This window comes from Lottia gigantea (assembly GCF_000327385.1).
Source record: "Lottia gigantea unplaced genomic scaffold LOTGIsca_4, whole genome shotgun sequence".
NCBI lineage: Eukaryota > Metazoa > Mollusca > Gastropoda > Lottiidae > Lottia > Lottia gigantea.
Genome location: NW_008709379.1, coordinates 5553602 through 5622516, shown reverse-complemented (window position 1 = coordinate 5622516; position 68915 = coordinate 5553602). Strand labels below are relative to the sequence as shown.

Here is a 68915-nt window from a genome sequence, read left to right as displayed (position 1 = left end):
TAATTTTGTCTTCAATAGAAATTTTGGGGCTAGGTTTTAAAGAAATATAATAACTCATAAAAACGAAAAAGCTGTCAGACAGTTTCATGAATGATAAAATGCCAAAAAGTTATTGACTTGTCCAGACTTATTTTTACTATTTAGTGCTCTCTTGCATATTGAGTTTCATTGGCTAGTTAAATAGTACAATATAAGTCTGTAAACTAGATGGTACATACCTCCTCACCATCAGAATCAACTAGTATCCAGGTAGCATCTTGATTTAAACTATCAGGGTTCACTGATAACTTCATATGACCCATAAACTCTTCTCTAGCTCTATGTATATATATAAACATTCACATTTAATCAAATTTGATGATGTTTTACTTCATTAGACCTCATTTCTTCAAAAGCATCTAGTTTGGATGACACAATAAACTGAGAACCCAACCTCGACAATTGGAATAAAAAAGATAGCTTGCCAGGCAAGGTAACATACGCCCACTGGCAGCTGTCAGAAATGATTTAACAGTCTTTAGTGACTACAGTATGAATTTTCTCATATTAAAGAAATTTTAATATTTTGCATTCATTGATATATGTATTTACTGCCAGTTATTTATGCTGAGAAATTCCACCAAATTTTAAAAAATCAATATCACACATCAAATTTCATTAAAATCAGTTGAAAACTGTAGTCTCTAATGTGTTCACAAACAAATTTGTATGCGTCTTCCTAAATCAACATTCCTAAAAAACGTTCATTAGAATTAGAACTTGACCAAGATCTCATGAATATAAATGATCACACCAAATTTCATTAAAATCAGTTGAAAACTGTAGACTCTATTGTGTTCACAAACAAATTTTGACGCGTTTTTCCAAAGTCAAGGGCAATAACTAAAAAAACGCTCATTGAAAGATCGTCAAATTCGAACTTGACCAAGATCTCATCAATATAATTGATCACACCAAATTTCATTAAAATCAGTTGATTTGTGTTCACAAGAAATGTTGACGAACCGACAAACCAACGGACCGACGGCAATATACGTCCACATTTCCATGTGGGCGTATAAAAAAGTAGACAAATGCTGCTCTCCAAAATTTCCCTTAAGGCACACTGCATGGTGTTGCTCGTCTTCATCAGAGTAAAACTACATTCATTTCATTTTTTCATTCCAAAACCTTTCCTTTATTATACTCACTGTGAAACACAGGATCATTTTCAAGATGGACTTAAAACAAAGTGTGACAAAGCAAAAGCAAAGCAATTTATATATATTCTATGTGTCTTGTAGGTTAGTTAAATAATATTTATATTCCACAAAAATTTGTTAATTTCATATAACCCTGACTTAAAATGTTGTCATTACAAAAACTGCTACAACCAATATCAGATTGAACAGTGAATTTTAGGCAACTATTTCTCCTTAGTCATTCTCCTTACCTTGGATGTAATAAAACAGTTGCTAAACAAACAACAACATGATCTAATAGAGGACTTCCAAATATTCCCTCGACCGTAGTTACTGGTGGTGGTATCTGTATCAATTTACTAGCCCACTGGCCTATACCACCAGGACATCTTAATATATGATTTAATATAAAACAATGATCTTCAAATGTAGCTAAACGTAACAAACTGCCAACCTGAAATTTTACAAATAGTTGTCGGAATCCCTGTTACAAACTGTATACTCAAAGCCTTGGATAACAGCTACATTTTAAAAATTGGTATATTGGTCACATAAAAACGTTCTTGGGAGAGGCTTGCGATAAGAGGCTTCCACAGAATTGCCGCATTTTGACTTCAGCCTCCACAGTCGTCCCCCCATTGAGTCAGTCTGCAAACTATTTGTACCACCAGTCTCGGAAGGCCGACTCCACCACTGCCACAAACATAATTCTATCAGATCGTAACCAGATACTATAATAAACTATCAATTTTTCTGTAAGACTTTCGGGTCTAATTTTTAACTTATAATATCATGAAAAAATAATCACCATGGTCTCAGTCCACTTCCTGATATTTTGTTTAAATTCTTCATCCCTACACGGTCTTCTATGAAATCCAAATAAAACTGATATACAATCCTTCAACCTATTAACTTGATGTAGATATTCTGATCTTTGTTTTAAATTCGCTGAAAACATTTTCAATTGATTGGGTTCATATTACGTATATTGGTATCATATATCCATTTCCTCTTAAAGTACTATATATACACAGTAACAAAACATATCTTATGAGAACTTAAAGAGAGAGACATGGGCAATAACTCTAAAATCCTTAATGTTGGAAATTCTAAACCAAAGTACTTTCTGTGTAGCTAACAAAGTAATTTCCTGTGTAACTTGTACGACAAAGTATTTTACCATGTAACTTGTACGACAAAGTATTTTACCATGTAACTTGTACAACAAAGTATTTTACTGTGTAACTTGTACAACAAAGTATTTTACCATGTAACTTGTACAACAAAGTATTTTACTGTGTAACTTGTACAACAAAGTATTTTACTGTGTAACTTGTACAACAAAGTATTTTACTGTGTAACTTGTACAACAAAGTATTTTACTGTGTAACTTGTACAACAAAGTATTTTACCATGTAACTTGTACAACAAAGTATTTTACCATGTAACTTGTACAACAAAGTATTTTACTGTGTAACTTGTACTAGCATAATCTGGTGAATGCAAACTGATGCCATGAAAAGTTGGTATGGTTAAAACACGATGACATTACCTTGCACTGGAGTATTTTTAGGTAGATCTCTAATAACAGGACATGATTGGTATAATGAATAAATATAGGATTCAACCTGTAGTCTAAAAAATATACATTAAACATTTTCAACTTAAAATCATATATCAATTATTCCCATACAGTTGTGTAAATCTTATTAACTGTCTTTATTCATCAGTCTGTAATATATATCATTGCATAACTTTTCAGCTTCCAAACTTCCTCGATCCTATAATATTATCTTAAGAATAAGAATGAGAATAAGACAAAAGTGAATGGATGGCAAATTATAATACATGACCACATTATGGGCATTTAAAAAGCATTCCCTATATGAATGCTATATTTATTTACCTAGATAACTGTGAAGAGTAGGCATACAGAGATATCTTATTGACAATATTATCTCTTGTATTATCCAATATCTCTTTCATTTTCTTTAAACTATCTCCATTTAGTTCACATTTCTCATACACATGTACTTTAGATACTTTGGCTTTATCTCCACATTGACCCTGAAATACAATACATACATTATACACTATATTAATTATCTCACACATTTGTCCAACTTTATATCTGAACATGTAACTGTGTTGAGCCAATTTGAAATGAGAATTAAAAACAAATATGATGTAGTCAGCTCTGCCAATTACTCACTGGCTATCTTTGACGACTTTCTCCTTTGGTATTTAACAATTGACAGACACACTACATATAATTTTACATTTAGGCACCTATAGTATGTGGAACTACAATGTGAAATGGGTTAGTAGGGGCTGTCCTTTTATCATGATGTTTATACTATACCTGGGCTGTTATTGACTGTGGTTGTATTAACCACATTTCTTCTTGTAACTGACTATATTTATGTTGCAATAACTTAATCTCTTCTTCAGCATTCAATAAATTCTTCCTAGCTCGGAAATAGTTCCACAATATCTCATGAAATTCATGGTTCTCTTTCTTTCCTTCAGACTAAAATAGAAAATGTGTCGATAAATTACATCCAGAGTATAATTTTAGAAGATTAAGGAATATGACCAAAAAGAGAAACTAGGTCGATGTTTTATATAGACTTAGAGAAAGGTTTAAGATTTGAGTTAAAATAACTGCAAATATGTCTGGTCTTGACTTTCTTTTATGTAAAGCTCGATTGGTGTTCGGCTGTATTGAGATGGATCTCAATGAAAGTATTCACCTAGCAATAGAGCAATAGATAAGCTTATTAATTATGTGAAAATTGGTGTTAAGAGACATTATTGAAATATATTAGAATTGTTTAAATTACTGTGATTTGTTTAGATCTACTGATGAACAGTCAGTGTCAATTTGGATTTCCACCATCGAGGATTCAAAAAATAAAATGAATTTCATACTTACAACAATGAACTGATCTATAAATGCTGTACTCTGAACTAACTGAGGATTATAATATAACAACTGTAACTGTTCAAATGTCATGGGTTTAAATCTATCACATATAGCTTCTTTAACTATATGAACACGGCGGGTTTGTTCACTAACTGGTTTTGATTGAACACTTGATTGTGGGAACATACATTGTTCATCTGGTAAAAATGATGTATAGTCTTCACTAGGTACATCCTCTAGTGAGACATGTTGAGGCTCTGTAAATATACTTTCACTTTCTATTTTGGGTTGATTGATAACCTCAAATTGACCAGTAAGGTCATCTGAATCAATTGAAGAATGAGCCATTTCATGAACTAAGCTTTCTAGTGGTTTCACAAGAGCAGTGTCAGTTTCTAAATGACTTGAAACATCCTCATTATACCTTTCAGATAATGATGTTATATTTTGATTACAATGTAGTTTGATTGCAGCAGAGATCTGTTCAGGACTTATGACAACCATGTTTTGATTTTCTGTCATTTGAGCGATGTTGACTTTCGGTGACGCAATGTTAGCAGAATCACTGATAGTGGCAACTGCAGGAACTAAATCACTATCTTCAACAGCTGTCACAGTTCTGTAACTAGTTTTAGTAATACCACTAACAATAGGTTCATCAGTAACAAGGAGACCACTAGCTTCATTTGTAATTTCACCAGTTATCACGATTGTATCGTTGGTAACAACAGTGTTAACACTATATTCTACAGCCTGAACACCAGAATCAGGGGCACTAGAATCAATAACAGTACTGGTACTTTCAGCAGTGCCGGTATTGTTTTCAAGGCCAGTAACTCTTAATTCAACATTTTCAGTGACTGTGCTCAATACATTGTCCTTTGTTGACATGCCATCTTCACAGAGATGACTTAAGTCTGGATAAATTGATTTTTCACTAGTATTGAGAACAGCTGCCTCTTCTGGTAATCTAAAAACATTACTCTCTGCTAAAGTCAAAGGATTGTAGTGGATTTCTTGATAATTTGATTCCCTGTCTGATGGTATTTCACCACTGAGAGTCACTTCAGAAAGGGCCTCAGATGTCTGTGGTGCTGTTACAAACCCTGACAGCTGGTCCACAGGTTCAACATCACATGTGTCTGAGTCTTGAACCAAGATTTCTTTATTAGAGAATATTTCATCTGGAATTTTAGTTTCTGGTACACTTTCTAATGTCTTCTCTTCACTACCATCCAATGGAACTACATTAGTATGTAAAGTAACTACACCATCACCTACAGCATTATCTGGAAATTCACTATGATCTTCAGGAACCGTAACAGCATCAGCAGACATTTCAATGGTACTTAATGGAACTAAGTTGGTGTCTTCATTTTGATTTGAGATAGGGCCTGCAGACTTTGTATCAAAACCAGGAGTATCTTCATATGAAAGCTCTTCTGCTTTATTTTCCAATTGCGATATTTCTTGTGTTTTATTAGAATTGATTAGACCCTCGACTGAATTCTTAGACAGTTCTTTTTTAATCTTTTCTTTCTCTTCATATTCTTTAACCTTTTTAACTTTGACCTTTGACTTTGTTTTAGCCTGAAAATACAATAAGCTAAGGGATTTAATAATTGTGATAAGAAATATTGGAGTGCACTTGAATGAGTGTATCTAGTTTCAATGACCTTCTTTCTATTATTTCAAATGCTTATGTTACATTGTATGTTTCAAAAGAGCCAAAAGTAAGACTATGTCTAAAAGAAAATAATATAAGTATAAACTTATCATATCAAAAACATCGTAAATTATACATGAAAATATTTGCTTGTAGTATCTATGTATCTACTATTTTAAAAGGGTTAATTTAAAAAGGAGAGTAGTAATTGTTATTTCAGCAGTTTGACATAGTTTTGGTGTTTGAAGCCTTTAGAATAAGTAAGAGAGGTATTTCTCTTTTATGGAACACATTGTGGGCTGTATTCTTATGTTGTTTCAATGACTTTTTAGCAATAAACCACTCTTATGTTTTATTTTGTCAGTCACTTGTTTTTCTTAAAATTATTGATCTTTGTCATTAGTTATAATGAAACATTATCTTAAAAGATAAATATAAAGAAAAGTTAATTATACCACCGGGTATCCATACAATGTGCTTTTCTGGACTTATCTATACATTGTACACGAAAATAGGTGAGGCATTTTGCAGCCGTTGTTAAGTTGATTACTCATGAAACATGGGTCAAGGTGACAGATTCATAAATAAAAATTAAAATCGAAACAAACCAATTTTAATTATTTTAAAAAATGTGAGGAAACATCGACCTACAAAAAGCGGAATGTCCCTTTATAGGTTAATGATTAGCATTAGTAGTACATATAGAAAAAATATATGGCCACCTATGCCTTATCAATATATGAACTATGTGTGATATAAAGTTTCATTTAAAATCTTATTCCTTCACATTTTATTTTTGCGACGTAAAAGCAATCACAGAAAGCTCTGTCTGTATTTAGAATGTATGTGCTTAAAATCAGCCACACAACACAATGACAACAACATGATGGCCTTAATCATCTAATGCTCTTTGCAAAACAATCAAGTATAAGTATGAAATCACGTTTTACCAGACCAACCTTGGACTGAGAAGATTCTGGTCTGACAGCTTCGGCCATTGTTTTTCTTCTTTCTATTTGTTATCATCATGTGACTTGCTTCATAAAAACAGCGCCTTCTATGAAAAGACGTCAGTCAGTTCGTTTTATCAACCCTAGCAGAGAGTATAGAATGATTATACTCTCTGACCCTAGTCTTTACGTCAGTTCGTTTTGAACTAGTAACTGGTAAAAGGCGTAACCATTCGGCAATTTTCGTAAAGAACAGCTAAGACCGAAGGTACTGTTTGATTCATAATAACTGAGGAAGGTGCGACAAAACTTTTCAGAGAGAAAAATTACATTAAATGAAGGATATTTCCATGAAATGAGATGAATAATAATTGAGCGCTTGAATGCACTACTAATTGTTTAACATAGGCCTACATGTTCTGAGTAGACTGTTAGAAATTCCAGGTTGAATGGTTTCAAGTTCTTATTTATACACCCAACAAAGATATTAGTATGAAACATCTGCCTCTTTTAATAGTTGTCAGAAAGAAAGACCCTGTTAATTGGAAATTTTCCACACCTCCGAAGATGCATTTGGGTTTTGCAGATCCGAGCTATCTAAATAAGTTTAAAGACTTCACACCTATGGAGATGCAGAATGTCCCCATTTAACAGGGCCTTTATTCTGTCACTAAACCAGATGAGATCCTGTTCTATCAGAGGCTTGAACAGAGACAGAAGTTCCGGCCTATTCAGATATCGGATCAAGTTAGCAAAATCCACATTGAGTGCCATATGTCGATGCAATAAGTATACTTTTGAACTATAGCTTAACTTAAGCTCTGTGTACACTGGCAACAACATGACACAAAACAAGTGGATACACGATGTTTCCAAATGTTTCCAAAAATATTGATAGTGTATACAGGGTAAAAATTTTCTCGACACAAGCCGACACATTTGTGTCGACAGCACTTTGCAAATAAATTGAAATGGAATTATTTGGATACATGTTTTCAAATGAAGCCAAGTTCTAACCAATCAGAAATCAGCTTCAAGTCATCTGTATTGTTATTTGACTTGGACAAGATTGCAGCCACCATGGACTGGTGATTGAGTGCTATAGAAGAGCTAATCAAGGTTTGGGAAAGTTGTCTCTGTGTATGGAACATCAAATCAAAAGCCCACAAGGACAAGAATCTGAAGAAGGCAACATTGAAAGAAATTGCTGATAAATTTGATAAATCCACGGCCTGGTCCACAGCTTCTTTTCTTTCGTCGTCCTCGTTTCCCCTCCTCTCCTCTCCAATATTACCGTATAAATAACAGCAGCAGACCCGACAACAAATCTTTTTTCTCCTTGTGGTAGCCATTTTTCTACAGAAAATATGCAGCCCCGCTCATTTTCTGGACACATCTAGCCATTGGTTTTATCCAATTGTACCCACTTGTTTTGTGTCCTGTTGTTTCCTGACATTTTGCCAGTGTATACAAAGCTAAATGCCTTTTCGAAAGGTCTTTTATTCAATGTAAAATATAAAGCATGAAAAACGTAATATATATACACTGTAGGCATAAGGCTAAGTTCACATAGGAGTAGGCAATGCTCTTCGGGTATACGGTGCACGTTTTGAAAGGCAAGCGGATACCTTAGGCTGAGTTCACAAAGGAGTATGGTATACGGTATTCGCTACACGCTATACGTGCACGGAAAGTCACATGGGGTAACACGCGCACCCATACAGTGTATACCGTATCCCGTATACTCCTATGTGAACTGAGCCTAATGGGCGTGGCCGAAGTCATGTAGCCTACTATTTCTATATATAGTTATACAATTTTATGTTTATGGTATATCAATAATTATCCGAGATAGAAAGTTATGATGACGATTCGCCTTTTCATGTAAGAGAGCAGTTAGGTCTGTAGCTTAATAATTACCTGAGGTATTTTTGATATTTTAGTACAGTTCTAGTATTTCTGAAGGCTATTTACAGCCCCCGAAAATGTTAATTGTTGCCTTTTAAAATGACAGCAACACAATGTAATATAATTTGAAAAATAATTCTAAGTGGTTAGAGTAGATGCATATCATAATGAGACGTACTTTATAAATTATACAGCTAAAATAACAGAATGTCAAATAACATTGGCAGAGTTTAAAACTAATTGATTATTACAACATATGGTACAGCATTTAATAATATTCAATACTCGCCAAAGATTTTTCTCAATCAATATCAGTATTGTGGCCCATGTACACTTTAAAGATGCAGTGCTACGACTGATGGAGATCATTTCAGGCAATATCCCCAGATGGGATCGAATATTTCGTTTGATAGTGAGTCAAGCCGCAAACTTCGAACATATTTTTGTATTTATCAGACTCAAGACAAATCTTACGATACTTTTATATATTGACTGCTAATAACTACTAAAAGAATTCGACCCCTCTTGAGTCTTCACAATATTGTTAAGGTTTACGAACTTCGTCCTATCTTGACTACAATAGCCTCATGTATCACGGAAGTTCGGAAATGCAGTGATATTATTGGATTGTACGCTAGTGAATGCAGCCTCTGTAAAGCCATGATGTTACCCGTTTTTCTCCCGAGGGCTTGGATTGGCTGTATTCGTTGGTGTACAACTCAATTAAATTGCTATATTCCGTGATACCAGAACAGTCCAAGTTAGATATAAGACGAAATTTGTAATACCTTGGCCAGTGTTGTACGTGCAATGGTAAGCAGCTTTATGAAACCTACCATAAGTTGCCAAATGATGCAGTGACAGTCGATTGAGACGTTTCACGAACCCTTTAAATCATGACATGATTTGTCTGGTATCTTCAATTGAAGACGAAAAAACACAGAACTGCAACCTCGGGATCTCAACACAATCATGTAAACTTGCAACATTTACCTAAAGACACGAGCTTTCAGTTCCTATTATACACCTTCTCATTACGATAGAGGTACAGTGCATTACACGTGCTGTCAGTCAGTGTCGTCAGGATCTGTATTAGATGCGTACTTCTAAATCATCGATGAATCCTATAAACTTTCAACTTTTCAGATTATGACAAGAGCATAACAGGGCATTGATTTCAGATAATTAAATTACTAAATTTCATCTCATGCTGCTGACACAATCCTTATCAGAAATGTTCTGGAATTATTGGTTAACTTTTCGAAATAGGACTTGTTTATGAGCAAAGTAAGCGAACTCACCGAAAAGTGCTGAAGAACGCAGGCTCCATTTCTGGTCTATACACATCAAAATATGATTGAAAAAGTTTGATCAAGAAAAAGATAGCCGAGCCAAGTTCTTTGTAACATAAAGAAGATTGAAATGTTGTTACACGAAATCTAACACAAAATAAAACAGATTTTACGCATATTTCCTCCAAAGAATAATATGTTGGTGTTTCTTTAAGTTACCGATACAAATTGTTCTGCGAGTTCAACAATATACTCTAGCCTGTATAGAAAAGGTATATCATTATGAAATATGCCGGTGTATACAGGATCTGTTATTGTAATTTAGACAGTGAAGAATTGGGTGACTGCCTAATTGATAGTGGTACTACACCAGTAGTTTACTAATCTTAGAAAGTATAACAAGTAAAGTTAGGTATATAATACATCTCTTCAGATTATATTATTCTAGTAACATTCATCCTACACAGTACCTCTACTGTCTTATATACCTAGTTTTTAGGAGATTAACCTATACTTATTCAAGGTGTTCTAAAACAGTCGGCTATTGGATAATATGTAAGTACAACACCTTTTTTTATTATCTTCAATTTCAATTTAAGTATGTATTTAACGAGATAATTGTTACAAATTTCTACAAAGGAACATATAATTGGATATGATTGGGTCTGTAGAGATAGCTGCAGTGTAGCGTTTGGCATGGAACCAGTTCCAAAATACACACAAACGAGCTGAACTGATTGCGGCAATTTGGATGATAATCTAGCTATCTTTGAAAGGCCGAATCTGATACTTGTTATCGCTACATTATGTCTTATAAATATCTATATATAAACCCATTAGCACAAATCATATCAGTTTCTTTCAATGTAAACTATAGTACCACTTGATCTATATATTGAAACAATCTTTTTTGACTAATTTTGATAACTAGCAGCCCAATCAAATTGAGGTTGATCTATCGGGATAATTTACTTTCTGTAGATTGGAGATGGCAATACACGAATGCAAAATTTTAAAACTAATTTCTATAGAAAAAATCACGTAAAACGAGCAGTCTGTTGTATGGTGAACATCAAGTTAATTGTGCTTAACCCATGAGGCATATTATTTACAGCTTGCAAGGTCATCATATATCAATGGGCATGTAGTTTGCCTTTTTAATGTGTGGAATATAAGGTAAAGTAGTTTTTAGTCTGTCTGTAACTGAACTATTAATATAGCATCTTGTTCTCAGGTGGTCTATAGGTGAAAGCCTTGAATACATCTGGATAAGATTAACTAAGTGTCTGTCTAATGCAAATCTCAAGTAGATCTTCACGAAGACTTATAAAAACCAACTTTTATCATTATGACTGTTCTAAACTACCAGACCTAGAATATATATAGATTAAGTATACCACAACTGTAAGGCACAAATTAGTGGAGAAAAAGCCGTAAGACTGTAAGATGATCTATGAAACTTCTACATGCGACAATAAAATTTGCTGGTTCATTGTGGTCCAAGAGTGGCAACACGGTTGTATTGTTTTTCCCGTGGTGCATGCGTTGTCAGATTTCAGTAAGCATTGATTTTTGTATTTTAGTCGAAGGTAACTGGCAGGTTGATTGTTCAAAAGACGAAAAGATAGCCTGCCAGTCAAAGTATGAAATATTCAACCTTTAAGTCGTACACTTTTTGGGGTGATGCTGGACAATATTACCATGTATCGAGCCTTTTAGTGTTTAAAAGCTAAAAATTGAATGTGTTTTTAAGATTGCGGTCAATAGCTATGATAGTTCCCATTTTTTTTTTAAATTTTCAATAGGTTTCATCCATGGGTGATAACAGACAATTTCACCATGTTTTGTCAAATCTGTCGAGAATTGTGCTTTCTAGAGTGTTTATGAGTTAAATATTAAATATTGTCAAGTACAATAACAATTATAATCACTTTACTCGTACCAAAATTTTTCGATTTTTCTGATTTTCGATAGGGTTCATCCTTTGGTGATTACAAACACTCACACAAACATCCCTAATTCAATGTGAGGTGTAAAAAGGAGGTTCCTTTATCGGAAAATCTCAGTTCTTTACGTGTTTTCCTGTAGGTTACTAACATCTGAGATTTATTCTGATCGCATCTTTATAGAATGAAGGCTCAGTTGTCATAAAGGTAAATGAGGCACTCTGCTGCAAATCTCCAAGTCGAGTTGGATGGCGCCTCATTGAGCGACCCACAGCATGTATTGAAGGATTGTTGTGTCGATCGTCTTGTACCCCGACGAGGCCCGGTCTGTTTAAGTTAGTTCAAGTTTGTAGATTAACCTGTGATATATTTCTAACCCCATGTTAACTTCTATTCCTTTTAAGTTTTTAAAATAAATTAGACAATTATAATACTGACAAATTTGATGAACTATAAAAATTAGCCTTACAGCTAGACAAACAGATGTACCTTCGTCCAGGTGCCAAAATCTCCTTACATTATTAGACTTACAGGCAAACTTCCAATTCAATATCAAAATAGCTTGTAAATTACAATAATTAAAACTGGGGGTGGGGAACACAAGCGTGTTATCTTTAAGATAGGACACAAACCTAGGCCTGTGAGCTAGGGATACAGACTTCATAAACGTTAATGTAGACACGCTGGATAGAATCGAAAAAGAGTTTCGTCATCTCATTGCTTTCTCTGTCTTCAGTAGCACAATCTAAACAGATTCATGTAAAGAGCAGGTATTTTTTCTGCTTTCTCTATTTTATGTTTCTTATGATTACAACATAAGATATATAAACTTAGACCTACATACCCTCTACAGAAGATTGTGTTCATAATGAGATTCTTGTATGTGATAGCCTAATTTCTAACTGATTTCTGTTTGTGCTTATTAAGGAAATGTGTGGAAATTCTGGCGATGCTTCATTTATTATTTATACCTCACTGTTAGTTCCAATTAGACAAGTATAAAATGATAGTAAAGTCATTCAGTTGACTAAAACATGGTTTTCTTTTGCTATTTTAAAATCTTTATTTGAACATTGCCATTCCCACGCGATGCAGGTTGAATTTTGGCTGCACACGCAGTATAAAATGACCGTTGCTTGATCTGTTTCGCCAAAACAAACTTTGATGGAACCGGAGACATGACATAAATGGTGAGAAATTGATGGAATGACTGAACTACATATTATTCATCTTTCCCAACATACCTGGGTTTTGGTGATTCAAAACCACCGCACACGTGGAGATGTGGAATTGTCCAATTTAACAGAGCCAATTTTTTTCTGTCTCTACACCACCTGACATCTGTCCATGGACAGATAGCTATCAGAGGCTGGAATAGAGACAGGTGTTTCGGTCTAAGAATAGGCTAATGTCATGTTGTTTCTCATATAAATGAGATATAAAACCATTAGGTCAAACTACTGTTTACCAAAAACGAGACACAAGTAGGCCTAATTTCTGTATTGTAGCCTACGGTGAAATATATTTTGTTTATGGTTCTCATAAAGACCAAGTTTAATTTTAGGCTTTTGAGACGATTATAGATAGAAGAGCCCGGATACTTTAAAATAAGATAGATCAAATTTTCATTTTATTAATATTAATATCATTGCAAATAAATTATATTTCTTCTTAACCATATTGTAGCTATGGCATGCATGAAATTCTTTAGAATGAAAATACCAATTAAAACAGTTTTTTGTAAAAATTCGTTGGGCAAAATGTATGAAAATAGAAAACGTCTTATCCCTTTGTTTTTAGATGCCCTTGCCAGTTCATGTAGGATTGATCAATTCGACAAAACATTTGTTAATCATAAGATTGCAGACTTGAAACAAAGTCTTTTTTATCAAGGTAAGTTAGTAACTTATACTAAAATTCGCAAACCTATAAGAAAACAAAATTTTAATCTCAAGGGAGGTAACTACAATTTCAAATCATTAAACACATCCCACCCAACAAGTAGCCTATTTACAAGGTTAATCACCATCTAACACTCATTATAAAATGGTTCGCAACTTATGCTAAGGCCATACCAAGGGCCATATTATGTCCCTTTTTAAGAAAATGAGGCTCTATGTCAGGTTATGAGGGCGCTTTTTCACGACAAATACTTAGGGCCTGGTTATATGTGGCGGGCTGGCTCGGTTTTCCAGGTAACTCGGGTCTGACGTCACTCTAGTCAATTTGTACGGATTTACTCAAATGCATCTATATGGAAGGCGGGCCTAGCTATCAGCGCCAACCCGGTATTCATAAAAACACGTTTTTACGGGCTAGCCCGCGATCCTGGGTCACAGTGCATGCGTCAAGCACACTTTCATTAACCAACATGACTTAAAACGTGATATAATACGGATAGAGTAATATCGGAGTTGCTCCGATACATTTTTGAATCGCTTTTATGAATTTATCGAATATTCTACGATGTCCTTGTTCCCCAAAAGGTACCACAATACAATCTAGGGGTTAGGCTCTCCCTTTCTTCGTACAACCCTGAAAAGGACTATCCTAGCTATTATCGCAACTGACCCTATGTCTTTCGAAATGTTATAGCTAGAAAATTCTCAATATTCGCGGTAAGTGAAATAAACTGGTCAAAATTATGTCTTTATTTATTTCGTAATTAGTCACCAGATATTATATTGTGCCACCCACTGGTCAATCTGTCCATTTCCCTGCCAGTTATTTCTTTTGTATGATAATCGACCAATACGACTCCTCTTTAATCTTCATTTCCCAAGCAGCAAAGAATTAAGCATAAGCAGTTCTTGTTGTTGACGGAGAATATAATATGCACTCAGAAATGCACAGAAAATCAGTGTGTACACCATCAGTATTTTCATGCTATTGCACCATTTCTATTCACACCATATAAACAGAATGATTGCCAGCCCGCGTTCATATAAAGAGAAAAAAAATCCAACCCGGGTAACCGAGCTGGCCCGTTACATATAACCAGGCCCTGAAACCTTTATTGTAGATGGCAGCATGTTTGAACACAAGACAATAACCCATTTCCATGTTTTGTAGCCTATACCTTGCGAGAATAGGAGAGTTGGCAGAAGGACAGAAGAAAGTGTTACAACTTTGTGTGGGCACATATTATATATCGCTTATATCAGGCTAAACTTCAAAATGACCGCTTAAATGTTGAGGAAATGGTGTCGGAGACTAGGTGAAGCCACTGTTACTAGACCTATATCCTTACAAAACACATTTCCAACGTTTGGACTCAGTTGCTCCATAAATGAATACTGTGCTTCCTATATAGTTATATTTTCGGCACATTAGAGGATTAAGAATTCTCTTGCACTTTGAATAAACTCATTTGTGTGCTGATGTGAGAAAAAAATAACGGAATTTTCAAGCTAAAATAAAACTTGTATAGAAAAATAAAGTAATAAAGTTGTGCATAATGATATGTCGCTATTCTATTTGTACATAATATCATATCATTCTAGGTGCCACGTTAACACACATCGTCTGAGAACTGTCTCAGGGGCAATAACCAACATTACACTGTAAGAAATAAGTTTTGTCTGAGCCTCCACTTCTGGATGTTTCTATCTTGGATTGTGCATTTATTTACTTCAATATTGTGGGTGACTTGTCAAAATATTTTCATTTAAGGCCAATAGTAATTAATATGAGCTATACACCAATACCATTTCTGGAAGTTGGCATAGGCGTGGAAGGCGGGCAAACCAAAATCAGACACGGATAATCCCGTTTCTGAGACTAAGGTACCGGTCAAATGGATGGTGAACTTTACCATTTAGCAGGTCCAGCACCGTCGCCAGGAATGAATTGGTGCTGGGGCTCGGATTTTGTATTCAGAAAATTTTAAGAATTAAAGGCCCTGAGAACCCATTTTTGACAATTTTGGGGTGCCAAAAATCTATGTATTTTAATTTGGTACAAAGACATTGTAAAAGAATCAATCTCTGCTGAACTGAAGAAGGTTTTACTGGGGCTTAATTCTCACTTGGGGCCCAGCCCCACGGACCCCACCCTACGACGGGGCTGAGCAGGTCATTGGTCAAAGTTATACATGATCCGAACGTAACAGCTGAATTTGAGAGAAACTTTTAACTATTAATCTTGTTTATAACGCCCAAAATTGTCATTGTCTCGCCCTGATCTGTCTCATATTTTACGAATTCTGTAAGTCTAGCAACGGTCGGACGTAATGTTCTTGAGCACATTCTCTAAGCTTAGATTTTACTCATTCGCTATTTAAAAATTCCAAGATACAAAACAGCTTTACTGAATATTCGACTAAGTGTACATCCTTAGAAACAGAGAGGGTATGGACATCTGCCCACCAAGAGCGTATAAGCAATAAATCTTTAGACCTTTAGTCTTAAGCAGGATTACATTATGAAGTTTGTTTAACTGGCAACTTAGTGTTTATCCAAGCATGATTAGTTAACTGGTACTTATTTTACTGTTATGTATAAACAAAGCTCACATAACTCACAGAATTCTTCTCAATGCATTACATGCTGAAGAGAAATGTAGAAACTATACACTGGTAGTCGGTAGCAATTTTTAAGAAAAGAGTAATTTGGACGGAAGCCAATTGGACTATATTGTGCTAGTAGATAGTTCAGACTTCGAGACAGATGGAATCAGCTAACAGAATGGTTGCAATACCCGGATGTTGTGCCGTACGTGGTATGGACTATAGAGCTTTATAACCAAAAAGAAATAATTATGGCCTGGAAATGATACTTTAAGGAAACGTTATATATCGTTTTAAAACATCCAAAGATGTCTTCGACTGGAGTCGGTGAGTTTATCTTATTTAAACCGCGTCTAAATATTCATATTGAGTATGGTAAATATCGGTTATAATGGCATTGAAGTCAACTGATATTCGCCATAGTAGTGGCAATAACTTCGTATCGACCATCATGAGCACGATCATTATATTACACAGTGTAGCCTACTATTATTAACTTAGACCTAGATTCTTATAAGCACTCAAGTAGAGAATATAATCAACCTATTTTTCAAACATATTCACCAAATTTCCAAGGTTTGCATTACATGTAAGGCTTTATAGGTCGACATAATAATGATATAAAGTGATGTTACAACATTGTATATATTGCTCTACTCCTAGTGATGTTATAGTCTTAATGTTTTTTTTTACCTATATTATATCTATCTTTTTCAAATTTAGGGAACTGTTTCTGTTTTATTTGCATATTCCCAAAGGTTATTGATATTCCAATGTAAAATGGTAGTATATTATGGTATAATTAATGTAGCCTAAATAGAATAGAGGTTTGATAATGTAAAGTCTAGATTAATTAGCAGCCATTCTATACAATGGTAGTTATAATAGAAATGTCAACATGGTCATGTCATTATATATCTATCTATATAACATCTAGTTCTCCTATCTGATATAGACAGGCACAATGCTAAAAACATTCCAGTATATTTAGGGAATGCCTAGCCTAAATCTCTCTGTGTAAAGCAAGCCTTTTTTAACGGTCTGGTTTCCCTGGACCTAAACTAATGTTTTATAGGTCAACAGGAAATGATTGATTGTAACAGGAATTGTGGAATTCTTTTTATTATAATAGAACTTGCAGCATCATAAGGGATTTTTATTACAAAGGGATCTGATATGATTGTAAAGTAATTTTCTAAATATATGTGTATTGGAGACACTGTTAGCATCAATTTGTACCATTCCAATTTTCAATCAGACATCTGTGTTTCCTGCAATTCCACTGAGATGACGCCACTAATCGCAAAGGGCCTTATGTGATAAAGCATATTTTGCAATTATAAATAGAGTGATATGAATTACATATGTAACGTTTAGATGAATACATGTTTCGTGATATATACTTATATATGCATGTTGTAATGTAAATTTACATTGAAAGAAAGATGAATACTGTGATATAAAATTAGTGCATGGAAGATACAAATCGTGATATTAACCTGTAATATCTGTCATAGTAATTACATCAGAACTTCACATACAAAACATGATATATACATACATCAGAGGTTATGATGCATATTGTAATATTATGAGCTTACACCTGGCATTAGGATACATAATTGTGTTATATACATATATCTGATGTAAAGATACATATTGTGATATCGACATTTATCTGATGTAAAGATACATATTGTGTTATATCTTATGTAAAGATACATATTGTGATATAAACATATATCTGATGTTAAGATAGATATTGTGATGTAAACGTATAACTGATGTAAAGATACATATTGTGTAAAGATACATTTTGTGATATAAACATATATCTGAAGTTAAGATACATATTGTGATATAAACATATATCTGATGTGAAGATACATATTGTGATATAAACATATATCTGATGTTAAGATACATATTGTGATATAAACATATATCTGATGTTAAGATACATATTGTGATATAAACATATATCTGATGTGAAGATACATATTGTGATATAAACATATATCTGATGTTAAGATACATATTGTGATATAAACATATATCTGATGTTAAGATACATTTTGTGATATAAACATATATCTGATGTTAAGATACATATTGTGATATAAACATGTATCTGATGTTAAGATACATATTGTGATATATACAAAAGCATACACCCTGCATATAGATAAATTTACATCTGCTATAACTGGCAATTCTTTCCCCATGTAATATGAACAGAAATTTAAAGTGGGGGAGAAGGTGGTAAAACTCTATGATTTTCAGAATTAGTTTAAGCATTCTTTAGTTACCCTTTGGGTGCCTTTGTTGCGTGATCCTAAAATATGTATGTTTCAAATCATTGTGTGTCTCAATGTATGTACTTCGAAAGATTTTTAAATATTTTAGACTGAATTTCCTGATTCAATCGAGATAATATGTCTCAATATCACAGTATATTGCTGACCACCCCTTACAATAACAGTCATGATATTTTATAACAGAATCAAAGAGTTGATAGTATTATGGCTTCATTAATTCCCTGTATGCTGTATAATCAAACAGTCTCTAATTAGATATATAAATAATATCCTGTAGTATGATTATTGGATCCAATTCAGATCCAGATGTCTGGTTTTATAGTTATCATGTTGGTTATCTCACCGAGCATGTGAAGAAAGACTTTTAAAGGCTGGTACTCTGGGAGAGATTAATGTCATGGGATTAATTGCGTGATACCGATGAAATTTATGATGCTTGCAACAGAATTAAAAATATTGAAGATTGCTCTATTCTAAAAAAGAGTTGCTTGAGAATTTTTCAGCAATAGTCAATCAAATGGTCAATTCAGAGGTCATATGTAAAATAATAGAGCAATCATGCACATTTGGAGGAAAACTGTTCTTTGGTGAACATTTGTCTGATGAGCAACTATGTAACGCTAGCCCAGTCACATAGGATTGCAACCATTTGCGATCATACGGTGACTGAAATGTATTAGGTTGCGGTCAAATGTGAAGAAAACTAGAAAAAAGGCCCTAAAAATATACTTAAAATCAGTCCATCTCATAAATTGAGTTATGCAACCATATTGCCTAAAGTTTTTGCAGGATCTGTCACGTATGAACTTTTATACCAATGTTACCACACTTGTCTAACGATCCCATGGCATTCTCAATGTGTTCCAGAACAAGTTACTGAATCTTAAAGGTTTGTTTAGATCATGTCCAAAATTAACGCTCTGAATTGGCGAATAGTGGCGACAATTGCGATATGTCTAGAGTGTCCTACAAGCTTATGACGACCTTAACATGCTCTGAGCCAATTTTTTAGCGCAGTAAGATTGCTTTTCCAGTGTGAGATGTCCATTACCAAGTGTCCTACACTCGCTGATTTTGAATGATGAAAATTTGAAAACCTCAATCATAAAATATTTTGAAATATATTATAGTAATTTTTGAAAGGAAAGAAAATCCATTATTGAAAATAGAAATGACCGAGATTAGAACTTTCTGACCACTCAGCATTTGTTGATGTACTGTAATGTATTGTCGGTGCAGTTTCTAACAAGCAATCTTGAAGATGTTATTGCACAATTTTACTATCTTATGTATTTGTCCATCTGTCTTAATAGTGGTAGGGATTTACTATATTGATTGAAATATGGTATGAAAATGCCAGGCTTGGTTTAATACAGTTCAATTCACAAGTTACATTGAGTTAATTACCATTAATTGAACTGTGTTAATTAATCAATTGGCTTCCATTTCCCATTACACTTGTCACTAATGTGAATAAAGAAAATAACCAATTTGACTCATGAGGACAACTAACCTAAATAAATTTGGATCTCATGGAGATTTTGGACCTTAAAACAATCATCTCTATGATTAAGAAGCTGCATTTCAAATATAGTAATCAGTAAACCTCAACTTACCTACACTACTAAGTAAGAAGTAACTAGTAATTGTATTTGAAGATTAAAGAATATCTATATTGAAGAGTTATTCATTTAGATATTGTCAATTTCTGAGAATTTTGAAGATTACTGAAAAACCTAATAAATTTGCACGTTATAAAAAGTTTTTATGGCCCTTTTAAGCCCCTTCTAACACCAGGCGGCTATAAAGCCTTCCGTTCTCAGTCTGGAAAGTGTTCTCGGTATGGTTATATGTTGCACTCTTCTTGAAGAAGTTAATAGTAACCCTTGTAGTCACTCTGATGTAATTGAAGATATCTGAATGTAATCATCAATTTCACTGAATGATGATGAAATTTTGTGGGAAAAGGTGATGTGAGTAAAGCCTTCTCAGAAAGGTTACCGTTTACATTACACTCAATTATCACGTCCGTTCTGAGAACCTTCCAACCCCACCTCGGGATAGCAATTGGCAAGTCATTGATTGTCTTCAACATTCTATTTATGGGATAGGCCCTATTCTCACAGTGTAAGTTTTCATTATAAATCGAAAGCCGCTCCAACAAAATTGTAGTAGAAGAACTTTTTTTACGAACAGGATACATACTGTGGATATCATAATTAAAAAGTTCCTGTCAAAATTTATAGTTCTTTCTTGTATTTATGTTTTTAAAAGGGACTCTTTACTTATAGTAAAATCTGTAGTGCATAAGGACATTTTGTATTTGCAGGCGTCGATTTTTCGGTCAAATTATCACGTGAAGAACAGAAGCCCTCCAACAATAATATTGTAAATGAATATGGCGCATTCCAGTCGAAAAGTGACCATTTAGGTTAGAAAATGTCTTAAGACCAGAGAAACGTATATAGACTTATATTGTACAATTAGAGAGTATTTCGAAGAAGAGAACAGAGCCATTCACGTAATTTAGGTAGTTATAGGTAGTATAAGTGTCGTCGGGATGCTAGTTTCAGTAGTGAACGTGTGAATTTGGAGGGAATTGACGAAAATATTGCTGATTTTTTTAGGATAAAAAATCTGCTTTCATCCAAATTTGACAACCTCTGCTGGAATCGATTGTGTTTTCACCAAGCCTGCAACAAGACAAAATCATTAGCCTAGACAGAGAGTAAAAAAAAGCAATAACATATATCGCAAGTGAAGAGTTTTCAAAGCAAAACCAAATCATTCACCAACAATCCACCATCTTTAATTTCACTAAAGACATTAAGGCTAATTCATGGTCCTGTTTTATCAAAAACTACTGAACAGCTTAGAAAATACATGTACCCTGGCCATACCTAGCTATAAATTACAACCCAACTTGCTGATTACATTTGTTATACCAATATAGCCTTATAAGAATGGTGTTGTTAATTTTATAAAATTATTTTTAACTTGCTTGTTTTTATACGGCCATATGGAAATGTGCACGTATATTGCCGTCGCCCCTGTCCGTCCATCCTTCGGTCCATCTGTTCACATATCTTATAGGTGCGATAGAGGCTACAGTTTTTATCCGATCTTGATGAAACTTGGTATTCATGGATATATTGATGAGATCTCACTTGAGTGCGTAATTGGTAACAATCGGATGAATGGTTTCATAGTTATTGCGATGACTTGGTAAAAATGTGTCAAATTTTCCTTGTAGGCACAATAGAGACTACAGTTTTCATCCGATCTTGATGAAACTTGGTTTATATGTATATATTGATGAGATCTCGGTCAAGTTAGAAATTGGTAATAATCAGATGAACGGTTTCAGAGTTATTGCCCTTGACTTAGTAAACACGCGTCAAATTTGCCTTGTAGGCACGATAAAAACAACAGTTTTTATCTGATCTTGATGAAACTTGGTATTATTGTATATATTGATGAGATCTCACTTGAGTTCGTAATTGGTAATAATCGGATGAACGGTTTCAGAGTTATTGCCCTTGACTTAGTAAAAATGCGTCAAATTTGCCTTGTAGGCACGATAGAGACTACAGTTTTTATCCGATCTTGATGAAACTTAGTATGCATGTATATATTGATAAGATCTCGGTCAAGTTCAGAATTGGTAATAATCATATGAACAGTTTCAGAGATTACAATTTTTATTTGATCTTGATTAAACTTGGTGTGCATCAATATATTGATGAGATGTTGGTCAAGTGCGGAATTGGTAATAATCGGATGAACAGTTTCAGAGTTAGTGCCTTTGACTTAATAAAATCGAATCAAATTTGATTGTAGGCACGATAGAAACTACAGTTTTTATCCAACCTATATGAAACTAGGTATGCATGTATACATTGATGAGATCTCACTTGAGTTCGTAATTGGTAACAATCGGATGAAGGGTGTCGGAGTTATTGCCCTTGACTTAATAAAAACTTGTCAAATTCGGCTCACAAGCACAATGTAGTCTACAGTTTTTATCCAATCTTGATGAAACTAGATATACATGATGAGATCTCGGTCAAGTTAGAAATTTGTAATATCGAATCAACAGTTTCCGAGTGTACAGCAATGAGACATTGTTCATGTTTGAATATCATAACTTGATGAAATGTTTCAGGTTTTTGCCTTGACTTATGGATGCTTTTAAGATTATTTGAAAATTTATTATTAAGCCACTAAAGATTTTGTTATCATTCTGACAGCTGGAAGTGGGCGTATGTTACCTTGCCTGGCAAGCTATCTTTAATTAATGAATATGCTTGAAAAAAATGTTTTGTAATTTTCATTCAGAAGTATGTAGGCCTATATTATACTTATAGTTAGGCCAAGCCTACAACCACTCTTTAGTATATTGTCTCTTTTTTTTATTAATTTTATAATCCCTTCTTTCAAATTTCGCCTATCATTTATCATAAAGATTTCTTATAATTACACATTTGATAAAAGACCGTCAAGTGATTTTCACATAGCCTATTAAAATTATGGCATGGGACATTCGATTATCTCAGATACTAGGCTAGGCTGCGTTTATCTCTTTCCTTTATGCTTCTTTGAAGATAACCATGGATATGAGCAAATTACGCTGGATTTTTCAACTATAAAGTTACAACTGCATATTAATGTTTATTTGAACACAAAAGAGCAATTTCATATCCATAATTCATGTAAAATCGCCAAACTTTCCGCTCAAAACAAGATTGAAACAAGCAACTTATTGACTGTTTTATTTACGGTCTGTGACGTCGTGACCTAATTGTGTGCAACCGTGACGATGGCCCATATTCCGACACCTCTCATTGGTTGAACTAAAAATATCTCTGCACCTTTTCCAAGAAAACCTTATCACTACGAGAAAATGGTGTCTACACCCACAATCAAAGAGTTTGGTACTTTGATGCTGGGAACTTTCTAAAGCTATGAAAAATTTGCAGGAACTTTTAACTGCGAGTTAACCAAGCATAGTTTTACTTTTCTATGTGAAGCATATGTCGCGCTGATTTTGTTGGAGCAGACTTGAAACGATACGTGCGTACTGAATTGAGGCTAGCACATCTGTCCCTAAAATTAAAAAGACAAAGTAAATGTGTGTCTGAAAATAATACTTGACAGGTAGATTACATCAATTATACTAAATACAACTTATTTCTTTATCCAGTTGTCCATATTACCTAATACATGATAATAGATCAATCTTGTTATCAAATCGTTAACTAAATATAGTTAAGTCTTATTAATTAGTGAATAAATAAACAAGCTGGAATTTATGAATACATGAAAGAAAAGAAATTCTTAATATTTCCATCTCTTGGACCATGGTCCAAATTCAAACCTGAGCATAGGAGCAGGTCACTTTATTTCTAGGTGTCTTTCAGGTGGAAGGGCAGTTGAAAGTTGCTTAAGTTGATTGTGCATTCATTAGATTAACTCTCTTATCGTATCTCACATTACAATTTACTGTCAGATGGAAAGTGAGAGTAACTCGCAAGACTTGTAGAAAAAACTCTCAAGTGGATGCCCAGATATAGCTAGGCTTATTTTACTTTTTAAATATCCTAAAAATAAACTGACCTACTCATGTGCATGTTTTTAATCAGACATGGATCAAAACTTATTGTCTAAAAAATAAAATTGTCTAAGACTCAATAAATTGAGGGATGAATGAAAAAGGCAATATAAATCTATAATTATATTCATAAAGTTTAAGTTATAGTACTATAATATATTAATGAACTGTTGCATTTCAGATTTATCTGAAAATTCTTAGAATAATATCCAAATTATACAATTTCTACAATATATGTAAGATTTGTAACAAAGAACCTGGCTCCGTATTCTCAAAACGATCTTAGTGTTAGGATGTCCTAGGTTCTTATCTTCCAACATTACTTCTAGGACATCCTAGCGCTAAGATCGTTTCCAGTATACGGGGCCACAAAGAAAATCTATTTGAAGCTACCTGTTGTACTATATCAGTTGTGGATGTTGAATCAGGATGTAAGACCCTCTTAAACTTAGCAAAACTTAATTTGGGTCAAACCATACAATAGCCAATGTAAAACCAGGGTGCTATAAAGTGTTCCGTTCTTGGTCTGGACCAGTCCACAACAAAATGTGGCCATTTACCGGGTACTTAACAGTAAATCAAGTGGTCTGAGAACAGTTCTTCAATTGCTGTGTAAATAATACTATTCTAGGCACATTTATCCGTGGAACTCTTCTCAAAATAGTTGAATTTAGTTCCTGTAATTATCAGGATGTAATGGCACTAAATAATGACAAATTTGCACTGGAAAATATGACTTACTGTGGCTTACTAGGCATGCACAGTAAAATATTCCAAGAACAGTTAGCGTTTACATTACACCAATTTATCAAATCTGTTCTCAGAACTGTTCCGAGACCACCTCCTCTTTCATTCTAAGAACGCTTGCCTGATTACATTAGACAAAATTCAAGTTTTGTGATGTAAAAAGATTCACTCTTCTACTTAAAAAATAGTTTGTTGTTTTGAATCCTCACTTGGATTTGAGTACCTGAGCCAAAAATATCAAACATGATAGATTTCTGACATACTGTCTCGCAAAGCAAACGACGCAGCAAAATTTACACAGTGAGATTTCAGTTATTCATGATGAACGTCTGAGCTATTGACTCAAATCTGCACCGGACTTATCTGTATCAGCTTGTATAGAAAATTTTAAGACTATTTTATTCCTTGTCTAAACTATATTGATACGGAATGCACTACATCAGCTTGTAATAATGCAATTTGTAATACATTGGTATGTCAGAAGTATTGAATGTGGAGATGCACTTAGTTATTTAAGGATAGTCCATATGTTTGAATCAGTGCCAACAGTCTACAAAGTATATATCATATTAATCATCAAGTACAAAGAGAGAGAGAGAGAGAAAATTTCCATTCAAATAGTTACTCATTTTTTATTTCATTAGTCCATATCTAATTGAAATCATGGCTACCATTACTCAAAAAATCTTACACAAAAATATATTGTAAAGTGTGAGAGTTTACCCATTACAATTAATTAGCTGGTCTGAATCGTGGAATGGTCCCAAACATATTAAATATTACTGCGCCCATGGGAAGCAATATTTCTGATTATAATCTTTGGATTTCAGATTGCACTGTGGAAAGAATTTGCAATCAAACTTACAAACATATGTAAAGATAATACAGCATTTAATACATATAATAACATAGTAAATGGTGTCAATTAACAGTAGGTTATATGATACTTGGCCTTGAATAGAGTTCAACGATTATAGTATAATATCTGTAAACCATTGCTGGTGCAGTAATTAATATCATCAAATGACTCATTAAATAACAATATTTAGCTCGTTTGATAAACTTTGCAATTAACTTAATGATAATAATTACTGATATAGACGTTGACTTATAAGTAACTATATCAGGTACATGCTATGGAGCTGGAGCTATTTTCATAAATATTTCATCCGTAAAATCTATCATCTGTGCAGCTGCTCCGTTTGTTTGATCATTAAGATAAAGCAAAAAAAAAATCAGCCATTCAAATTTATTTTCTGTTTTACATGATTTACTGTACCAGATTTGCCATTTTCAAAATGTTTTCTTTAAAGCTCACAATCCAATCCAAAATCAAGAGAAATATTTTGTTTTAATTTACTTAAAGTATCATGCCATTTATTTATGAACGCCAAAACTAGTTTACCTAAATATTTGACGTCTCAATGCTTTTTGATTAGTTTGGACAACTAATATACACATATAGCAAAATAAATGATACATTGTAGAGAAATGTATCTCCTACTTATTCTGAAGGTTTCAATTAAAAATATCAATAAACACCTAAACTAGATCAAACATCAAAGTTTGAAAAATTTTACGGCAGCAGTGACATTCCAATCTACTCTTTATAAAATTCCTACTGCTCCAGTACTAAAATGCACATTTTATTATGCGGTCTCATTATAGAAAAGCGGCGAAATGAGAAGGGGCGAATTGGGAAGGGAGAAAATGGTTATGCGGCGAACTGGGAAAGGGGCAAATTGGGAAGGGGGCGTTATGGAAAAGGGGCAAAATAGCAAAGGGCGATATGGGAAAAGGGCAAAAAAGAATGGGGCGCTATGGGAAAAGCGCAAAATAGCATGGGGCGAAACGGAACAGCATATGGGCGATTTGGGAAAGGCAATGTGGGAAGACACCTACATGGTTTGTTATGATTATATTTCTTATAAATTTGAAGAAGAATGCACACATGACAAATCTGGCTTAATGTCAGACGAGCAAACTAAGCTGGCTTAACTATTCAAGCCACCTCCGAAGTAGGTGCAAGTTAAGGCAGCTTAAGTTAACTGGTTACATTCAGACAACTAAAAATACGGGACTCGAAGTCATCTGAAGGCAAAATTGGTGTTCAATGATTTTTAGCCCATGACTTATAATGGATGAAATAAGCATACATATTTATTGTCAAACACAGCAACAGTCAGCTGATACATCTGTTTCAAGTACTAAGCTATCTTTTAAAATTGATTTTTTAAGAATAATGTATATGTATGTTATGTAGTCTGCACTTAAATTATACAGTATTTCACAATATTTATCATATATCATCACAGTTAGTAACATATTATTTTAGATATACTGAAGATAATTTGTAGACCAAAACATATTTTAATTACAAATATGTATAATATAGGTTTAGTTACTGTATATTTACATCATGGGAAACCTCTATCAAAATGTCTGTCATAACTAGGTTTATGGGAAAGAATTTGGACATTTTGATGTACTGCTAATATGTAGTTGTGTATTGAAATATATCAAGCAAATTATATTTATATATAGACACGTCGAAACGTTGCATAAAACTTTAACTAGTGATTGTTGTTCCATAAAGCTGTGTCTATATATCGTACTCACAATTGCTAAATGCCATTCAAAGAAATTATATTTAGGTTGTCATTTTTCATGTTCTTCAGGTTCAAGTCATGATCGCATTGCTGACACAAGTCAAACTCGTTTACCACCAGATACAAAGGACACATCACAATCTCAAGATCCTTCCGCTGACCCAACAGATCCTGGAACTGGTGAAAAACCTATCATAAGCAATGCATGGAGTACAGCATTAGTGGCTGCCGCAGCTGGTGCCAATATGACTCGGAAACGGGCCCAAGTCCGAAAACAACAAAATGTAAATGTACGCCCCCCTCGGGCTTTATACTTCCTCACACTGAAGAGCCCGCTGAGGAAGCTATGTATAAAAGTTGTAGAATGGAGATATCCTTTTTAAATTCATGCATTGTTTTATGCACTGAAAATGTTTCTTCTGGGCTGCATGCCTAATAGGGTGCAAGAGAAAAGAATGCAGGAATGTTAGTCTATCAAGGTCAAAGTTGAAAAGACTAATAGAATTATGTTGTGGCAATATTGATATCTGTAAATTACTTTATCCTAGACTGAAGCTCATTAATGAGATCAAATCAACTTTCTTCAACTAACTGTATGATTGATTGACAGTTCTTATACATTCAATATAACATGTCGATCAAATATTATTTAGATGTACCTTTCAACTCAGAAGCACTGAAGGAACTTTGATGGCTATATGAAGGTCATGGTTGTTTTTTGTACAGACTCCTATCTCTACACATATTCTCCACCTTAAATAACCTGGACCTGGTTATCAGGACAATTTCAGTTTCATTCAGAGTAAAATCATTATTTACCTGTTGGTGGATGGAAATGCTAAATATATTTTTCAATGTTAGGATGAGCGAACAAGAGCTATTTATACTGTTTGAGTAAATTTTAGATGCCTTCTGTGGATGAGTTGCAGGAAGAGTGTTGCAGATTGGTTAAAGAATGACCTCTTGGACAATCTTGTCCACCAATGGTCTATTTGTGTGTGATGGATTAACCAACTAAACAATATTGGCTATGTAATCTCTGGCCACCTAATTTACAAACCCAGTCACAAAGAAAGGCAACAAATTTTTCAGAATTAGATTTTTTATCATCATGATGGCATGTAAATTAAGTTTTATATTAGGGTTTATAGATTTTCCTTAACTTGACCCACAGCATTCGAATATTTAATTCTTATTACTATATTTGCTAATTGTGCTGCACTTGCTGTATATACACCATATCCAAAATCAGATACCAACGAAATAAACATGACTCTGGTAAGTCTTTGTGTAACATGTATTATTTAGTTTACTGATTAACTCTAAGTGTTCCCTTACCAGGCACTGATACAGGTACATACGAAAGTGGACAGTTAAAGGACATGCATGCACACTCCACAAATTCCATTATATCCCTGCAATTCAGAAATTATTTATTGAAATCCATACATACCAAATTTGAAGATAATTTGGATAATATTGAATAATGAAAACAAAGCAGGACATCAATAGAACGCCCTGCAAAAGGCTGACATGTTATGTATCCTATGTTCTTCCATGTATCAATACATTGAAAAGGTCAATTGGTAAGGTTTCAGATTAAATGGCATTTTAGTGTAATTTAGAAGCCTTTGGTATATTGTTAATGTTTATATTCTTTATGCTGTGGGAGACATATGTGTACAGAAGACATCCAAGAATGGTTGATAACAAGCTCACAGATAATATTGCTCAACTAGCTGTGGTGTAACATCTTACTCAGAGAATGGTCGTTGAGTTATACAATACACGAACAAGACCTGATTGTCCAAAATTTGCATCATTTTTCTTACCAGATAGGAATCATTGATATTAATTTCTGGCAATTTTGATTGTTTCGTTTGTAAACTTTTTTTCAGGAACATGTAGAGTATGTATTTTTAGTGATATTTACCTTTGAGGCAATTCTAAAAATTATAGCCTATGGTTTTGTGTTACATTCAGGCGCCTATCTACGGAATGGTTGGAATATTTTAGATTTTATAATTGTTGTTATAGGGTAAGATAATTTTTTGTACTCAGTTTCACATCATATAATTAATCAAAGGACAATACAGTTTCAATACTGAAATAAGACAAACGGTGTTGATATTACAGCTCTAAGTCTGTCTGTATTTAATTATACGCATTGCCGTCGCCCCTGTCCGTCCATCGGTTTGTCTGTCTGTACACATTTCTTGTAGCCACTATAGAGGCCACAGTTTTTATCCAATCTTGATGAAACTTGTTATGCATGTATATATTGATTGGATCTCAGTCAAGTTTGATTTTGGTAATTATCAGAAGAACGGTTTTGGAGTAATTGCCCTTGAAAAAAAATAACCACATCAAATTTGGTTTGTATCCATGATAGAGGCTAAAGTTTTTATCTGATATTGATGAAACTTGGTATTCATGTATATATTGATAAGTTCTCAAATTTGGTAATAATCAGATGATAGATTTATTGCCCTTGACTTAGTAAAAAGGCTTAAGATTTGGCTTGTAGGCACATAAGAGGCCACAATTTTTATCCGATCTTGACTAAACTTGGTATGCATGTAGATACTGATGAGATCTCAGTCAAGTTTGAAATTGGTAATAAGTGAATGAACGGTTACGAGTTATTGCTGTTGTGTGAACGTCGATGAGACCTTGTTCATGTTTTAATTTTCTGTTTTTGAGCTTTTGTCTGAGTTAAAAAGATTATTTGTAAATTCATTATTGAGCCACTACAGACTTTGTAATCATTTCTGACAGACGGTAGTGGGCGTATAGAGCCTGGCAGGCTATTATTTTAGTCATTTTGACTATTTTATGTTGTGATCTCTGCACCTAAATGTCACTTAAGGAGTATGTACTTCAGTACATAATTAAGGTTTTGATGTTACAGCTCTAAATCTGTCTATATTGTATTTTTCAGTGTAATTAGTATTATATTAACTTCTGTAAATAATAAAGGTTTTGATGTTAAGGCTCTAAGAGCATTTAGAGTATTAAGACCATTACGGCTTGTATCCAGAGCACCAAGTAAGTCCTTTTCTTTTCATGTGCATGTATATCTGCCTCATTGAAATCCAAACCAAATCATACAAATGTGATCCTAAATCTTCTCAAAATTTCTCAATGTTATGTTTTGAGAAAAAAAGAGCTCTGATTATAAAATTGGTTGGTACCCAAATATTTAGAAGACTTTAATATCCCTTTGAATGGTCACATGTAAACAATTTGATTATATTTTCAGGTTTACAAGTTGTATTAAACTCTATATTACGAGCAATGGTGCCTTTATTACACATAGCACTTCTGGTTATATTTGTTATCATTATATATGCTATTATTGGATTGGAGCTGTTCTCAGGAAAAATGCATAAAACCTGTTTTTACAAAAATCCAAGTAAGTTTAGCTATTGATAATATTTCTTTGGTTGGATGTGGAACCAGGACAAATGAATTGGAACTCAATTTTATCCTTTTAAGTATAAGCTATGATAGTTCTTAAAACGGCTCATTTAAACTCATTGTAAACTTCTAATTTCAGAAACTATAGCCTTTGAAGAACCTCATCCGTGTGGACGTGGGTTTCTGTGTGATGATGCAGTACCAGGTTCAGTGTGTGATGAATATTGGGAAGGGCCTAACTTTGGTATTACCAACTTTGATAATTTTGGTTTGGCTATGTTAACTGTCTTTCAATGTATTACTATGGAAGGATGGACTGATGTACTTTATGATGTAAGATTATTGTTTATTCCACAGTATAATCTTGAATTGCTCTCAGAGTTAATTCTATATCACTGCAACTGTTAGCCTCATTTTGGCTCACAACTAACCTATTTCGTCAAACTACCATCTTCCTATATATACACACATAATGATTTTATTCATCAGATACAAATAGGTATAATTTGACTTGTTTGTGATTGGAAACTTATTTCTGGAAATATCCAAAGCAGTTGCATTTACAAGTTGCCTTCCTCCTCACCATTCACATGACTCTTAATTAGAAATATGGAAAAAAGAAATGGATGTATTTTAAAAATCATTTTAAAACCCCTGTTATTCATCAAGCATGTTTGTTAACAGTCTTCAGTAACATCATATACAGTATGTCAAACAGGTAATATAAAAGTCAAGGTTAATCAAGATAGTTACTATAGTTAGTATATTGATTAATGTTTATATATTGTAGGTAAATGATGCTGTAGGAAATGAATGGCCATGGATTTATTTTATTAGTCTCATTATTATTGGTTCTTTTTTTGTACTCAATCTTGTTCTTGGTGTGTTGAGTGGGTACGTTCTCATTTTCTCTATAATCTAAACAACAACTAAAAACATATATGATTTGATTAAAATCAGTCAAATGTCATCATATGTCATACCAATCAATTGATGTCCAGACTATGAAAGAGACTGTTTCACCATCCATTTGACCAAATGTACTTTAGTCTCAGAAACAGAATATTTTTAGCTAAACCATTCAGTAATAGTGTTTCTCACTATCGCAATTTGAGCTGCCAAATCATGTGCGTCCAGAATTTTCTTCATTTGAATAACAAGATGACTTGTGTTTTCTTGACACTCTGCCATATCTAGAAAAGATAATGACAGAAATAGAAAGTGAAATTCTTAGATATTTTTGAAGGAATTATACGATTTTTGTACATTTCTAGTTCTTCTCTTTTTTTCAGAGAGTTTTCTAAAGAAAGAGAAAAAGCTAAAGCTCGTGGAGATTTTCAAAAATTACGCGAAAAACAACAATTGGAAGAAGATCTTCGTGGTTATTTAGATTGGATAACGCAAGCGGGTCAGATTTTAATATTTTGATTTAAGGCCACATAATAAATTAAAAATCATACCATAGATGTTTCTGAATTTTCAAGCATGCTAATAAATTTCTCTTCTACAAGCATTTTATTAGCAAACAATATAAAAGGTTAATCATTACTTGTATGCTTATTGATGGGAAAGAATTTAAGTGAAAATCAACAGTATTGTTGTGAAGGATACAAGGATTACAAGGAACCTGTCTACAACCAGAGTCTTGGCTAAACCTCGTGACCTTATGTTTACATGGGTTATCTGTACCCAATTACATCATGGTTGATGCAATAATGAGGGAATAATTCCTGATGACTGTGTGACAGTGAAACATTAACGTTAATAAATATGCTAGTAGTATTGTTAACTGTAACTATGATATTTCAGATGATATTGATCCAGAATGTGACGAAGAAGGTGAAGAGGTTATAGCTACACCTAGACATAGTAAGTATCAGATATATATATATCTGTTGTTAATAAATATATATATATATACTTCACTATGTAGTAGCCAGGATACCTCACTATATAGTAGCCAGGATACTTCACTATATAGTGGCCAGGATACCTCACTATATAGTAGCCAGGATACCTCACTATATAGTAGCCAGGATACTTCACTATATAGTGGCCAGGATACCTCACTATATAGTAGCCAGGATACCTCACTATATAGTGGCCAGGATACCCCACTATTTTATAGCCACGGAGAGGTGGTGTGAGTAGCATCATCACTATATTTCCCAATATTCACCAGATGCTACTGCTACTATTATCTCAAAATAATGACCTGTGTTCTATATCTATATCCAATGTTATTGTAGATAAAAGTGAAGATGTAACAGATAAATTAGAAGAAATAGATGCTAGTGAATTAACACCATCATGGTTTCAACAAAAAAGGTATGGTATATAGTTTATTTTGTTGAACTTTTTAGTTCACTATTATATTGAAGATTACTTTAATGAATATTAGGCTAGCGAGTCTTGATAAAAACAGGTGTATCATCTTGAAACCTTGCAAGTAATTGTTTGCCATTGAATGTGGTCTGATGCTCAGGAGTAGACATTATTAAGACTTTTATCAATGTAGTGCAAATTACCTCACTTCTTACATTGTTCTTATAAACAGCAGTCATAGTGCTACTATAGATAAATTTAATTACTATGTATCTTGAATTAATTATTGAAGGAAATTATAATACCTGCATTTGCAGACACGATTTCGTGCTTGAACTATTCATTCAATAAGCATTCCTAATGCACTGCCAGGTTTTTTGTCTATTTTAGATTTTTATTTGAAAAATGGAATAGAAGATGTCGAAGGTTCAGTCGTAAAATTGTGAAATCCCAGGCTTTTTATTGGATAGTTATTGTGTTAGTGTTTTTAAATACATGTGTATTAACTTCAGAACATTATAGACAACCAGAATGGCTGGATAGCTTTCAAAGTAAGTGACCACTTAGTTACATTGTCAAACCAAATACACTATTTTCTCTCTTTTAAGATTATAACGATTTACTAAATTACATTATAGTCTAGGAAGAGTTAGAAAAAAGCTATTACTGTTATATTGATGTATTTTGGTGTTTTACAATTCAAGACTTTTGCAAGTGGCATTCTGACGTATGGTCATATTTTTCATAGTCAAATAGATCTATGGATTCAGTCACTTAGTAGAAATAGAAATAGATGAAGTCTAATTACATGGTATTTTTTATTTTTTTCATTTCAGGTATCGCTAACCTGTTTTTTGTTGTTTTATTTACATTTGAAATGCTGTTAAAGATGTACAGTTTAGGCTTCCAGGGCTATTTTGTATCTTTATTTAATCGATTTGACAGTTTTGTTGTATTGTGTAGTATATTAGAAGTCATATTTATCTATACAGAAGTTATGCCACCTCTTGGTGTCAGTGTACTCAGATGTGCCAGATTATTACGTGTCTTCAAAGCAACAAGGTAAGTTTGTTATTTTTGAAATTGACATAAAGTTGTCTGTTGATAACTTTGAATGAAGCTAGATAATTTTGAATCATGACAAAAGGAAAGTTTCATGTTAGCCAACCTTGTGATGATTGTAGATGGAAGAAGTGGTAAAGGGTGTCAGAGATAGAGATGTACATGTACAGAGATTTAAGAATAATTTGCAGGCATACCTAACAGAATAGTCTGCTTTGTATACTCTCCAAATCCTTCAACAGTGCCCTGTAAGAATCGCAATCTTAGGGGCAGAGATAACAATATGGCTTTGTCTTAAAGAAGGTTTGTCAACATGTCAATTTTTTCTATTGTAGATATTGGTCATCTTTACGAAATCTGGTTGCTTCCTTGTTAAACAGTATGCGTTCTATTGCCAGTTTGTTATTACTACTCTTTCTATTTATTGTAATATGTGCCTTATTGGGGATGCAGTTATTTGGTGGGCGATTTAATTTTGACGATACCCAGATGAAACCTAGGAGTAATTTTGATGAGTTTTGGCAAGCATTGCTAACAGTCTTTCAGGTAAACCAATTCTTAGATTAAATATATCGTTTCCAGATTCAATTTCAAATTATTCTTTTCAAAATTTTCTGTCATCAATATTCATGCAATTGAAGTTATAATTGTTGACAATGAAATATGTACAGCAATAAAAAGATATTGTTCTGCAAGTGTTATAACTTTATTAATGAAATTGTAGATATTAACTGGTGAAGATTGGAATGTAGTAATGTATGATGGTATCAGAGCCTATGGTGGTGTTGGTGGATTTGGTGTTGTTGTTTGTTTATATTTTGTCGTTCTCTTTATTTGTGGAAATTGTATCCTTTGAACAACAAATTGGAAAGTATAATTTGTGATAGCAATCATTCAAAAAAATCAATTTTCCAAAACTAAATATTCTTAAATGTAGTAAAAAATTTGATAGAATTGAGATAGTATGGGAGTGAGAGACTAACTAGGACAGTCTTCACCAATTTCTCTCATTGAATTAAAAAAAAAATTCATTTTCAAAATACAGGTAAATTTTTCAGATTGATAAAATTCAAAATTCTATGGTTTTTATTCAGTTTCCTTAACCAGACATCAGATATTTTACTGAATGTCTTCTTGGCTATTGCTGTTGATAATTTAGCTGATGCTCAAAGTTTAACTGAGATAGAAGAAGAAAAAGCGGAAGAGAAAGAAAGAACAAGATCAGTAAGAAGATCAAAAAGTGTCAGTCCTGTTAAAGATATACCTGTAGGTCACATTTTCATTCAATAAAATATTCAAATTGTACCAGTATGTGTTTAAAATTAACTATTTTTTTGAATGTCTTAAGAATTATGATCCTAGTGTAAAAATCAGCAAAGAGAAATAATGAGCATTTGTGGTATGTCTTTTTGTTAAGTAAATGGTAATGATGTTTTATTTATTTTTCAAGATGATGATGTGAATGATAATGATGATGTAGATGATGTTAATGATATTTTTTTATATTTATATTACAGGATGATGATATAGGTGATGTTCATGGTAATGATAATATTTTTATTTTCTAGGTTGATGATATAGATGATGTTATTATTGTTATATGTATTTTTCAAGAAAATGATGTGAATGATAATGATGATGTTAATGATATTTTTTTATATTTATATTACAGGATGATGATATAGGTGATGTTCATGTTAATGATAATATTTTTATTTTCCAGGTTGATGATATAGATGATGTTGTATGTATTTTTCAAGATGATGATGTTAATGGTAATGATAATATAGATAATATTAATGGTAATAATGATATGTTTATATTACAGGATGATGATATAGATGATGTTAATGGTAATGATAATATAGATAATATTAATGGTAATAATGATATGTTTATATTACAGGATGATGATATAGATGATGTAAATGGTAATAATGATACGTTAATTTTACAGGATGATGATATAGATGATGTTAATGGTAATAATGATATAGATAATGTTAATGGTAATAATGATATGTTTATATTACAGGATGATGATATCGATGATATGTTTATATTACAGAATGTTGATATCGATGATATGTTTATATTACAGAATGTTGATATCGATGATGTTAATGGTAATAATGATAAATTAATTTTACAGGAGAATATATATTTGATGTTAATGGTAATGATGATATGTTTATTTTACAGGATGAGGAGGTAGATGAAGGTGTTGATGTTAATGGTAATGATAATTTAGATGAAGAAAAAGCGTTGAGCAGGAATCCAAGCAACAGAAGTCGGAGGTAAGTTTTGGTTCAAGTTGATATAAAAAAGTGTTATCTGTAGTCACATATGATATGAATTATTAAAAGATTCGTTCATGAAGAACAACCATTAAGCCAACAGTTTGATTCACTGTACTGACAGACAAAGATATTTTTATACTGTTGTTAACCATTACCCTTTCTTAACATAAATTGTCTCTGTCAAATTAAGATCAACACTTATAATGTATTTTGTAGAAGTAGAAGAGAAAGTGCTGATCATCATGTTCGTATTAAACTATATGATGATGATACAGATTCAACTGATTATCGCACCAATAAAAAGATGCCTATTCAAGGTATAGTATTTTTAGCCATACACCTTAAACATTGTCATTATTCTGTGTTAAATAATGTGAGACTGTATTGTCTTTATAGGATATATTCATTTAGATATTTTACCAGCTAATAAAGCTTTAAACAGTCAAATTCAAAATGATTTCATTTGTTTAATTGATGAAGCCATGTTTTATTCTAGAAGATACAGATGATGAAGAGAATGATGAAGAAACATCTGATTCATCAGAAACATCTGATGATGAGAATGATGAAGAAGATGAAGATGCACAAACCACTTCAACCCAGATGAGACCACGTAGAATGTCAGAGATACATATATCTGATAAAATTAAACCAATACCAAATGCCAGTTCCCTTTTCATCTTTGCTCCAAATAATAAGTAAGTTGTTTTGGAACAAAGTAAAAATCTTTTTATTATTCTTGGGAAAAAGTGCTTCATCTTGACACTCTTGTCAATCAACTTGAATTTTTACTAATTGTAACGAAGAGATTTCAACCAATTATGTCACAAATATGTTTTGAAATGGTTCGGAGATGTGTTTTATCAAAGCAAAGTTTGCAAAAAAACTGGAAAATAGCAGTCTATGTGAACATCACAAAAATCAAGATTTAGCCCATTTAGTAGTATATAGTTACATGTATTATATATTATTATAGTTATAGTTAAACTTGGACAACTAAGGTTGGTTGATGAATGATTCTGGCTATGAGTTATTCAGAAATTTATTTGTGTATTTCAGATTCCGAATAATGTGCCACAAGATTTGTAATCATTCATATTTTCGTAATGTAGTCTTAGTTTGTATTCTGATCAGTAGTGCTATGTTGGCTGCAGAAGATCCACTTCAATCCAAATCACCACGAAACACTGTAAGTTGTCAACAAGATCTCAAACTTGGGGGAGGGGGGGGGACATCATTAGGACAACAAGCCAAAAAACGCCCTGAAGAAGAGCAAATCTAATGTTTATTGATCAATTGATCTTGTCATTAGTCCCAATATTTTCTCGTTGCCTAGATACTAGTAGTATATGTTAGATCTTGTCTTCCAGTGATGAGAGACATTATAAATGATTTTCTTAACTTTCCTTCATAATTCAATCTAGTAAACTCGATTCTAACACCAAATGTCTGAGATGTAACATATTCTATATTTATTTCAGATTTTAAACCATTTTGATTATTTTTTCACTACTGTTTTTACCATAGAAATTATCATTAAAGTAAGTAAAGCTAAGCTAATGAATATGGTAAACCTTATGTCTGTAACTAATGCTGACAAATCTCCTGATTTCACTCCTCACCTTCATTTTTCTTTATGTTTTAAAAGTTTAATGGAAAATTTTGTGCTAAACCCTCTTTTACATGCGTTCACTTTTTGGCCTCCTATATTGTTTTGAATGAAGTTGTACACCTATAAATGATTTCTGTGTTATTATTCCAGATTATAACAGATGGATTAGTGTTACATGAAGAGTCATTTTGTCGAAGTTTCTTCAACATTTTAGATTTATTAGTTGTTGCTGTGTCTTTAATTTCATTTCCACTCGAGTGAGTACTTACATTTCTAGCCTTTGTGTCAGACAATTCATTGTGGTGCTCAAATGACAATTTGCATCAAACTTTAAAGTCAGTATTAGACAATAGTACACCTCTTTCTAGTTAGCATTAAAGTTAGATTGTATCTTGTATCTGAATCATTATACACTACTAATATTACATATAAAAATAATAATATCAACTATGTATTTAGAGCTGTTTCATCATGGAGGTAAGGTTTGGTGTCCACACTCAAAATATATCTATGTGCCCTATTCATCTAAATGTTTCTAAGGCTCACAATATTAATGTTAAGGAATCAACAAATTTCCGAATTGTAATGATAATTGATTTTGAAATTAAGCTCACAAGCTAGACTTCTGTGTTGAAATAAGAATTGCAGATTGTAGATATTTTCAAAGTAGAATCTATAATTTATCTTTTTAAATATATGAATTCTGTGTGTGAATGATTAAGAAAGTTCAAGGATTGTTGAGATTGTCAGTGATGTAAATGAGAACCTGTATGTCTGTGCACCTCAAATCCCTATGCATTAAAAACAGGGGGAAAAAGGAACCATGTTATTTTTGTTTTTCAAACATCATTTCTCCTCTTGCACACTCCAGGATATTTTTTGTCATTATTGGCCAAGATGCATAACAGCAGAAAGTAAAACTCAATGTCATTTATTTCAGTTAGGTTGCTGACACTTGATGTTCAATGTACATTATATATTATAATTTGCGCTGAACATTCATTGTTTATGAAGAAGGACATGCTTATTTTTGCAGAGGACCTTATATCACTCTGTGACTGGTTTTCCAATTCTTCAAAAACAGTTTTAAAAAAGAAATATTCACCACTAACCAACTCGCTAAGGTTTTTACATAGGGCCTGATATGCTATAATAAAACTGTATATGAAATTGATACAAGAGCTATATGTCAATATGATGTGAGCACCAATGTCACTTAGATATAAATATTGATAATATATTCACTCTTCACTGTTATGATTGGCATACTTAATGTTCCTTGCTTAGATGTTAAAAGAGTTTAGGGTTTTTGTATTTAACATCTTGTTAAGAGTGTACAACGATTATTTGGTATACATATAAGTTAGGTTATAATTACATTAGTATTGGGTGTTATAGAAGATACTCTTGGCCAAGGTTACTAGAATACAAAATTTATTATAGAAAAATTATTATAATATTAAAGACTATAAAACTATGCTAACAAATATTGTGTAAAAATGTCAATATAGGTCACAAATGAAGCTGAAACATACATTTATTTCTTTTTATTTAAATATTGGAATATGATCATTAATACTGCATTTTTTATTTTCAGTTCATAGAATATATCTACTCCATTCGTGTAACTATTTACGTTTTATTTGAATTTTTCAGTCATGATGCTATCTCGGTTGTGAAAATTCTTCGTGTTTTGAGAGTATTACGTCCACTACGTGCCATAAACAGAGCTAAAGGATTAAAAGTAAGTATTTGTGTAAAGTATTGCTTAGAACAAAAATATCTTTAGGTACTTCAGTCTTCTTACATGGGAAGCCATATAAGACGTTGGCTTTGATATTTTGAATGATACTTTAATGAGTAGACAATTGTAATATCACACTTGAAATAGATTTTTTGGAGTAAGATGGCTGAACAATATGAACGCTAGTATAATTTGTTATGAGATCTTGTTGAGTTATATCATTATATTAATATATGGTCATATTATGTTACAGCATGTTGTACAGTGTGTTATTGTGGCAGTTAAAACTATCTATAATATTATGTTAGTGACATTCCTGCTCAAGTTTATGTTTGCTGTTATTGGTGTACAGTTATTTAAGGTCAGTTGCCTTCTAGAAATTATTTTAATTTTTGACTAAATTACTTAAATCACATTTTTTTTTAATTAAAATTGGTAAAAAATGTTATTTTTGCAATTGTTTAATAAAGTTTAGCATAAGAAACTTAAATAGAAATATTCAAAAAGATTGAAAAAAATTTAATTGAAAAGCTACTTTTAAAGTGTTATTATATCTTGCTCAATACATGTATCTCCTCAACTTATCCTATGTTGATTAATAACTGTTTTACAGGGGAAGTTCTATAGTTGTACAGATCCTTCAAAATTAACAGAACTAGACTGTCAGTAAGTATATCACTTTTTAATAATACAAAAATATCAATATTATTTTACATGTTATTTGGAAGTATTTCTAGGTAAATTCCAATGTTAGGTCTTTCCCAAAACTGTATTTTGTGAAGTATGTTTTCCATAAAAACTTATTTTGTATGTCACAGACTTCAATTAAAGACTTATTAGTAATTGATTAACAAATCTTTATTTCAGAGGGTACTATGTCGAGTTTCAAGATGGAGATTTCAGAAAACCAATAAAAAAAGAGAGAGAGTGGGAAGAAAATGCCTTTAATTTTGATGATGTTTCTCAAGCTATGCTCACTTTATTTACTGTTGCCACATTTGAAGGGTGGCCAATGTAAGTTGAATAAAGTATTATTTATTTTATAATGCATAGAACATGCTTAGTACAGAAAAGATTTGATTTGATAATCAAAACTTCTAAGATTTCATGAGTCCCTCAAGGCTTTATCCTTAGATTGAAGAGTTTATAAAGTTGATTGTATTTTCAGGTTATTATATAAATCTATAGATTCTAATGAAGAGGGAATGGGACCTATACATAACTACAGACCTGTGGTAGCCATCTTCTATTTTGTCTTTATTATTGTTATTGCCTTCTTTATGGTGAATATCTTCGTTGGTTTTGTTATTGTCACGTTTCAAAATGAAGGAGAACAGGAGTACAAAAACTGTGAACTTGATAAAAACCAGGTAAATAATGATTTTGATGATTATTCTAACGCCCACATTATAATGTGCTTGTCGCCCCTGTCCATCCACAATTGGCTTGTGAACACAATAGAGACTACAGTTTTCATCTGATTTAATGAAATTTGGTGTGAATATTTAGTATGATTTGACGCATATTGGTGACTGACCTTGATATACTAAAAATGTATCAGGAAAGTGGACGTATCTTGCTAGGCAACCACTTGTTTATATGAGTTATGGAAAGAGAATTCCATGTTTCTTCAATGAAAACTTTGAGGATTTAATTGATCAAATTTATCTAACCAATGGAAGAATTATAATAGTTGTATGTGAATGAAACAGATCTTATTCATCTGTTTTTTCATTCGTCTTTTACTTTGAAACAAATACATAACATGCTACACTTTTTGTAGTTCAACAAACAAAGAGTTAATATATTTGGATTCAATTTTACAGCGAAAATGCATAGAATTTGCATTAAAAGTGAAACCAAGTCGAAGATATATACCTAAAGCTCGAATACAATATAAAATTTGGTGGTTTGTTACGTCTCAGGCATTTGAATATGGTATTTTTATTTTAATTATGATCAACACCATCGCACTAGCCATGAAGGTTTGTACCATAAAATCTTTTATTTTTATCCCATTGATGCCCTAAAAAAAAACATATCAACTTAATACTGTATTAACTTACCTTTTTATATTTGTTTGTAAGTTTCAGTGTGTTGATTTAAAAGACGTAGCTTATAAATCCTGAAATATTTTGTTTATTCATTTTGAATACATGAAATGTTTGTGGATGATTTTTAGTTTTGAGGGGTACACAATAGTAGTAGGTAATTTAATTTAATTTTGTGAAGACTTCACCTCCTCTTAGATTCCTGGTGTTCAGAAAACCTAGGATGCTAAAAGAATTGATTTGATCTGATTTCAGTATGATGATCAAAGTATACCTTATTCTAAGTCATTAGACTACCTCAACATGATCTTTACTGGAGTCTTTACAGTGGAATTTTTACTCAAATTAGCAGCCTTCAGATTCAAGGTTAGTTATTTTAACTGCTACCCACAAAATGGAAGGTTGATCGTTCTGTTAATTTTTTTCGTCCATACTTACTGTACCTAATGTAATATCTAGTTAATGATCCCATGTAATTATTAATAATAGGCAAAAAAAAACAGTATATTTTTGGAGGTATTGAATGGATGTGCTGTTAATCTATTCTTATATGCTATTAAGTGATTGGCTTTGTATCAGTAACAAACTCATCAAACTTGACACATGACTAGTTATTATGTCTGACAGACAATCTAATATTCATATCTTATTTTTCAGAATTATTTTGGTGATGCGTGGAATGTCTTCGATTTTATAATTGTACTTGGTAGTTTTATAGATATTATTTATACTGAAGTCAATGTGAGTAACGTTCAATTTCTCCATCTCTATTACATTATTCAGCAAATTTAACTTTTTATTATCAAATCTAGCTTGTGGCTTTTTATAACTGCACATATTTCTGGTGATGATTACTAATAGTATGTTCTTCACCCACAATATCATTTATAATACTACTAATCTAATTGATATTTTTTAGTTTAGATAAGAATGGAGTTTTTATTATTATTCTTGCCATTTTACTAATCATTCAGGTTCCTGTGGATTTGAAAGGAGTTATTTGTTAAGGGTATAGATATCAAAATTTATCTATTATATCCATATTTTGTATTATTTGTGTATTGATATAAATGTGCAATTACATAAACATCAAGAATCAATTTCACTGTTAATAGTATAACATCAATATCAAATTATTATAGTATAAAGATCGTTTTGTATAACTATGTACATCAATATCAATTTAGCATAGAGTAGATATCAACTTGTATGAGTATAAACATCAATATCAATTTGTATTACTTTAAACATCAATATCTATTTATGATAGTATAAACATCAATATCAATTTGTAATGGTATAAACATCAATATCAATTTGTAATAGTATGAACATCAATATCAATTTGTAATGGTATAAACGTCAATATCAATTTGTAATAGTATAAACATCAGTATCAATTTGTAATAGTATAAACATCAGTATCAATTTCTTATGGTATAGATATCAATTTATAATAGTATAAACATTAAAATCAATTTGCATTAATATATGAATTATAATGGTACTAAAAATCAATAAAAATCAATTTGTAATGGTAATGACAACAAAAAATTCTCACTGTTGAAATAGTGCTAAATACATCAATTGTAGAGCAATATAGAAATATTAAAACATGTTGTTGTTAGAGTTTCACGCTATATGATCTTCAGACAACTGACTAATTTTCAGCCTGAAGTTGTGACAATTCTACTTCTAGTAGTTCTATTTTTATATTTCAATTTGTAATGGTATAAACAATATATATTTGTCATAGTGTAAATATCAATATCAATTTGTTATGATTTAAATTTCAATATCAAATTGTTATTGTATTATCATCAATTTCAATTTGTATTATCATAAATATAAACATCAATATCAAATTGTTATTGTATAATCATCAATTTCAATTTGTATTATTATAAATATAAACATCAATATCAAATTGTTATTGTATAATCATCAATTTCAATTTGTATTATTATAATTATAAACATCAATATCAAATTGTTATTGTATAATCATCAATTTCAATTTGTATTATTATAAATATAAACATCAATATCAAATTGTTATTGTATAATCATCAATTTCAATTTGTATTATCATAAATATAAACATCAATATCAAATTGTTATTGTATAATCATCAATTTCAATTTGTATTATCATAAATATAAACATCAATATCAAATTGTTATTGTATAATCATCAATTTCAATTTGTATTATCATAAATATAAACATCAATATCAAATTGTTATTGTATAATCATCAATTTCAATTTGTATTATTATAATTATAAACATCAATATCAAATTGTTATTGTATAATCATCAATTTTCATGGTATAAACATAAACATCAATTTGATATAGTACAACAACAATCTGAAAAAGTAACAACATCAATATTGATTTGTTATGCATAGGGTATAAACATTAATATCAATTTGTAATAGAAGAAATTATGATAATATAAAAATCAATTTGTAATAGCATAAACAAATTTTAATGGTATCAATATCTATTTGTTATACATAGGTATAAACATCAATATCAGTTTATATAAGTGTGAACACCAATATCAATGTTCATGAAAAGTTTTTTTTTAAACTGATAAATTAGGTACTTGAACTGAACATGATTAATATAGTTTTCGGTAGTAGAAATGTCACTTAGTATCATTTAGCTAGTAATTTAGTACTAACATAACAGACTTTATACATTACTAAAAACTACTGTATTTATATCCAGGAATTTTCGGATGATCCTCATAAGGTAAACCAAATACTGGTCCTCATTTAGATAATCTAGATATTATTATATTTATACTGTATCAATGTGTCTTCAACAAGTATAGATTGAGCTTTTGTTGTGTTTTATATGTCTTTAAAGATAACTTCTTGTCAGGGCTGTTGATTGGGTGATTTTTACTAGTTTTATTTTCAAGCTGTTTCATTTGACTGAAGTTTCAAATGCCAGTTCTGAATTTTCCGGCAAATTCAATTGGCATTACCAAGTCTGATCCTATTTAAAACACTTGTTTCCAACTTTCCTAAGGAAGAAAAACTTTGATCCATAAGAATAGCCCAGGCCATCAAATACTTCGAGTTTGAACTTCCTCTTAAGGGCAAAACAAGTTATTCTGAATCAAACCTTGATGTCAATTTTATGATATTTATGGACAAGTCATTTAGAGTTAGACTTTGGGGGCATTAAATTAAGTATAAAAATTCTTCACCAGAAATTCTGTTACAACAGTCCTGTATATAGTTTAAGAAGAAGTTTGAATAAAACCGAGTTAAGGGTCTTGCGGGATAATTGTACTAAGAAATTTTGAAATTTTTTTTCATAAGAAATATGAAAATTTGTTTTTATTTTATTCACATAATGCCAAGGCATGATTGATTGCATATGAGCCTCTTTAAGCATTTGACAATTTTCCACAGAACAAAAGAGCAGATAATTTGAGATCAAGCTAAATATGCTAAATATTATCGAACATAGATATAGAGCTAACTTAGTGCTTCTCATGCTTATAGTTAATAATGCATATCGGTAGATCCTAGAGCAATTCCTCCTAACACTATACCTGACCCTTCCAAGTTTCTTATTAGAAGCAAATGCACTGTTAGGAGATTATATATATTTGCGATTGTGTCTTGATGCACACAATATAACTGTTGCCTTAAAGGATGTTGATATAACCAGGCTTAAAATGGGTAACTGCGCTTGGATATTCAAAGTTTTTTATGCGCTATACATAGTTGTTGCATGATGTTAATAATGAATGTCCCTATAAGAGAGCACAATGTCTACAATATTGTGTGTGATTGACATGTTTAATCTGGTCTACACCTCTAATCATGAGTCACAATCGACTGTGGTGACCTTGTGAAAAAATATGTTATGCTGAAACAATTTTATCGAGCATATTCCAAAGACATGACTTTATTAAAAACCTTATGAATTGGTTTTCACTGTATCTTACCAGCCCCAACCATTTCATATGCAAATTCCCCAAATTATGTATGCATTATACGTCTGGTATTTTGAGCATTTGACCTGGCATATCTCTATATGTATTAAACCATGTTATGAAATGTTACATTGTTTGAGCACTATTCACTAAGTCCAATACTTCAGTGGTCTACCATATTATAAATGTAATGATTAAGTGTGCTCACCATCTTTGGTATGGGAATGGCCTATTCAATCAAATTAATGATCTTGTTCAAATGTAAAATTGGAAAATGTTTGTCAATATGTTCTGCTGTTGAAAGATCTTTTTTATTATTTTGTTTTGCATGTGAAATCTCCATTGTTAAATTGTAGTGCATGAAAGATATTAGGTTTGATTGCATGATTAATTTAGGTTTTAACTTGCATGATTGTTCAATTTCTTGTTTAGTCCAGTATGTTAGTCATAACAATTGTTAATATTTCAATTAATCCATCAACTGGCATGTCTTAAAATGCTTAAAATTAAAAAATCTATCTCTTCAGTTACCTTTACCACATTGAGAGTCTTTGAAAATTATATGAAAATGCTTGCATGAAGAAATGATGCCTTTTTGGAATTAAGTTTGTGCTTTCATGGAATCTGATGAAATATGCCTTATTTTCCTCAATGAATTAAAAAAAAAATCTTAAGTTTGCAGCCTGGGATTCATTATGATTGCAAATTGCTTGGAAATTTTTGAATCTATTTTGCCTCTTTGATTAAGTTTTTGTCATCAATCCAATTCTGCCTTTGACTGAGCCCTGTGTTGAACAACCTGAAAATTGCTGCCTGGCCACCATGCCTCTGCGCCCTTGCTGCCATCCCTCATTATTAAAAAGTGAATCAAAAGAGTTTTTCAATGCGCAATTGTCTGTGCTGTAGACTTATAAGAAAGAAATTTAAATCTGTAGTCAATAACCTTTATTGAGACCCAATCTATATCTAGAAAACCTCTTGATGTTGACATCAAAATGTTTCAATTCTACACTTCTGAAAACTACTCATAGACTAAAGATCTAAATTCTTATTACCTATTATCTTAATCCATTCCAAGTTTGAAAAAAAATTACCAGACTATGCTCTGTATATGGTTTACATCATTCTTTTATGATCAGATGATTTGTTAATTCAATTCATTCATCTTCTAAAACATTCAATTGAAAATATCAGTCCAATTTACCACTGTACAAAGGTTTGTCCATATCTATGCCTGCTACATTGGTCTTTTATTGTATTCAAGTGAAGAAAATGTTCATCAATGTTTTAAATTGTTCAGTATTCTCTCTATTACTCTTCAGGATGGTCAAACTATTATTAGTATTAATTTTTTCCGTCTGTTCCGAGTTATGAGATTAGTGAAACTACTGAGTAGAGGAGAGGGCATTCGCACCTTGTTGTGGACATTTATTAAATCATTTCAGGTAAGTGCTTGACTTATTTTGTACTTATAACTTACAAGTCAAATTGATCTTGACCTACCAAAAGAAGCTGCAGGTGCAGTTACATTTGACATTATTTTTATATGCCCACATCTCTCTATGTGGATGTATATTGTCGTCACCCCTGTCCGTCCGTCAACATTTGCTTGGATGTTATTGGAACTAAATCGAAAGGTTTTAGAAAGATTAGTTTACTTCTGATTAAATTCAAGGCTTTTTCAATATTTAGGCCTCTTACGTCAGTTTTGAGGAGTTATCGCCCTTTAACCTCTATACAGTAAGTGCTTTTATCAACATCAATTGCTCGTAAACACTCTGTGCATCTGTCGGTCAGTCAACATTTGCTTGTAAACGCTCTAAAAACTAGATTTTTTGATGGAATCAAATGAAATTCGGTATGTGTAAACATATTCATAAAACAAAGATCAAGTTATTGCCCTTGCTGCAAAATCTTGAATATGCTATTACTCTCTTAGTTTTCAACCGATTTTGATGAAACTTAAAATGGATGTTATTGGACCTAAATCGAAAGGTTTGAGAAAGTTTAGTTTACTTCTGATTAAATTCAAGGCTTTTTCAAGATTTAGGCCTCTTACGTCAGTTTTGAGGAGTTATAGCCCTTTAACCTCTATACAGTAAGTGCTTCTATCAACAACAATTGCTCGAAAATGCTCTAAAAACTAGATTTGTTGATGGAATCAAATGAAATTCGGTATGTGTATACATATACATAAAACGAAGATAAAGTTCGAATTTGAGCTATTTTCCTCCGTTAGAATCAGAGTTATTGCCCTTGCCCCAAAATCTTGAATATGCTATTACTCTCTTAGTTTTCAACCGATTTTGATGAAACTTAAAATGAATGATTCGTTTTTAACATCCGCATGCAGTGAAGGGCGTTTATGCTTGTGGTCCACTATCTTTGTAATTCCCACAATAAGTGAAGTGATATTGTAATTCAGTACCGAGTACCAATTGATATGTAACCAATTCATATGTAACAGTGTCTTAATTGTTGATTATAATTCTATTCCAGGCTCTTCCATATGTTGCATTATTAATTGTAATGCTCTTCTTCATCTATGCAGTTATTGGAATGCAGGTAACTATGTGTGATTTGTAATAAGCAGTATATAAATGAACAAGAAAGATAAATTAGAAGAGAAAGCTTTTTTTCTAGTTCAGTGACGTCTTTTACAGGTATTTCTATGTTTTGAAGATAACTTTCATCTTCTCTGTGAAAGAGTATATCATTGATATATATTTTGTATCAATGAATTTTCTTTCAGATATTTGGTAAAATTAGATTGGATGATGATACACAAATTCATCGAAACAACAATTTTCAAACCTTTATTCACGCATTATTAGTATTATTTAGGTAAGTATTTGGTATTTGAATGCAGTCAGTGATAGCAATTTGTTTTCAAAGCAAATGTGGCATAAGGAATTTCAAGTAGAGCATGTAGACCAATTCTTATTACTACTTTACAAACTAAAATTATTAACTCTATCTCAGATTTTCTGTAATAATTGGAATATTCCATTTTGCATGAAAAATATCAGTGAAATACCAAGATGATTAAGAAAACACAAGCCTTAAAATCATGAAAAGAATATATTTTGTTATGTTTTATAGGTCAGCGACTGGTGAAGCATGGCAAGATATTATGTTGTCTTGTACCAACAGTGAGGGTGTTTTGTGTGATCCTAGAGCTGATTCCCATTCTATCAATGGTACCAACACGGAATCATGTGGCTCTGACTTTGCTTATATATATTTTATATCCTTCTATGTGTTATGTTCTTTCTTGGTAAGTATTTAATTTTATTAGTTGAATTGTAGGCTAAATGTGTAAAAAAAAAAGCCTCCCTTTTCTACAGGCTACATATGTTGCAGATTGCTTGGCAGGTGTAAATCATATATCTTGTTTCTTTATTTGCTGATACCAGATGTCTGATTTCCATTCTGAAAGGAGCTCAATAAACAGGTATAGACGACAATGCCCCTTTAACTTTCTTGATATTGTTCACTCTATTTATGTTGTTATCTACACACAGTTATTTCTAATTGTAATTGTTTATATTTTCAGATTATTAATCTATTTGTTGCTGTTATTATGGATAATTTTGATTATTTAACAAGAGATTGGTCTATATTAGGTCCACACCATCTAGATGAGTTTGTGCGTTTTTGGTCAGAGTATGATCCTGAAGCAAAGTAAGTTAACTTGGATGTTATTGGAGGTTGATTTTTAAAATGATTAGGGAAGAGGGGAGGTAATGTGTGAAAGTTGAATTTCACATTTTTGTAAATCAATCAAAAAGTCTGGCTAAAATTACAGTTAATCTGATGACCTATTTTATATTTTTTGGAGAACATCTTATGATATATTTTTATGTTTCTGTTCTGTTACAGAGGTCGTATCAAACATTTAGATGTTGTAACTCTACTTAGAAAAATATCCCCGCCTTTGGGTTTCGGAAAACTTTGTCCTCACAGAGTTGCCTGCAAGGTTTGTATCTTTATCATGTCTTGAAATCATGCAATCATAATATTGAAATTGAAATAAGGAAAGTGTCATTAAAATACAGGTACTTAAAAGTTCTGACAAATGTTAAAATTGGTGCCTAGCCAATGGCTTTTCTTGTAGACTAATTTGCTGTATATTGTTGAATGTGTGCTCAATCTCTAGTCATATACTATAGTTAGTGAGTCAGCTTGGTCTGGTAGTGTTTTTTTTTTTATGCTTGTGTAAATTGTTCTATCAATTAATAGATGTTTATATCTATTGTGTGTAGTCTTTTTTTAAGTTTTCACAAATTTGAAACATCATTTCATGTTTTTTTATAGAGATTAGTGTCCATGAATATGCCATTAAATAGTGACGGCACAGTGACGTTCAATGCAACATTGTTTGCCTTGGTACGTACATCATTAAAAATCAAAACAGAAGGGAACATAGATCAAGCTAATGAAGAATTGAGAGCTGTAATTAAAAAGATATGGAAAAAAACCAGCCCCAAACTTCTAGATCAAGTAGTTCCTCCTGCAGGTGATGATGATGTCACTGTGGGCAAATTCTATGCAACATTTCTTATACAAGATTATTTCCGCCGCTTTAAAAAAAGAAAAGAACAGATACAGAAAATACAGAAAGGTCAAGAACATGCTAAAGCTTTACAGGTAAGTAATTTGTCAGCCTTGGAACATTTTAGAAGACATGGATTGGCATGACCGATAATGTAAATTTCATATAGGTTTATAAGTTCTAAAACACCAGCTATTAGACAGGAAACAGGAATCTTAAAAGTTATCCATGGGAAAAATATTATATATCAGTTTACTGATATGTGTTATAGTTAATCAGTCTGTCCTCATATATATTAGATATATCCTATCTTTTTTAACTTTAAAGGCTGGTTTACGAGCAGTACATGATCTAGGACCAGAAATAAGAAGAGCTATATCTGGTAATCTTGATGAAGAAGAATTCCAGGAGAAAGAAGTTGAAGAACCTATGCATAGGGTCAGTTTCTTCTTTTTTTTAAAACCCATTTCAGAAAAATAACAGTCAATTTGTGAAATTTACACTGCCTGGAATTAGGAAATGCAATTGCAGATATTTGATGTTCAATAAATTAACTGTGTTGAAAATTATGCCAATGTAATTTGGCTCTTTTTCATAAATGTTTACCTTTTTACAACTTGATGATATTCTTTTTGGATGGTTTCTCAATGTTTATTTGATAATTTAATCTATTTACAGAGAAATCACACTCTATTTGGTAGTGTAGTGAATGCCATAACCAGTAGCAGTAAAACCATTCTTCCCTTTTTAACACGAACACAATCTCTGTATGTAAATTCAACACAACCACAAGACAAACCTACACCCAGTGAATCATGGAATGCCAATACCACAGTTCCGCCAAAAAATGTTGCCAATAAAACAGTAAATGGAAAACCAGGAACCAATGCTGTCAATCATATAATTAGTGCTGATCATCCCTACTCTAACCACGTTCCATCCCATAATATTAAACCAGTATCATTAGTTTCACAGTTCATAGCACAACAGGAACCTGTTACTAGGTAAGAATTATATAAACCTTTGGATCATTTCCTGTATTATATTTGTAGACCTATTTATCAGGACAATGTTAATGTAATTAATGTTAAAAAAAAAGAAATAAGTATAAATTGAACCAGAAATTGAGGTTAAAAACTGATTATAGCATGAACATTACAATGTAAAATGTGTATGGAAGAATATCATCCCTTTTCATTTAATCAAATACTGGTACCAAACTGTGATATAAAAATTGTTTTATTTTTTTATTTGTAAGGTATCATCTCTATCATTGTGTAAACTATAGTTCCATGCTCCATCTGTATCATTTTACATATTTTAGTTCCCATGTATCATCTTTATTATCATATTTTAGTTCCCATGTATCATCTTTATTATCATATTTTAGTTCCCATGTATCATCTTTATTATCATATTTTAGTTCCCATGTATCATCTTTATCATCATATTTTAGTTCACATGTATTATCTTTATCATCATATTTTAGTTCCCATGTATCATCTTTATCATCTTATTTTAGTTCCCATGTATCATCTTTATTATCTTATTTTAGTTCCCATGTATCATCTTTATTATCATATTTTAGTTCCCATGTATCATCTTTATCATCATATTTTCAAAAAATTATCTGTATTATCAGTTATGGTGTATATTTCAGTTCTCATGTATAAATTTGACTACCCATGTATCATATTATGTATATTCTAGTTCCCATGTATCATCAGAAGAGGAAGAAGAAGTAGAAGAGTCTGAAATAGAAGATAATCAAACGGAAGTTCCTGATTCTGATTTAGATACAGTAATCAGTCAATCTACAAGTGAACAACAAGTAACAGATCATAACATACCCCCTACAACTTTATATGATAAGAGACATGGTATCTATGTCTATAGAGAGTAAGTATTGATAGTCTAACTTACAGATAAGTTTTCTAAGTATTGGAGATATCACCTACCACACAGAGATAATGGTTGTGGGTTCTTTTTGGCATATAGAAATCTGGTGACCTTGTACAACTCATTGTTTCCATAATTCCAGAAGACTTAGCTTTAAATGTTTGGCAAGGAATAGCTTGTGATCCCAGAAACCTTGGTTATTGTCCATGTAAAGCTTATTTATGAGTGGTCAAGTTCAATGGTTTTTATTTTGATTATTCGTTTCAGTCTTCCACAAGAGGACAGTGATTATGAAAGAGAGCAAAGTCCACCAACACCTCCCCCTCCCAGGAAATTAAGTCGTAAAGGTGCTTCATTTAGATTAGCCTGTATAGGAAAACAAGAAAGCGATGAGAATCCATTGATGAGGAAAGTTGCTGAGCCTTTGAGATTAACTCAATCACAGGTAAGATTTATATTATAAGTTTGTATAGGTAGCTTCTTCTGTACTTTGAAATACTGCAGTATGATACTTCAAATATTTGACTCCAATACCAAACCATGAGCATTAATATGATATACTGATATGTAGAAGTTTATTTTGTTTGGATGTTTACATAATTATCACAAACTATGGTAAAATGATAAAATACTGTTAGAGATGTTTTTTGAGCTGTAGTTCAGATCGTTTTTAAAGTAATAGCCTGTAAAGAAAGTAGAAGACAATCTGAAAAAGCAAATACAGTTGTTTGGTGTCATGCTTTTGCTGTGGGTCTCTCCACTTTAGATTTGGAATGAAAGCATGAAAGTATAACAACCATTGACATTTATGGTTCCTATTACACACAATGCAATTAAAAGAAAAATTTTGTCAGAGCATGGTGTATAGGAGCTGTAGTAAGCTACAGAAATAAAAACAATTTTAAAAATCAAAATCTGCAATTTTATTGAGCTGATATAACCAGTTCTTCAAATTTCTAACAAATATTTTTGTTGCATAATTCAGGCAATGGCTGTAGCTAGAATGAATGCCGATGGTAAACAAAGACCAGAATCCAATCATCCTAATGCTGTTCGTATACCTCACAACTCTCCTGGTACAATGAGACGTATGCAAACAGGTCAGTATCTATTAGTTAACAATCAACTGACCAATGCGACTTCCATTAATTAGTGATTAGGGTACATTGAAAAGTACTTGATCTTACACTTATGTTTCTCATCATTTTTCTGATCCTTGTGATTTTTATTTACCATTTGTTATATGAAGTTGTAGTTAGAACTTGAACATAGGTTAAGGTGTCATTGATAACAGAATAGTGATGTAAGTTTGCAGTTAGGAACAATTTAGGATTCAATGGAAAAGGGTTTTGTTTATTTCAGTGAATAAAAAAGATCCACCAAACAATCGTCTTGATGCCTACAATATGGATGATGAAGGTCCATTGTATAGAAGTTTAGACAGAGGTCCTTTAACTATTCCACATCATGTATTGTCTCAATATCAAAGAGCACAACAAAGAAGAAGTAGTGCTGAAAGTCTTGTGCAAAAAGTAAGAATCGAATAATAATGGTGTTAAGAGTATTGTATTTATTTTGACAATTCTGTTTTGCTCAGACTATATTTAAATATGGGTATCATTTGAAGTCTGTCTTATAGAATAATTTTTCAAGATCTTGTTTTGTGTGCTGTTTTTGTTCATAATTCAAAGGAATAGAATGAAATGGAGTTTTAGGTCCTATATTGCAGTACCTCATTGAGCTTATGAAGGAACATTTAGTAATCATTTGTTAAGGTCACTTTTATACTTTGATACAGACCTTTGGATGGTTTGGATGACAGTTGTACTTATTATATAATGTAAATTTCAATGTTTTATTTTTTAAATTCACGAAGAGGGTGGGATTTTTCCCTAGATATATGGCTTAAATCAAAGACTAATCAAACTTGATATTGTGTTATTATTTGTAGGTATTAAAGAAAGAAGGATTAAACAGATATGTTGATCCTAGAATTTTACAACAAGAAATAGCGGAGGCCACTGATATGACACCTGATGAAATGGACCAAGCCGCTCGTGAATTAATACGTCATAAACGGGATAGCAAAACAAAACGTGAACCTTATTTGGACCATCTTGGTGGCTTCAGTGTTCAAGAAATAAAGGACTTTAATAACTACTCGTCACAAGAAAGACGACAGAGTCCCATTTCTGACCCTTCATCAAGAAATAGCAGTGTTGAGGATGCAGCATTAACCCCCAATAAATCTATAAATGTTACTGCCTTATAGCAAATATGATGTCAGAATGAGCTTTTTTTAAACTTCAATTTATTTATTTATTGACTTTGTGTGGAAGTGAGATAGAGAGTGCTTAAGGGTGGGTTGAAAATTTATGGACATTCTGTATTTTGTGAGAAAAGTGAATGAGTGTGAAACACAAAGCGGCCAAATTGTATAAAAAAACCTAGTCTATTTTTCTTTTAATGTTATTAGAAAGATTAGCAACACTCTAACTTATCTAAAAATATCTGGAATTTAAACAAATTTTCAAGGAAATTAAGTGAAATATTTCATTAAAATTATTTACAGATGGGTTTCCTTATTTTTTAGTTTCAAACTATTTGATCAATTGGCGTTTCTAATGAATTATCATGTACTCTTAATCATATCATTATATTCTTATTGCATATAAATAAAAGTTTTAACCAATCATAAATGTCCATGTATGTACAGTCTAGATAAACAAAAAAAGACCATGATCTTTCTTGATCGGTCACTCATTGGAATTCTGCTGGTAATTCTCTTCTAATTTAGCTAATTATGAATTAATTTAAGACATGAGAGACAAACTGATATTTTCCCAAGTCATCAGAACACTATTAATATTAATATTAACATTTTCATTTTCATAAATGAATATAAGGAAATCCATCTTTAATATCAAAACTTATGTAATAGGTTTTCTCTGTATATAAATTTTAAGTCGTTGCTAGCTTTCTAATAATGTTTGGAATGTAATTTTTGGAATTTCCTAAAAGATTGATTTGTTTTTGGAATTTTTTCTCTCTTTTTATTTATAATATTTGTTTTGTAAAATGGACAAGGATGAAAAATCCTTCTGTCTGGTGTGTCCCTGGCTTGTATCATCTTGTCACTTTATATAATACAAATATCACTATCATGTCCTATACCCCTTCTAATTTTATAATTGTACATAGAATATATTTGTAAATGAAAACCAAATGTGATATTTGTATTATAATAATGTGGTTATATATAGGTAACCTTATATTTATATAACTTATTTGTACTTCTATTGGAAATCACTTTGTATTTCAGAAAATATCTTACTTGTTCTTAATCTGTAGCTTTATTTTTGAAAATTTAACTGGATTGGTCAAAGGCAAAAATAGATTCATTGCCAGTTTCATTGAAACAGAAACTGTAACTAAATTATATCTCCCAAAGTTCATCAATATGAGTTTATGTTAATATGGTGAAGTCAGTTTTGATTTCTCTATTAATGTTCGAAGGATTTTTTATATTATTTCAAATTCAAACAACAATACAGCCTTAATTTCACCATTACTTTTTGTTCTAACTCTTTATTACAACTATTATATGTATGTTAATAGATCAAAATTGACCATGTGAAATGGTAAGAAAGTCATTTTAGACAAGGATGTTTTACCTAAATTTTCATTAAAATCTTAGTTCAATTTTCAAGAATAAAACACATGAAAAAGATGTCAGTATATAAAATATAATTTATTATCATGTGCAATAATAAGTGCAATATGTTTGCTATGAAGATTTATTTATATAACATAATTTATTTAACTGGACCTGTGCAATTTAAATATGTTTGAGATACTAAATGTATCTTGTATCATACTGATTTAATTTATTTAGTTATTTATCATATATCTAATCCAGATTAAATATGATCAAAAAATTTTCAGTGGACAAATCTATGTCTTCCAGAAGTTAATTGCTAAAAATTTACACAAAATGTCTTTAAGTTAACTCTATTGAAAGAAGTAATGCTTGCTCAATCTGTCAAGCCAGTTGAATAGAGTTATGAATTATTTGAAGCTAATTCCATATATTGACTGATTGACCTAACCAGTGGCGGAGCCAGGTTTACGTTCGAGAGGGGGCGAGATATCTGAGATTGCCCGAATCTTAAACCTAGTTATGAGATTTTTGCCCGAAAAACTTGCTTTCGGGGCTGCAAGGGGGGCGGCCGCCCTCTCTGCTCCCCCTTTGGCTCCGCCACTGGACCTAACCATTATGATTATAAAGTAAAACAAATTTATATATATACTTCCACATGTTTATGTTGTCATCACCCCTTGACTGTCCTTGGTTGGTTGTGAAAGCAATTCGTTTCTTGTGAAACTTTATATGCTTGTGCATATTGATCAGATCTGAAATAAAGTTTAGTTTTGAGTAATTACCCCTTACTAAATATTTTAACAGATGTTTTTTATAGAATTTTTGATGAAATTTTGTAAACTTATAAATATATCTATCAATGATGAGTTTGATTTTCATTAATGTTTAGTAAAGTAATGGTTAAATTGGCTATTGAAATGGTTAAAAACGCTCTCATAAAATTTTTGTTATAGCTGACTTTGAATTTTCTGCTGTATGGACACCATCATTAACTTTTATTATGGTACTCAAAATCAAAATAATTCAGGATTTATGATGATAATTAAATGTTTCTCTCATTGTTATACGCCCAGATGAAATGGGGGGGGGGTATATTGCCGTCACCTTTTTCCGTCGGTCCGTCAGTCGGTCGGTCCAACCGTCCACAATTGCTCGTAAACACTCTACAAGGCACAATTCTTGACTGATTTCGACGAAACCTGGTATGGTTGTTTGTAATCACCCAAGGGTAAACCCTATCGAAAATCAGAAAAATTGATAAATATTTAGTATGAGTTATTGCCCTTGTTCTTGAAAATGCGTTCAAATTTTAGCTTGGAAACACTTTAGAAGGGACAATTCTTGATGGATTTTAACAAAATTTGGCTTGAGTGTTGGTTATCACCCAAGGATGACCCTAATTGAAAATCAGAAGAATCGAAAAAATATTTAGTATGAGTCATTGTTATTATAACGCGTTCAATATGTAGCTCATAAAAACTCTAGAAGGCATGATTCTTGCTGGATTTTGACAAAACTTGGTTTTATTATTCAGTACCGCACTGAAGATTGAATATTTGTCTTCTAGAGTTTTCACGAGCTAAAGATTGAACACGTTTTCAAAGGCAATAACTCATACTCAATATTATTCAGTATCACCCTAAAGAGTTCAAAAGAAGTGTATGACTGAAGGTTGAATTTTTCATACTGGTGATTGTTACTGTACTGCTAAATATTTATATTTTTATTCAAAATCAAAGCTGCCGGTGGGCGTATATTACCTTGCCTGGCAAGCTATCTTGGAGAAAAGTCTGACAGTAAATATATAGAATTAAGCTTGACATCAATTTACAAGTCAACTGATAAATATTACCATACATGTTATGTGAGTTAGTGCCTCATGTACAAAACAAAGATTTTGAATTCTTTACGTTATTGTGTAGTATTCAAGAAAGTGACAATAGGAAGGGGCAATATTTAATCAACTGTGGCAATGAAGAATATTAAATTTACACTTATTTATCCTAACTTTATTACTTCTGTTCAATTTTCAACTGAATTGGCAACTTGATGGTTGTGATCAAATCTTATCCAAGTACAGTTTATTTTACTCTCTATGTCTCAGTATTATTTATTTATGTTTATTTTTTAATATTATTTATTCCATAGAATCTTACTTATGTTTTTTTGCCAGAATATATCTTATTTTTGCGTGAGTTTTTTCTCTATATTGTTTATTAGCTATTTAATTTAGTACTTACATAGTATAATAGTTTTCTACTTAGAACTGCAGTGTTACTGCCATAACATCACTTTAATTGTGTATATTTTACAATCGATGCTTTATATAAATATATATGTACATGGAATACACTTTTACAAGTTATTATAATTCACCGACTTTCTAAAAGATTTCAGCTTTCATATAAAGGATCAGTACTTTAAGATTAAGTTTCAAACCTAAGGGGAAAACGTCCACAGTGAAATGTTTTATAATATATGTCTAGTAATGAATTGGCTTCTCTTATTTTTCTGTATTTAGACCATAAAGATATGAGAAGTTTTTCTGAATGAAAGATACTTTTTTTTGCAAATATCCAAAGACAAAACTGCACATGATAAATATTGTGTATAAAACTTTGTTTTTAATAAATAAAAAATCTATGTAAATGTAGATATTTTTTTACTGTAGAAATTTAAAATGGTGGTTTGAGAAGATGAAACCATATTATATTGTATAAAATATGATATATTAATTGTTGTTAACATTTTGGTCCACCCTTTTACAAATTTTGAAAACACTTGATGTTTGATTTTGTCATGTTCTCCCATTTTCATAGCCAGCTGGCCTGGAAAACCATTTTGTTTTATCTATTTGCATGTTTTGAAATGATTTTAATAAAACAATTTCTTACAAAGCTATAATCCTGAAATACATGTATCTGTATTATTCCGTAATGGAATGGTCCCAGTCATAATGAAGTCTCTTATTTTAGGCTGCAGAATCCTACCCTATGCTATGGAAATTGTCGTGGTTTATTTGTTGCTAGAAACGATAATAAGGGATATTAATATCTCTGAGTAATATATTACTTTTGACAGTGATTTTTTCTGATTGTATTTTCGAAGCATCTTAAATGATAAAGACAAACCAAGAAATGATACTGATACGCCCATTCTAACCCAGTGGAGGTACAAGGAGGCAAATTACACCCCTAGAAAAATGGTTTGCACCCCCAATTGTACCCCACCATATTTTTAACAAATTTAGAAATATATGATTTTTATACGTTGTCAGAATGCTTTAAAACTATTCAAGTTTTCTAAACATTTCTTGGGAGTAGCATTTCAGACGCTCCATGTGAGGCTTGCGACTATGAAGCCTCCAGAAAGTTGACCATTGGGTCTATCTGTCTGCCCCTTAATTGTACAATTGTACACCCAGTGTACTATACCATTTTCTATAGGATACAACTGCCATCAATTGTGTCAATTGAAACATTTTTCGACCTCTACACTGAGTTGCGCCAGTCAAACTTTTCTTTGTCATCCTCAGCTGATAGTAGGCTCTATCCTGTACTCACAATGATAACGATTCTGTCGTTATTCAGCTTTGGATTTAAAGCTAACTTGCCCGATTTGAAAAGTAGAATATCGTGTGTACTTTACTTTACTACAATTTTTGAATGTTGTAGTTTTTATACGCTCACATGAGTATGTGGTCGTACATTGTCGTCGACCCTGTCCGTTGGTCCGTTTTTGAGATATTGCCCTTGACTTTGTAAAACGTGTCAAAATCTGTTTGTGAGTGCAATAGAAGCAGCAGTTTTCAACCGATTCTGATGAAACTTGGTATGATCATTGGAATTAATAAGATCTCGGACAAGTTCTAACTTGACGCATTTTCGATGAACGGTTTTTGAGCTATTGCCCTTGACTTTGTTAAAACGCGTCGAAATTTGTTTAAAATAGTTCGTGAGCAGGATTGAAGCTACAGTTTTCAACCGATTCTGATGAAACTTGGTGTGATCATTGGAATTAATAAGATCTCGGACAAGTTTTAATTTGATGCATTTTCGATGAACGGTTTTTGAGTTATTGCCCTTGACTTTGTAAAACCGCTTCAAAATTTGTTTGTGAGCACAATAGAAGCTACAGTTTTCAACCGATTTTGATGAAACTTGGTGTAATCATTGGAATTGATAAGATCTCGGACAGGTTCTAACTTTACGTATATTTGATGAACGGTTTGAGTTATTGCCCTTGAATTAGGAAAAACGCGTCAAAATTTGTTTGTGAACACAATAGAAACTACAGTTTTAGAACTGATTTTAATGAAATTTGGTGTGATCATTATAATGATGAGATCGTGAACAAGTTTGAACTTGATGATTTTTCGATGAACGGTTTTTGAGTTGACTTAGGAAAATCGCGTCAAATTTTTTATTTTTTTTGCCCTTGATTAGAGCTGTGTGATTTAATTATTTGTTGTATTTGGGTTATTGATATTGATTTGAAAAAAATTTGTGAAATTACTCAGCATAAATAACTGACATATTTGAATTCAAACGAATAAAAAAGTAAAAGTAAAGTCCCTAGAGACCGGGGGTCTAAATACGCCACTGATAGCAGAGACATTTCTTTCCAGGTTACAGAATGAAAAAGCGTATGTTTCCATGTACTCATATTAGATCTACCAGGATTTTGTGCGTTACATTATGTTATGGGGCGTCATAAAGGTGGACTCCGGCGATTCTACTACGATCAACTGCGTGGTCACAAAAGTTTAACTACTCAAATGGAAGAAAAGATCTAGAAAACATAGACCTGAGCAGCAATTCATTTGGTTGCCGATTGGCTATTTGGGAAAGCAATGTTGGTTTCAACAACGCTAAATTATAGTTGTTAGATACAAGTAACCCGAAAAATCTGGCTCTATCCGTTCCTTGGACGTGATGCAAGTTGCTCCGATCCATTTTTTGGTCACTAATTTTTGTGGGGAATGTTAAAAGCCAAATTTCGAATAAATTCTGGAGTTTAAATCCAGCTGAACGATTATTGAGACGCATAAGACATTGCGGGATATTCTGCAATGTCCCAGTGCCCAAAATGGTGCCACAAAACAGCTGGTATACGATTTTCCCATTCCAAAACTCCAAAGTTTCGCCTTTCAAGCGACAAAAACTCAAAAACTAGTGACCCAAAAATGGAAACCATAAAGTGTGCCAGTCTTTATCCCATTCGTATATCACGTTCGAAGAAAGGGTAGGGCTAGATGACTAGTCTTTCACCAAAAAGATCTACTACTCAAATTCAAATCATTCTGTGATAGTGACCATCAACTCGTATAGTTTCATATTGTTTTTAATAACAAGAAATAAAGGAGAAAGAAGAGAAGAATTTTATTGCTTAATTTCTATATCTGACGCACCATCCATACAGACGTCTTCTTGGATTTGCACGACACCACCTACAAAGAAAGTTTCGACAAGGAGGAAGGACGGGAGCTGCGGTTGGTGCAGGGGCAGGGGTTGGAGCAGGAGTTGGAGCAGGTGTAGGAGCAGGAATTGGAGCAGGTGTGGGAGCAGGTGTAGGAGCAGGAGTTGGAGCGGTTGTGGGAGTAGGAGTTGGAGCAGGTGTGGGGGCAGGAGTTGGAGCAGGTGTGGGGGCAGGAGTTGGAGCAGGTGTAGGAGCATGAGTTGAAGCAGGTGTGGGAGCAGGAGTTGGAGCTGGTGTAGGAGCAGGAGTTGGAGCAGGAGTTGGAGCTGGTGTAGGAGCAGGAGTTGGAGCAGGAGTTGGAGCTGGTGTAGGAGCTGGTGTAGGAGCAGGAGTTGGAGCAGGAGTTAGAGGTGGTGTAGGAGCAGGTGTAGGAGCAGGAGTTGAAGCAGGAGTTGGAACGGGTGTAGGGGCAGGAGTTGGAGCAGGAGTTGGAGCAGGTGTAGGAGCAGGTGTAAAAGCAGGCCCAAAACATGTAGAGCAACATCTGGCTTTCTTTGCAACTGAATATTGGTCACAAGCATCTCTAGAGCAAGATTCACCAGGTTGGTTTCCAAATGGACAGTTTTCTGAAACCAAAATTTAATAATTTAACAAGTAGATTACCGAATTCAACAATAAAGTTTTTAGGTGGTCCCATTGAAACTACACCCAGATACTACTGGAATATGTATTAAAAGGATTAAAACATTCTTACATAGAACTGATCATAACAAGAATGATGGTTTAAGTTCAAAACACTCTAATACACATTTTACATAATGTTAACCAAATTTCTCAAAGGCTTCTTGCCTTAAATTCCCATAGTATGTTTTGTGGAATTCTAACCAACTGCTCATAAAATTTCTGAAACGGATATCTTGGTGGCTATAGCCATAAATTAAAAATTAAAAGCTTCATAATATAATATTTCTTAATATCAAATGTGTTTGGAGACACTAAAAGCATCAATTTGCACCAGTTAAATTTTCAAAATTAAAGAGTAGCTTACCGATTAAACTCGGTGCATTTTCATTATAAACACATCGTCCAAATTCGCACCACTGAAAGTAAATAGAAATTATTTAGTAACAATTAAACAAATTAATTGATACCATAAGATTTTGATTTATTCAAATAACTGCTAGAACTATAAAACAGTTATCGAGATATTTGGATGTTTTAGCTGAATATGTCACCGTTTTGTAAGGATCACGAAGTCAGAGTACTAATATTTGATTTTTTTTTCCAGACCGTTCAGATCTATATTTATTATAATATTTCAGTCAAACAAGATGCGTTTCAGTCGACGTCACAGTGATGTTATATACAGGATACTTCATTACAGACAAATAGGGCGTTGGATATAGTTAATACGGCTTTCTGAATTTAGCGCATTTTCGCAGAAATGTCTCTAACACATCATAATGTGATTCAATTTCACCAGGTCGAACTACACGCCTAAGTTAAAAGTTAGGCAAAGCAGAATAATCCTCCAAATTCTTACCTTTTTATCGCCACAAGATGTGTATTCAAATGCAGCATTAGGGTTGCATTTACCAGCACTTGGAAAATAACACCACATTTCTATACATATAGAATCATAGCCCCTATTCCTTACTTGATCACCCTGAAGTATTCCAATAGCAAAGATGTATGTCAAATCCACATTTTTACTAATTTCACACTCTCACTGGTGGAGCCAATTTACCATTTTTTTTTAAAGCGAATGTGAACTCCTTAATAGTTTTAGAATGGCTGCGCTTAGTGAAAAATGCCAACATAGACACACCATTCACCAGTTTGTTAGTAAAATGGACAATTTTCAGACAAACTTTACAAATTTTCGAATAAAATTTCTAGACGGGGGTGTTTTTTTTATTTCAAATGTAAACTTACAAAAGACTTCGAAGATAAGAAGTTTTGCTTTGAAGATGATAATATAATTCGCCTTTAATAAGCGGTAAAATTCCCTATAATGACAGAAGTGTGAAGACGGTGGTAATTTGATCTTTTCAGGAAGAGCTGACAAAGCAAGAAGCGGTGTTAAATTACCCTACAGAAATAGCTGGAGGTATCGTCTATAAACTGTTTACATTGTTGATCAGCTTTGTAGGTTTGACCATACGTAATAGGTACCACAGGAAAACTGTTCACATTGTTCTTTACTCTGAGACAAGTTTTACTGCAAAAATCAAAAGAGATATTTAATAATGTGCATTTTGGCACCTACTTGTCAGCACCTTTAGTTTTGCTTATGTGGATTTTTATTACCAGACTGGACACTCTAGCCACCTTGCTTTCTATCTAAATCCTTCTGCCATTGGGTCGTTGAAACTCATTCTGGCAAATGTTTCCAAAATTATCATTCCATGTCTACGATACCTTGGAGCCGCCTTCATAAAAGCATCTGCAGAACATCTCGAAAACAACCACGGTCGAGATATATAGGGTTCGTTTGGTGGAAAATACGAAAACGGGGTCATGACATAAAAACCTTCGTTAGGATTGCAATCATTCCCAGAACCATCATGAGAAGCAGCTATTCTGTAATAAAATCAAATATGACTCGAATTGACTGATAACAATTTATGAAAGAAAAAGATCTTGTAAATTGTTATAAAATTTAACTGCGTAAAACTGTATAAATAAATTCCATCAACAGCAGATTATAGACCTATTAAATCAGTTCCACAGTACATGGTAAAGGAACAAGGCATCAGATTGAAATATTGGAAAATGATCAGGATAGCTGAAATTGAGCAGCTAGTAAAGAAAATATCTTCATCTTACCCATGCCCAAGCTCGTGTGCTACCACAGCTGGTGTTCTTCCAGTAAAGAATTCTTCAGATATAGATGCCCTGAATCCATTACATAAAGTTCCGCCCCAGGCCACTCCTAAAGAAACGAATACAATTTAGAGTCATGTAATGTACATGCTTGTAAAACGGATCATCTTGTGCCACCTAGATTAAAGTTATTAGGTTTGATTTCCAATATATATACTTTGACAAAGTAAGCATCCTCGATGAAGAGAAGGTCTGTTGATCCTGTGCTGTAGTCTTTTGTTGAAATGAGCCCGTTGAGAGAGCGTTTCGTGAAGGACGCTATTTCGAAAAAATGCCAAATGACAGCCTCATGATCTAGAGTATTTTAAACTTACCCAAAACACCGGTCGATCCACCAGAAGCTAAATCATCACTAAAAATCAACAACAGACACTTAAAATATTTTTTGTATTTAAGTGAGATTATTGAAAGCGTACAACAAATTAAAACTTGAGTGTTAACCAACTGACAAAACTCAGATTGGATCAACAAGTCAGCATAGAATACGCAGTATATGTGTATTATGAGCATATAGTTTGGTCGGGTATTTGATTAGTTAATGGTGAGAAGATTTATAAAGCAACTTACTCGGTTAGCCAAACAGCATGATCATAAGCTGGCAAATTGGGATTAGTAGAAACCCATGTCCAAAAAGCATTTAATGCTGCAGTACTTACAATACCGTTACTTTCATAATCAGTATGGAATGGTGAATCACGTGGACTCTAAACAATGAATTATAATATATAAAACACATGTTCACAATAAATGAAAGATCTAACATTAATTGTAATGACCAACGTAAAAAAATCTGTTAAATCGTTTTTCTATGCATGATAATTGCTGTGACATCAAAGTTTACTTACATCAGCTATATAAATACCACTAATAGATATTTTCCACTGAGCATTAGGGTAATAATTGGTCACAGATCGGTACCTCAAATCAGCCTGTAATAGAAAGAAGTGAGTAACGTATGGTAATTTATACTCGATAAACAATTCAACGAGCATCACCTATCTGTGTATTTCATTTCAGACGATTGTTACTGCTCAGATTCAATTTGTCAAATCTTGCATACTGGTTTTAATTTCTTATGTAGATTTTTTGTTGTTATTTGATGAGGAGTAGGCAATACTTACTGCATGTACCATGGCTTTATAATATTGTACTAGTTCCGAATCTGCTCTAGAATTATCGTAGTCATTTCGAGCTAGAAACCTGAAAGTACCACGAGAAATACGAAGTATATGAAATCTTTATACAGAAAATTTTAAAGGCGTGCGTTTTTTTCAAAAGTTATTCTGACAACGGTTACTATCTTTACTACTGTACATTTTCATGCTCAAAGTAACTGTTTGGCATCTGGACGGGTTTATTAAAAACCTTCAATTCTTACACAATTGCTTCTAAATTTTCAAGTGTTACCATTGTCCTAAACCTGACGACAAGTTAGTTTGATATGACTGTATTCCTTACTTACCTCTGTTTAATACTGTAATCTGTAACTACTAATAACTCTACAGTATTTACTTGAGTAGCACGTTTATTCAAACTTATTTTCTTTTCATTTTCTGAATCCTCATTTTCAGGTGCTGTCAGTACCACGTCGGAATTGAAATTAATTGGAAGAGCCCGTCTTAAGTTATGAAGACCATTTGATGTTGGTTCCATGTCGAAGTTACCATGGGGTGTTTGTATATACCCTTCCTACAATCAAATGAAATTTTCTGGTACTAGTTTTCAGAGGCGGAACCTGCCACACTACCAATATCATATCAAGTCTTACTTAGGCTATGAAGGGCTGCGAACTCATTATACATTAATTTGGGTATTATGCCACATTAGCTTATCATAACTTTATATAGAAATATTCTTACCAATTTTATTTGACCGTCAGTTTTTCTTTTGACAAGAACTGGTAACCCATTACTAGTTTGTATGTATACCTCAGACCTCTACAAAATATTTTTAGCTAAATATTATTCTGTATACAAATTATCGCGGGTATAATATTTTTTCCCGGTAAAGTGCGATATGTTAGAAACATTTACGCTCAAGTAGAATCAAGTAGCGTGTTTTTCTAAAAAGAAATCAGCAGCAATTTTTCTATTATAAACATATTTAAAATGGTGCATGAACTCAATGAGCCACCTGTATTAGAATACATTAGAGTTTCTACTTACAGGAAAAGCTTTTATCATGTCAGCTCGAGAGCCATTGCCCTTTGGTGTTGGTACTGAGTCAATTATAAACGGTATTATACCATTAACCATTCCCTTATGTTTATAAACTCTTATTGGGGCATCCACAGTTTTTCTTAGTTTTAAATCAACTCCTTGGTTTTTAAGAGCAAATCGAAGATGCAGATGCGATTCTTTGATGTTTGCTGATCGCTTTGTTCTTCCATTTTCATTGACCTCTTTGATATCAACTACATCTGAAATATTAAGTTAGCATTATTTATCTGAAATGTGTCGATTCATATTTAATTAGTACTGGATACTCAAATTATCCAGCGTACAGATGCTTTAATCTTTTTTACTTATTATTTTTCCCATGGAATTAAGAATCTCCATCTTACATCCAAATCAACCCCCTACCACTCAACAGAAAATATTTTCAAATGTTAAAGAGTTCTTACCAAATATTTCTCCTTGTTGTCTTTTATTTCTCGAAGCGTCAGATAACTGAACGATAGTTAAGACAACAATGAATGCTGCTGTAGATAACTAACAAAACAAAATATAACAAAACAAAAAACAAATTTCAGGCAATATTGCACAAATATTGAAAAGAATAATAAGCTCTTTAATTTGTATGACTAAAAATTAAGTTTACAAAAGTGACATGGTCCGGTCCAACATTCAACCCATGGGAAACATGAACATTTTCAACAATTGCCTACAAAAACCCATGTTAATTACGTGAAGTCAGGAAACCTGATTAGGATATCTGAGAAGAATTTCTATCATCAACAGACGACACCATGTAACATTCTAAAATTCATCATTTAAAATTACGTTTTTGAACCTTTCACGCACAAAGTAATACCTTACCATGATGTCGAAATTTATCAATACAAATGTAAAAACAAAAGATCTTATTTATAAAACAATTATTAATTAAAAATAACAATAAAACAATAAATTAATTTCTGTTGATGAAAGACAATAAAATCAGAGATTGTACAGTGACCTATGTAAGGAAACGAAAGATAACATACACCCACTGGAGGCTGTCAGAAACTGTAGCAGTACCTACCAGTATTTATAAATACATGACGATAGAAATTTCATCATGATAAAAGTTTTGTACTTATACTGTATTCCATCAAAAACTCAACATGAAACAAATACTGTATAAAACAAGACAGAGAGATTATTTTTTACGATATTTCAAATCCCGCATATAAACTGGCAAGGACTTGTTTGCTGGAAAACCTTCCACCAAAAACAGAAAATAATAATGAAATAAGGAGGGCAATTCGTGCCTTCAATATTCAGTCAAGTCATCAACCAGTTAGCTAGACTTAAAGTGGCCATTTTTTGGACCAATATTTTGCTAAGTCAATAAGTAATAGTGTTGATGGAAATCACATATATAGAAATACTGAGTAAAATTCATAGTTTGAAGTATTTTTAAAGGTATTATGGGATTTTCGAACATTTCTAGTAATTTTGACTAGTAAAATCAACCCTCCAAAATGGCGCACCTCTCCCTTTGAAATTGTACCCTGGACTTTAAACATTTTTTCAAGAACAACTTACGTCACATGCTATGGAGTTCTGATGCCCTATTATACTCTACTTCTATTACATTACAAAATATGAGACGATTATGTACTTATACTGTATTCCATCAAAAACTCAACATGAAACAAATACTGTATAAAACAAGACAGAGAGATTATTTTTTACGATATTTCAAATCCCGCATATAAACTGGCAAGGACTTGTTTGCTGGAAAACCTTCCGCCAAAAACAGAAAATAATAATGAAATAAGGAGGGCAATTCGTGCCTTCAATATTCAGTCAAGTCATCAACCAGTTAGCTAGACTTAAAGTGGCCATTTTTTGGACCAATATTTTGCTAAGTCAATAAGTAATAGTGTTGATGGAAATCACATATATAGAAATACTGAGTAAAATTCATAGTTTGAAGTATTTTTAAAGGTATTATGGGATTTTCGAACATTTCTAGTAATTTTGACTAGTAAAATCAACCCTCCAAAATGACGCACCTCTCCCTTTGAAATTGTACCCTGGACTTTAAACATTTTTTCAAGAACAACTTACGTCACATGCTATGGAGTTCTGATGCCCTATTATACTCTACTTCTATTACATTACAAAATATGAGACGATTAGATCCTCTAGATC

At 32.4% G+C, this 68915-nt stretch overlaps 3 protein-coding genes across 3 annotated transcripts in view; 1 reads left to right on the top strand and 2 right to left on the bottom strand.

Annotated features, from left to right (window-relative positions):
• The window catches only part of LOTGIDRAFT_228859 (hypothetical protein), a gene marked incomplete at both ends in the record, with an annotated part of 46484 nt that extends 39713 nt beyond the window's left edge, over positions 1–6771 (bottom strand). Inside the window, 8 exons of the mRNA XM_009059890.1 lie at positions 219–318; positions 1433–1635; positions 1990–2129; positions 2734–2816; positions 3088–3248; positions 3544–3711; positions 4117–5697; positions 6733–6771. Of these exons, the coding sequence (XP_009058138.1) occupies positions 219–318; positions 1433–1635; positions 1990–2129; positions 2734–2816; positions 3088–3248; positions 3544–3711; positions 4117–5697; positions 6733–6771 (2475 nt within the window). The remainder of the gene's footprint in view (positions 1–218; positions 319–1432; positions 1636–1989; positions 2130–2733; positions 2817–3087; positions 3249–3543; positions 3712–4116; positions 5698–6732) is intronic.
• Positions 6772–27927: 21156 nt separating this feature from the next.
• On the top strand, positions 27928–54669 carry LOTGIDRAFT_51275 (hypothetical protein; the record flags this gene model as incomplete). The annotated part of the gene is made up of 44 exons (XM_009059545.1): positions 27928–28020; positions 28585–28597; positions 28836–28939; positions 29560–29699; positions 30603–30709; positions 30924–31076; positions 31221–31414; positions 31872–31975; positions 32374–32489; positions 32891–32975; positions 33338–33409; positions 33797–33957; positions 34243–34468; positions 34804–35014; positions 35193–35313; positions 35583–35734; positions 36677–36765; positions 36985–37085; positions 37265–37466; positions 37828–37957; positions 38250–38309; positions 38531–38637; positions 40037–40124; positions 40378–40485; positions 40738–40790; positions 40992–41138; positions 41293–41494; positions 41951–42109; positions 42431–42541; positions 42833–42916; positions 47458–47580; positions 48635–48700; positions 48888–48979; positions 49238–49412; positions 49692–49819; positions 50018–50114; positions 50453–50785; positions 51018–51128; positions 51369–51656; positions 52351–52589; positions 52857–53034; positions 53575–53689; positions 53952–54121; positions 54541–54669. Coding segments are annotated over 44 exons (5937 nt in total), but the record flags the coding sequence as incomplete, so codon positions are not given.
• Positions 54670–61638: 6969 nt separating this feature from the next.
• Positions 61639–67595, bottom strand: LOTGIDRAFT_153890 (hypothetical protein; the record flags this gene model as incomplete). Its single annotated transcript, XM_009059889.1, has 15 exons — positions 61639–62294; positions 62717–62768; positions 63212–63334; positions 63760–63889; positions 64090–64251; positions 64498–64603; positions 64869–64906; positions 65122–65258; positions 65400–65483; positions 65676–65754; positions 66017–66243; positions 66414–66491; positions 66720–66973; positions 67178–67265; positions 67593–67595. The coding sequence occupies 15 exons, from the start codon at positions 67593–67595 to the stop codon at positions 61639–61641; spliced, it is 2217 nt and encodes a 738-aa protein (XP_009058137.1).
• Positions 67596–68915: the final 1320 nt, after the last annotated feature.